General features: G+C 45.2%; 1 protein-coding gene across 3 annotated transcripts; it reads right to left on the reverse strand.

Annotated features, from left to right (window-relative positions):
• Window positions 1-17,839: 17,839 nt before the first annotated feature.
• On the reverse strand, window positions 17,840-60,392 carry nrip1b (nuclear receptor interacting protein 1b). Of its 3 annotated transcripts, none has more exons than XM_042092045.1 (3): window positions 60,150-60,392; window positions 23,476-24,151; window positions 17,840-23,349 (listed from the first exon to the last, which is right to left on the reverse strand). In XM_042092045.1, the coding sequence occupies exons 2-3, from the start codon at window positions 23,698-23,700 to the stop codon at window positions 20,182-20,184; spliced, it is 3,393 nt and encodes a 1,130-aa protein (XP_041947979.1). In that variant the 5' UTR covers window positions 23,701-24,151; window positions 60,150-60,392; the 3' UTR covers window positions 17,840-20,181. The 3 variants fall into 3 exon arrangements, with proteins under 3 accessions (XP_041947979.1, XP_041947978.1, XP_041947977.1); XM_042092044.1 differs by having other exon boundaries at window positions 17,840-23,307; window positions 23,350-24,151; XM_042092043.1 differs by having other exon boundaries at window positions 17,840-24,151.
• Window positions 60,393-64,621: the final 4,229 nt, after the last annotated feature.

A 64,621-nucleotide genomic window follows, 5' to 3' on the forward strand; every position in this document is an offset into this window, starting at 1 on the left:
CCCTAGTGTGTTATGGCCCCCTAGTGTGTTACAGCCCTAGTGTGTTATGGCCCCCTAGTGTGTTATGGCCCCCTAGTGTGTTATGGCCCTAGTGTGTTATGGCCCCCTAGTGTGTTATGGCCCTAGTGTGTTATGGCCCCCTAGTGTGTTATGGCCCCCTAGTGTGTTATGGCCCTAGTGTGTTATGGCCCTAGTGTGTTATGGCCCTAGTGTGTTATGGCCTAGAGTGTTATGGCCCCCTAGTGTGTTACGGTCCTAGTGTGTTATGGCCCTAGTGTGTAATGGCCCCCTAGTGTGTGTGTTCTGGCTCTAGTGTGTTATGGCCCCCTAGTGTGTTATGGCCCCCTAGTGTGTGTGTTCTGGCCCTAGTGTGTTATGGCCCTAGTGTGTTATGGCACTAGTGTGTTATGGCCCCCTAGTGTGTTACGGCCCCCTAGTGTGTTACAGCCCCCTAGTGTGTTACGGCCCTAGTGTGTTATGGCACTAGTGTGTTATGGCCCCCTAGTGTGTTATGGCCCCCTAGTGTGTTATGGCCCTAGTGTGTTATGGCACTATTGTGTTATGGCCCCCTAGTGTGTTATGGCTCCCTAGTGTGTTATGGCCCTAGTGTGTTATGGCCCCCTAGTGTGTTATGGCCCCCTAGTGTGTTATGGCCCTAGTGTGTTATGGCCCCCTAGTGTGTTATGGCCCCCTAGTGTGTTATGGCCCTAGTGTGTTATGCCCCCCAAGTGTGTTATGGCCCCCTAGTGTGTTATGGCCCCCTAGTGTGTTATGGCCCCCTAGTGTGTTATGGCCCTAGTGTGTTATGGCCCTAGTGTGTTACAGCCCTAGTGTGCTATGGCCCCCTAGTGTGTTATGGCCCTAGTGTGTTATGGCCCCCTAGTGTGTTATGGCCCTAGTGTGTTATGGCCCCCTAGTGTGTTATGGCCCCCTAGTGTGTTACGGCCCCCTAGTGTGTTATGGCCCTAGTGTGTTATGGCCCCCTAGTGTGTTATGGCCCCCTAGTGTGTGTGTTCTGGCCCTAGTGTGTTATGGCCCCCTAGTGTGTTATGGCCCCCTAGTGTGTTATGGCCCCCTAGTGTGTGTGTTCTGGCCCTAGTGTGTTATGGCCCCCTAGTGTGTTATGGCCCCCTAGTGTGTGTGTTCTGGCCCTAGCGTGTTATGGCTCCCTAGTGTGTTATGGCCCCCTAGTGTGTTCTGGCCCTAGTGTGTGTGTTCTGGCCCTAGCGTGTTATGGCCCAATAGTGTGTTATGGCCCCCTAGTGTGTTATGGCCCTAGTGTGTTATGGCCCCCTAGTGTGTTATGGCCCCCTAGTGTGTTATGGCCCTAGTGTGTTATGGCCCCCTAGTGTGTTATGGCCCTAGTGTGTTATGGCCCCCTAGTGTGTTATGGCCCTAGTGTGTTATGGCCCTAGTGTGTTATGGCACTAGTGTGTTATGGCGCCCTAGTGTGTTACGGCCCCCTAGTGTGTTATGGCCCTAGTGTGTTATGGCCTCCTAGTGTATTACGCCCCCTAGTGTGTTATGGCCCTAGTGTGTTATGGCCCCCTAGTGTGTTATGGCCCTAGTGTGTTATGGCCCCCTAGTGTGTTATGGCCCTAGTGTGTTATGGCCCTTGTGTGTTATGGCCCTAGTGTGTTATGGCCCCCTAGTGTGTTATGGCACTAGTGTGTTATGGCCCCCTACTGTGTTATGGCCCTAGTGTGTTATGGCCCTAGTGTGTTCTGGCCCTAGTGTATTACGCCCCCTAGTGTGTTATGGCCCCCTAGTGTGTTATGGCCCCCTAGTGTGTTATGGCCCTAGTGTGTTATGGCCCCCTAGTGTGTTATGGCCCCCTAGTGTGTTATGGCCCTAGTGTGTTATGGCCCCCTAGTGTGTTATGGCCCCCTAGTGTGTTATGGCCCTAGTGTGTTATGGCCCCCTAGTGTGTTATGGCCCTAGTGTGTTATGCCCCCCTAGTGTGTTATGGCCCCCTAGTGTGTTATGGCCCTAGTGTGTTATGGCCCCCTAGTGTGTTATGGCCCCCTAGTGTGTTCTGGCCCTAGTGTGTTATGGCCCTAGTGTGTTATGGCCCTAGTGTGTTATGGCCCTCTAGTCTGTTACGGCCCCCTAGTGTGTTATGGCCCCCTAGTGTGTTATTGCCCTAGTGTTTTATGGCCCTAGTGTCTTATGGCCTCCTAGTGTGTTATGGCCCCTTAGTGTGTTATGGCCCCCTAGTGTGTTATGGCCCTAGTGTCTTATGGCCCTAGTGTGTTATGGCCTCCTAGTGTGTTACAGCCCTAGTGTGTTACGGCCCCCTAGTGTGTTATGGCCCTAGTGTGTTATGGCCCCCTAGTGTGTTATGGCCTCCTAGTGTGTTACAGCCCTAGTGTGTTACGGCCCCCTAGTGTGTTACGGCCCTAGTGTGTTATGGCCCCCTAGTGTGTTATGGCCCTAGTGTGTTATGGCCCCCTAGTGTGTTACAGCCCTAGTGTGTTATGGCACTAGTGTGTTATGGCCCCCCAGTGTGTCACGGCCCTTGTGTGTTATGGCCCTAGTGTGTTATGGCCCTAGTGTGTTATAGCCCCCTAGTGTGTTATGGCCCCCTAGTGTGTTATGGCCCTAGTGTGTTATGGCCCCCTAGTGTGTTACGGCCCTAGTGTGTTATGGCACTAGTGTGTTATGGCCCCCCAGTGTGTCACGGCCCTAGTGTGTTATGGCCCTAGTGTGTTATGGCCCTAGTGTGTTATTGCCCTAGTGTGTTATGGCCCTAGTGTGTTACGGCCCTAGTGTGTTATGGCCCCCTAGTGTGTTATGGCCCTAGTGTGTTATGGCCCCCTAGTGTGACAGCCCTTAAAAGACCCAAGATGGCGTTAGTTCAGGGCCTTTGTGCCCGCCAGCCTCCACAGGTGTGTGAGAGCCGTGGATGGCTGTGTGTATTGTGTTTATGTTTTATGTTGTATCTTGTCCTGAGCTGTTGTCTTGCTATGTGATCTTGACCTGCTCATAGAAGGCAAATCCCACTGAAAACATCAGTTGTGATGAAATGCTTTGAGAAGTACATAGTTAGCAGGCTGAAAATAGACGTATATGGTAAATTAGACCCACTTCAATTCGCTTACAAACGCGGGCGATGTACTGATGATGCTACTTCCTCCATCATGCATCTTGTTTTAAAACACCTTGAAGACAAGTCATCCTATGCCCGATTACTTTTTATTGATTTCAGTTCCGCTTTCAATACTCTCCAGCCCTACTGTACCTATTAATCCAGAAATTGAAAGTGTTGGACGTTAATCCATCACTTATACGGTGCTTTCATTCTTTCCTGACTAGCAGGACACAGCAGGTCAGGGTCAACTCCAGTCTATCCCAAATTAAAGTTATTAGTACTGGGGCACCACAAGGATGTGTGAGTTCACCAGTCCTTTTTACTCTGTACACTAATGAGTGTTCATCTAAGCACCCTGGGAATTATATCTTTAAATACTCAGACAACTCAACAATTCTATGCTTACTACAACAGAATGATGACCTGGACATTTATCATTCAGAAGTAAGGCAGTTTGTTGATTGGTGTGATTCCAACCACCTTATTCTAAATGTTAAAAAGACTGAGGAAATCATTTTTGACCCAAAGTCAGTCGGCAATCACAACCCAGTAACTATACACCAGCAACCAATCAAACAGGTACAATCATACAAATATCTTGGTGTTTAAATAGATAGCTTCCTAACATGGAACACTCACGTTGACTTGTTATGTTCCCGCCTGCATCAAAGAGTCCACTTCCTGCGGCGGTTGCGCTTGTATGGAGTTGACCAAAAAATTATGATATTGTTCTATCAGACAGTTTTGGAAAGTATTATTAGATATGGCATAACCACTTGGTTTGGGAACCTTTCTGTTGCATTAAAATCAAAGCTGAACTATCTAGTCCACACAGCCATGAAAGTCATTGGTCTGAAACTGTATAACAACCCTCAGTTTATTTTCGATCAATGTGTGTTAAAGCAAGCAGACAGAATTCTTTCTGATCCCTCTCATGTCCTGCATGCACAATATGAGTTGCTGCCATCAGGCAGGCGTTTCAGAGTCCCCCACTGCAGACTGAATAGATTCAGAAACTCCTTTATCCTCATATCAATAACACTCCTTAACAAACACCGCAAATAAGCGCCCTCAGTCATCAGGTTCAGCAAGAGGTTTCTGTTTTTATTTGTTTTTATTACTTTATTTATTTAATTATACTGTCTGTTATTAGCCTTTTATGTCTATGTCTGTGTGTCTGTATTGGGTCAGAATTTCTGAGAAGTCCAAGACAAATTTCCCCAAGGGGATAATAAAGTATATATCTATCTATCTATCTATTGTAAGTTACTACAGTGGTAGTGTGTGCCGAGTGTGGCAATTACTCCCAGTGGGAAGAGTGGCTACGATGTAGCAAAATACTGGCCTAGTGTGGTTCGGCAAAACTACTCCCAGTGGGGAGGTTGTGTGTTTGTATATTTATGTGTTTGTTTGTTGCTATTAATTTGGCGTAGGCCTAGCCTTCTTCATACTTTAGTTTTGTTATTACTTTTCTCCTTTCTGCTTTAAGTTAACTAGTTACGCATCCATATGCCCTATAGGCATTTTAACATCCAGGCGTAACATCATCATTGATAGAATTGGTCTTGGTTATGGAGCAAGGTCATAATAACAAGGCCTTGGGCTCAATAACCAGTGATATATACTGCTCAAAAAAATTAATGGAACACTTCAATCATACACTGGATCGGTACTCTGACACTGTTTGGTTCTGAGCACAAGTAAAACTTTTGAGGCGAGTGTTTTATTTTGCAAGAACTGTCAGACATTCTGTTAACTCATTGAGTGCCAATGCGTTGAGTGCCAAAAACGTAATATTAAGTTTTTAGCTTTTTTTTTTTTAATTACGAAACTAGACACTCTAACACACCTTATATGTGATTTTGGGAACTCTGTGATGAATAGAAATGAAATATATGACGATCGTGAAACTCATGAAAACGCACAATCTGGACATTTTATCTGGACATTTTATGATAACTCGGTTGCCGCTTTGGGTCGAATCAGTGACGCATGCACGTCAGGTCAAAACCAGGCCATTTTCGTGGGTCTATCACTAGGTGGCAGTCTCGCCAGGTCTCGCTGATAACTTCCCGGAAAGTTCACACAAGTAAGTAACAGGCAACACTTCATATTTCATGAAAGACGTTATATCTCCATTTCTAGAAAAAAAACAGCGATTTTGATGAAAACTAGCCACTGTTTAGTTTGGCATTTCTCAGGAACAGAGGCGTGTAGAAATACACGGTTTGCACCCACCGAGAGCTTAAAGTCTCATCGAGCTATTGTATGTGTGCATTGTATGTGTGCATAGCTATAACACAGAATATGCTGTGGCTGTACAAAAATCATCAACAATGGTCTAGATTGCTGGCACTTTAGGACAAAGCTCCCGAAAACAGCTTGGCATTCAATGAGTTAATGTAGTTTGAGAATGGAGAAAAGGGTGAAAGGTTTCAAAAAATGTGTTTTAACAATTGTGGAAAAATCTCTGTGTTCCCTTAATTTTTTTGAGCAGTATATAAGCTTGAATTTCCCCTGGGGATCAATAAAGTATCTAGCTATCTATCTATAATAATAAATAATAAAAGCACACATTGATCCACATGAATGATTAATACAACATAGAAGTTATCAGAGAAGATACATGGATCAATAATTTAATTATTTAGTTTACGGTTTTGTCCAAAGCGACCTACAGTATATGAACCTTACAATAGTTAAAATGAACAGTTAACAGTTTTTAAAAGTTGGTAAGCAAGAATCAAGAAAAATAGTAATAAAAACAATATCAAATATCAATAATACAATAAACAAATACCATAAATATACAAGCCATAACTCTACGGATGAATTAATTAATTACGTGTAAACTGAACAGATGAGTCTTTAGATCCCTCCTGAAAGATCCAAAACTATCACAGGAACACAATGCTAGGCAACCCATTTTTTTTTTTTTTTTCAGTTACATGTGGTGACTGAATTATATGTATGTATTTATTTTATAAATGTAATTATCAGATAATTATTTTGTCATTTAACTTTGTGGAGACATCAGTGGATCCCACAGACAATAAAACCCAAACTGACCAGGAGAGAGACTGAGTACTGACCAGGAGAGAGGCTGAGTACTGACCAGGAGAGAGGCTGAGTACTGACCAGGAGAGAGACTGCGTTTACTTGCGTTTAGCCTCCACTACAGCCCTGACCAGGAGAGGGACTGCGTACTCTATTCATTAGCGTCCGATCTGGCACACATTTCACAGCTAGCTTTGTTAAACGTTTACTCGAATTTCACTGCTAGCTTTGTTAAACGTTTACTCAAACCGTAAAATGGAACAGGTGCCAAGAAATCCTCATTTATGTTATAAAATGCAAACATCATGTGTGACCCCAACAGATGGACTGATTGAACTTAACAAGCAGCAGAAAGCCTCTGTTGTTATCCCAATATGAGTGGGATAACGTTGTCTGTTGTCATATTTATGGGGGATCTGCAGGGTCGGTGAGGAGGCTGCCCACAGCTGCAGGTCAACAGTTGATCAACTGAGGAGGCCCAGGAGCTGAATCTGGGAGGGGGAGGAAAGGTCACGACCCCTAAGGGAGAGACAGAGTTCAGCAGAAATGCCCTCCAGAGCAGTGCTCCGTTAAATATTAAAATGAAGTAAATTTGAATCCAAATCAATCAACTCTGTTAAATGAATAGTATTCATATATGAATCCAAATGAACCTGCATAATCAGCAACTCCAGCATGATCTGGTGTGTGTCTAGCCTTTCACTACGCACCTAAGTGGGCTAGGAAGAGGTCACAGCGAGAGCTGTCACCCTCTAATCTTACTTAATTCCTTTTTTGTTGGGATAAATGACTATGCAGTTGGCCCTGCTTAAATCATAAGCACTCCTCTGTATGGCATCCAGCTTGCTGGCTACAATAGGAGGTCAAGATATCAAAGACTGAATCAGAGACAATTGCCTTATTGTCCAGTTATGAGTCATGACCTCGGTTTAAACTTGTGACTTGTTCGTTTATTTTGCAGCTAGAGGAAGAGGAGGTTACTGGCAGTTCATGCGTGATAAGAATCTCTGGATCTCAGTGAAGTTCACAGAGAGGAAAGGTTGTGCGAAGTTAAAGAGGAGAGGGGTCACTCATTACAGGATTAAAGCAAAGAGAAGTCAGCAACCGAGGAACAGTCAGAGTTCAAATACTGCAGGGTATTCTCTCACACACATGCACACACACACACACACACACACACACTCTCTCTCTTTCTCTCTCTCACACACATGCACACACACACACACACACTCTCTCTCTTTCTCTCTCTCACACACATGCACACACACACACACACAAACACATACTGTCTTTCTCTTTCTCTCTCTCTCACACACATGCACACACACACACACACACACATACACACACTGTCTTTCTATTTCTCTCTCTCTCGCACACACACACACACACATACTCACTCTCTCTCTCTCTCTCTCTCTCTCTCTCTCTCTCTCTCACACACACATGCACACACACATATACACACTCTTTCTCTCTCTTTCTCTCTTTCTCTCTCTCTCACTGTTTTTTTGACAAGTGTCTCTGAGGGGAGTTCTGATGTATATATTCTGTATATATATGTATATGTATATATATGTTCTGATGTGTCTCTGAGGGGAGTTCTGATATATATATATACAAACAACATAATATATGTACCTTAAAATATCATACAAATAAGTACACATAACATATGTAATAGAATACAGTTTTTCTCGATCGTTTTGATACCTCTGTCAACTCTGACATCACATTCTCAAAACAGTTAACACCCGTGTCTGAACAAAAGCACTCTGGACAAAATTACACATTTTGCTTGCAAAAGGCTGTTACTCTCTCAAAACACTTAAAACATGCAGCAAAAGCAAATCTTGCCTTCAAACACTACAACTTGTTGCCAATTCAAAAACACTCTTTAATCAATCATTACACACTGGGCAACAAAATGCAAAATCTAGTTCTCAAAATGAGCATTTTTGCTATGTCTGTTTCATTACTTTCTCATTTTTCTGGTATCAGAAAAAAACTCTGAAAAAACAAATTATTCATTCCTCCCAAGATGTAACTGTCATTCACATGTAAGACATACAGCAAACACCTAGCAAGATACTGTAAATTTCATTGAACTACAACTTTCATCGAAATAGACATACAGTAAAGACCTTTTGTACTGTTTTCTCCACCAAATAGGCAATACAGTACTTTGTCTAAATGTGCATTAGATCCATACTTGCAAATAGCAACACAGAACAGACATCTCTTATGTAGAATGAATGATTGCTGATTGAAGAATTGTGCAAAGGAGTTTCACACAGGTGTATCAGAAATTCAGACTTATGCAAGGAATCTATACCACCTGTGAAAAGATGTTTTCCTTTTGTTTAGCATGGGAAAACCAATAGAGTTTGGGGCTTTTGAATGACACTTGTGTTAACTGTTTTGCAAAAGGGTGTGAGAAATGTGTGAACCCAATGAAAATGTGTGAACACATTCGCAAGAGATGACCTCTGCTGTGCAAAGAAAGTAGTCATGAAGACCAAGTGGGTTCTAGTTTACTTAAGCAGGGAAAAGCAATCGAGAAAACTGTAATAAGTATAAAATATATGTAATAGAATAATAATTACTAGCATATGTAAAAATGGATCTATAGGCTATTGTATTGACTTCCTGTGTCCTCAGGATGTTCATCAGAACACTCAGAGTACACAGCATTATCAATCCATATGATCTTCCACGATCAAACCAACACAGCATTATCAATCCATATGATCTTCCACGATCAAACATCCATGTTTGTGATGTAGTGTAGTGATTGTAGGACATACAGCAGCATGTATGTAGTGATTGTAGGACATACAGCATGTATGTAGTGATTGTAGGACATACAGTAGCATGTATGTAGTGATTGTAGGACATACAGTAGCATGTATAGTGATTGTAGGGACATACAGCATGTATGTAGTGATTGTAGGACATACAGCATGTATGTAGTGATTGTAGGACATATAGCATGTATGTAGTGATTGTAGGACATACAGCATGTATGTAGTGATTGTAGGACATACAGTAGCATGTATGTAGTGATTGTAGGACATACAGTAGCATGTATAGTGATTGTAGGGACATACAGCATGTATGTAGTGATTGTAGGGACATATAGCATGTGTGTAGTGATTTTACAAGAGTATACAATGTCAGATACTCTCATTCAAACAACAAACTGCTTCTGTGAAGCTTGGCTACTCGTATCAGTTATATGATGACTTTGATTTTCTGTCGCCCAATCAACAACTGCATACCCATACCGTACCACCTGCATACCGCCGTACCAACTGCATACCATACCAACTGCATACCCATACCGTACCAGGACCAAATAATCTTGGTACCCCAACTGAGGGAAGGAGCTTGGCAGTGCTCGGTTGTTTTGGCACGGTGCATGTTTTTGACAATGGGGACAAAATAATTGTGTCCCGTGCAGTTGGTGGAAATGCCCCAATTGAGTGCTGGACTGTTGAATGAGCCTGTTCCTAATCTGTTAGTTAGCTGCCTGTTCCTAATCTGTTAGTTAGCTGCCTGTTCCTGATCTGTTAGTTAGCTGCCTCTGATCTGTTAGTTAGCTGCCTGTTCCTGATCTGTTAGTTAGCTGCTATTTACAGAATGATGGGTATGTCCACCGTCCTCTCCAGCAGCCCAGTGCAGGTTAAATGGCAGGGCATGTTTGCCTTAATGCTAACGCATTGATTTGTGGGCCCTCTGGCATGTTTGCCTCATGCTAACGCATTGATTTGTGGTCACATAATTGAGGCTTCTTCCTCCTGGCAGCGGCTGCTGCCAGTGAGCTATTTGATCTCTGGCTAGCTGAGTATGTATGTATGTGTGCATTAAGCAAAGATCTCTTTGGCTAGCTGAGTATGTATGTGTGCATTAAGCCTGCCTTCCAACAGGACACCTGCTGTGCACCCTCTTGAGTATGTATGTATGTGTGCATTAACAGGACACCTGCTGTGCACCCTCTTGAGTATGTATGTATGTGTGCATTAACAGGACACCTGCTGTGCACCCTCTTGAGTATGTATGTATGTGTGCATTAACAGGACACCTGCTGTGCACCCTCTTGGCTGCCCATGATAGTGCCATGAGAATGCCATGAGAATGCCATGATAATGCCATGAGAATGCCATGATAGTGCCATGATAGTGCCATGATAGTGCCATGAGAATGCCATGATAATGCCATGATAATGCCATGATAGTGCCATGATAGTGCCATGAGAATGCCATGATAGTGCCATGATAGTGCCATGATAGTGCCATGATAGTGCCATGAGAATGCCATGATAGTGCCATGATAATGCCATGATAGTGCCATGATAGTGCCATGAGAATGCCATGATAGTGCCATGATAATGCCATGATAGTGCCATGATAGTGCCATGATAGTGCCATGATAGTGCCATGAGAATGCCATGATAGTGCCATGATAATGCCATGATAGTGCCATGATAGTGCCATGATAGTGCCATGATAGTGCCATGATAGTGCCATGATAGTGCCATGATAGTGCCATGATAGTGCCATGCCATGGGCCCCCAGCTGATCACTGCAGGCATCAGCGGAGCTCAAAGGTTGTGTAAGCAGCTCAGAACCTTCACTCGAGCCAGAATTCCTCTACATCACTCGAGCCAGAATTCCTCTACATCACTCGAGCCAGAATTCCCCTACATCACTCGAGCCAGAATTCCTCTACATCACTCGAGCCAGAATTCCTCTACATACTGATTTAATGCCCTTGGACAGAAACAGGTGAAGACTGACTGATCCAATCCCACTGCACAGCTGGCTGCTGATCCAATCCCACTGCACAGCTGCTGCTGCTGATCCAATCCCACTGCACAGCTGCTGCTGCTGATCCAATCCCACTGCACAGCTGGCTGCTGATCCAATCCCACTGCACAGCTGGCTGCTGATCCAATCCCACTGCACAGCTGCTGCTGCTGCTGATCCAATCCCACTGCACAGCTGCTGCTGCTGATCCAATCCCACTGCACAGCTGCTGCTGATCCAATCCCACTGCACAGCTGCTGCTGCTGATCCAATCCCACTGCACAGCTGCTGCTGATCCAATCCCACTGCACAGCTGCTGCTGCTGATCCAATCCCACTGCACAGCTGCTGCTGCTGATCCAATCCCACTGCACAGCTGCTGCTGCTGCTGATCCAATCCCACTGCACAGCTGCTGCTGATCCAATCCCACTGCACAGCTGCTGCTGATCCAATCCCACTGCACAGCTGCTGCTGATCCAATCCCACTGCACAGCTGCTGCTGCTGATCCAATCCCACTGCACAGCTGCTGCTGATCCAATCCCACTGCACAGCTGCTGCTGCTGATCCAATCCCACTGCACAGCTGCTGCTGCTGCTGATCCAATCCCACTGCACAGCTGGCTGCTGCTGCTGCTGATCCAATCCCACTGCACAGCTGCTGCTGCTGATCCAATCCCACTGCACAGCTGCTGCTGCTGATCCAATCCCACTGCACAGCTGCTGCTGCTGCTGATCCAATCCCACTGCACAGCTGCTGCTGATCCAATCCCACTGCACAGCTGCTGCTGCTGATCCAATCCCACTGCACAGCTGCTGCTGCTGCTGATCCAATCCCACTGCACAGCTGGCTGCTGCTGCTGCTGATCCAATCCCACTGCACAGCTGCTGCTGCTGATCCAATCCCACTGCACAGCTGCTGCTGATCCAATCCCACTGCACAGCTGCTGCTGATCCAATCCCACTGCACAGCTGCTGCTGCTGCTGATCCAATCCCACTGCACAGCTGCTGCTGCTGCTGATCCAATCCCACTGCTGCACAGCTGCTGCTGCTTAGAGAGTCTAGACGCTTGACGGTTCCCAGATGTGCATGAGGCAGTAAAGCGCCTCGGGGCATATTCTCATATTCTCATCGGGGCATATTCTCATCGGGGCATATCCTCATCGGGGCATATTCTCATCGGGGCATATTCTCATATTCTCATCGGGGCATATCCTCATCGGGGCATATTCTCATCGGGGCATATTCTCATCAGGGCATATTCTCGGGGCATATTCTCGGGGCATATTCTCGGGGCATATTCTATTCTCGGGGCATATTCTCGGGGCATATTCTCATCAGGGCATATTCTCGGGGCATATTCTCGGGGCATATTCTATTCTCGGGGCATATTCTCGGGGCATATTCTATTCTCAGGGCATATTCTCGGGGCATATTCTCATCAGGGCATATTCTCGGGGCATATTCTCGGGGCATATTCTCATCAGGGCATATTCTCGGGGCATATTCTCGGGGCATATTCTCGGGGCATATTCTCAGGGCATATTCTGCTGTCTTGACGGATTTGCCACCCTTCTCAAGCAGACTGAGAGAGAGTGTCGCTTTCAGCACCCCATGCACAGACTCACCCCATGTACAGACTCAGCACCCTGCGCACAGACTCAGCAGGCTTTCAGCTTTCAGCACCCCGCGCACAGACTGCAGGCTTCAGCTTTCAGCACCCCATGCACAGACTGCAGGCTTCAGCTTTCAATACCCATAGTTACACAGGAACAGATCGTATAGCCCTCTCTAGCCCATATAGTCACCTCCAGAACAGATCGTATAGCCCTCTCTAGCCCATATAGTCACCTCCAGAACAGATCGTATAGCCCTCTCTAGCCCATATAGTCACCTTATTCAGCCCCGCCCATTTTTTAAAATTCCACGTTGTCTTTAAACTTCCGGTCGGCTAGCTCCGTCTAGTTAGCTTCATTGGGATAACACGGCAGAAGAGGATAGAGAGGCTAGTTAGCTTCATTGGGATAACACGGCAGAAGAGGATAGAGAGGCTAGTTAGCTTCATTGGGATAACACAGCAGAAGAGGATAGAGAGGCTAGTTAGCTTCATTGGGATGACATGGCAGAAGAGGATAGAGAGGCTAACTTGGGAGGAAAATGACAAATGCCATCAGGAGGTCAGACTGCAATATTGTACTTCGCTACCCAAGGCTATTCAGCCCTACGGAGTGGGTAGACGATGTGGCAGTGGCCGCTGTATCGTATGGAGAAACTCGCAAATCCTTATATGTTTGGTAACTATGGTAACTAGTTTAGAAAGCCATTACAGAACAGCCTCTCCAAAGTAAGTGTTTTCCTAACTTCAGATAGGAAAGAAATGTCAGAAATGTCTTAAGTCACCAAAATCCTAAATAAACGTTCCTAACTTTATGATGACCCATAACACAGTCATCTCGATAGAGCTCTGCTATCTCAATGTATCGCAATGGATGTACTGCTCAATCGGAAGTTCGGAGACAAGGTGGGCAAAGCTAGAGCCCCCCCCATGTTTGCGCACGGAATAAGGTGAATAGCAGCTACCTCCAGAACACATCATATAGCCCTGACCCTCCAGAACACATCATATGGCTCCAGAACACATTATATGGCCCTAGAACACACCATATGGCTCTAGAACACATCATATGGCTCTAACCCTCCAGAACACATCATATGGCTCCAGAACACATCATATGGCTCCAGAACACATCATATGGCTCTAGAACACATCATATGGACCTAACCCTCCAGAACACATCATATGGCTCCAGAACACATCATATGGCTCCAGAACACATTATATGGCTCCAGAACACATCATATGGCTCTAGAACACATCATATGGCTCTAACCCTCCAGAACACATCATATGGCTCTAGAACACATCATATGGCTCTAACCCTCCAGAACACATCATATGGCTCTAGAACACATCATATGGCCCTAACCCTCCAGAACACATCATATGGCTCCAGTGAGAAAAGAGTTTGATAAAATAATAATATCTCATATTATTCTTCTATATGATAAAATAATTTAATAAAATAATACTATCTCATATTACTCTTCTATATGAGAAAAGAGTTTAATAAAATAATATCTAATATTACTCTTCTAAATGAGAAAAGAGTTTAATAAAATAATAACATTTTATATTACTCTTGTATATGATAAAATAATTTAATAAAATAATATCTCACTCTTCTATATGGGAAAAGAGTTGGTAACACTTTATTTGAAGGGGTCTACATAAGGGTGACATGTAACCGTCATAAGAATGACTTGACACATGTCATGTACATTAATGACACATTATTGATGTTTATGACTGTTGTCATAATGTGTCATTTGGTTTTTGGAATGTCAAGTTGACATTGTTTGGGTGTCATCATCATGACAACTTGACATTAGCCAAGATGACATTATTTGATGGGTCTTTGTCATGACAACTTTAGCCAAGAAAATATAACCTGTTTACAATATTGTCATGATGACTTGACATAGCCAAGAAAGAAATGCAAGGTGTTTGGCATGATATTGTCATGACAACTTGACATATAACTGTGTTTGGCCTGACTTATCTTCTAGGTTTGTAAAGTGAAGGGCCTGAACAATTGACTGTCATGACACCATTATAATTGTGTCATGAATACTTTCCTTGACCTCAACTACAGTGGTACAGTTTTGACTTGTCATTAAGCTGTCACAAAGAACTATTACACACCAAAATAGTTTCCTGACAGTGTCATGAATTGTCATGACAACTTGACATAATTGTTTAATTATTACATGAACAAGTTCATATAACGGTGTTTGGCCTGACTTATCTTCTAGGTTTGTGAAGTGATGGGCCTGAACAATTGGCTGTCATGACGCCATTATAAATTGGTCATGAATACTTTTCTTGACCTCAACTACAGTGGTACAGTTTTGACTTGTCATTAAGCTGTCACAAAGAACTATTACACACCAAAATAGTTTCCTGACAGTGTCATGAATACTTACCTTTGACCTAAAGTACAGTTAACCATCTGAGATGTTTCCTGAACATGTCATTAAGTGCCATTACACTATCATGTAGGTCATATTTCTGTACATTTTACATTTCTGGAACATTGAGTCTAATTTCAACTATAATGACAACAAATACCATACTCAGTCATGACTTAAGAGTTTATTTCAGCAATGCATTTTGCAAAACCATAGTACATGGACATGTTACCATGCCAGCTAACCTAACTGTGCATGTGGAACATGCATTAAACTATTCACATACTAGTCTTTAAGCACCATTTCATTGCCATCATTTCTGCAGCTTTTTCAAATCATGCATGAGTCTACCCAACACACCATTGCGATGACGGATTCCTAACCAGTAGTACCATTCAATCATTTTAAGGTGTGTTTTGAGGGACTGAGGGGTTAGATTCCCCCTGAGACGTCATATTTGTCTGTGTAAGGGGCACTTATTTTAATGTAGAGTGAAGCGCTGCCTTGCTAAGGAACTTTTCACAAGAGGAGTAGACAAATGAAAGTACCAAAATAGTTTACCCAGAACATATAGCCGGCATTTATTAAACATCAAATATGAAACAGTATGACCTTGTTTCTCTTTTCTGTCCTTTTAGTTGTGAAAATCAGTATTTCTTTTAGTTTTCAACCTTTTCACACAAGTTGAGAAAAATATAAAGTAAAATGACCTCAGAGCTTTGATAAAATAATCCCAAAATAATAAACCAAAGTCCATCTACCCGGGTAGTATGCTTTTTTTTAAGTGGTGCGATCTCGCGCTTATCTGTAGGCTACGATGAAATGAAGACATATTGAGTAGAAGCAGTTCGTGTTGCAGGCAAGATGATCATTCGCGCCCTCTGCTCTTCTGCCTCACGTGTCCAATGGAACACTCTGCATAGCAACAACCTGCATAGCAGGGCAACAATTCAATTCAATTACTCTCTCGATACATTTTAGCAGATCTGGAAATATAAGTCATATTCATGAACTATAGTAGCTTATTCTTATTTTTAATCTATACATTCACTACAAAGCCTACATGAAACTTCAGCACTAGCATATCACGTTGTAACATGGCTTCAACATAGCATGAATTAGCACTTCAAATCATTAAACTCATGTTCAACTCCGATTGGTTTTTAGCTTATGCAGTACCATCAATACCCACTTCCCATTTCCACACAATGCATTAAACAACTGAGTTATATGGAAGCATATGGGTAGCTTTATTCAAATGAGAATGCAATCTGCAATATGCAATTCAAAAAGACATTACATTATGCAATTGCAAATTCATTATGCAATTTAATATTGCAATTTGCAATAATTTCCAACAAATTGTATTTTAATCTGCAGAGTGACAACGAAATCCTAAAATCAATTCCAATAATTTTGGTTAAAAAATAGAATAAACATGGATTGAATTGCATTCCATTTTGCCATGGTACTTCAGTCTCAAAATTCAAATGGCAATTCATTTTGCATTTCAATTTTCAATATTCAGTTTCATCATTTAACTGTCAATTCGTTTTGCAATTTAATATTTAAAGTGCAATGTAGGATTGCATTTTAAAAACATATTTGGCAAAACTGTCAATGCCAGCCTGAAAACATTTTGGATTATTTTGGGCAAAACATTTTGCCATCGTTTTGAGGCATTGGCAATTGCATAATGTAATGTCTTTTTGAATTGCATATTGCAGATTGCATTCTCATTTGAATAAAGCTACCCATATGCTTCCATAGAGTTACAGCAAAATAAAAGTTTTACGTGCTTAACTCATTAAACACATCTATCACGCCATGTCTGCTACTAACATAGATGACGAACACGTGTAAAACACTCACCGGAGAAAACTCATACAAGTAAGTAAACTCCTTGTCGGAATTTCGACCCTTTGCTGTTATTCCTTCCTTAGAAGTAGGTTTGGTGGGAAAACCCCTTTTAACTAGCTCTTCAAGGGAAAACATAACTAAAAGTAAGAAATTAGATATTAAACTAGAATAATGTAATCCTATTAGTAGGCTATTTTCGAGTGGGTTACATCTGCAATGCACCTTCAATATGTTGAGTAGCCTATATCAAATCTATAATGGTGTCATGACAGCCAATTGTTCAGGTTCATCACTTCACAAACCTAGAAGATAAATCAGGCCAAACACAGTTATATGTCAATTTTGCATTTCTTTCTTGGCTAATGTCACGTTGTCATGACAACGGTTTACATTTTCTTGGCTAATGTCAAGTTGTCATGACAGATACACCCTCAAATAATGTCATCTTGCCTAATGTCAAGTTGTTATAATGATGACACCCAAACAATGTCAACTTGACATTCCAAAAACCGAATGACACTTAATGACAACAGTCATAAACATCAATACTATGTCATTAATGTGCATGACATGTGTCATGACATTCTTATGACGGTTACATGTCACCCTTGTGTAGACCCCTTCAAATAAAGTGTTACCAAAGAGTTTAATAAAATAATAACATTTCATATTACTCTTCTATATGATAAAATAATTTAATAAAATAATATCTCATATTACTCTTCTTTGGACCCGCCTCTCTACCTGTGTGTGTCTTTCTGTTTATGTAACTCTACCTGTGTGTGTTTTGCTGTTTATGTAACTCTACCTGTGTGTTTGTTTTTTATATTTGTTTGTATCTATGAGAAAATGGTAAATCATCTTTGAGTGTCTTGAAAAGCGCTATATAAATTAAAGGTATTATTATTATTATTATTTGTAATGATAAGTGAGCAGTTGGAATTGTAGTTAAAACAGTAAACAGTCCAATAAGACACAGAACAAACAAATGGTTTGTATCCATTTTATTTCTTTATTTAGGTTGTCAGTGCAAATAAACACCCAAAATGACATTAAAAAAAAAGAAACAGTATTTCTGGTTGTCTCATTGAAATTGAAATGTTATTTGCAAACTAAAAAAAGTCTTTAATGCACAGTGCAGGCCACCATAATTCAGACTGAATAGTGGCTCGTTTGAAACAAATGTTAAAGTAACAGAGCTCCACTTTGAAACACACACACACATGTACGTGCACACACGTGCACACACACGCACTCTCTCTTTCTCTCTCTCACACACAAACACATATAATGATAAAGTCACATAGTCATTTGAAAGTCAATGATTGTATCAAACAGACCGTAGCTGTTTGAAATAACAACCTGCCCAGGATAAAACATTTATTTGATTTCAAGACCCAGCAGTACCCCATCCCAGTGTTGATACACAGATCCCTTCCATGCAGAAACATGCAGTAGGCAGCAGTGTATAGCAATTGGACTTATCACCACAGGTTGCAGAATAAAGATTTTCATCAGCTAACAATATAGAGACACATGCAAAAAACAGCCATCCTCCACCATGATATGTACATATTGAACAAAAAACAGCCATTCTCCACCAAGATATGTACATATTGAACAAAAAACAGCCATTCTCCACCATGATATGTACATATTGAACAAAAAACAGCCATTCTCCACCATGATATGTACATATTGAACAGAATACGTTTCCTGTACATCATAGGGCATTTAAAAACTAGGGCAATATATTTTTTTTTTTTTACTTTTGAACCATACAAAATAATTGTCTTTCATAATGAAACTATTTACAGAATATTTGTTAAAACATGTTCAATGGTTTAAAGACATATGGAGTTGTATGTACCTTTTTTTCTGTACATTTCAAAAGATCACCTTAAGACTGCATGAACATACCTGGATGGGTTTAATGTGCACAAACTCGTATACAGTATACATACATGCACACAGGGACTCACACGCCAACAAACACCACATGCACACAACCACACACACACACACACACACACACACACACACACGCATGCACACACGCACAGAGACACACAACGAACCAACCAATGAACCAACAAATTGACCAAAAATGATTGACTTAATACCTTAAGAAAGCTTACAGCAGGTATGCCATAACAGTAGCAGAGCCCAAGGTCACCATCATTCAAGGACAAATGACATTTAACTTGAGGCGTTTGATGGGCCGAGGGAACTCAGCTGATGCGTAATGCCAAACCTGGCCCTCTGAAGTTACGCTATCTGAGTGAGTGTGTACAGTATACAAAAGCTCAACGCATTCAAGCTGCTTCATATTTTAAACAAAGTACAAAACAACTACTGTTTCTTTTTCCTTCTTTTAAAAAAAAACTGCTCAAGAACTCCATACGTCTTTGATGTATTCATGATACAGAAATGGTTGAAACTGACCTCCTCCACACAGTTACTCTGCAATTGCAGGTCAAACTGTCATCACATGCAAACATGGAGTCCTCTACTGAATAATTTGTTGGAAAATAGGAGTCATGTGGGGATCTTCAAAGGTGTTGGAAATAAATAAATACTTGAATTGATAAAACTGAGATCACGGGCCTGATTCTGTATAAAACAATGTAAATATATTGTTATTGTTAAATATAATGTAAATATATTGTTATCTTTTCTGCCCTGGGGATGAATGACACTAATGCCTCACATGTTTGTTTGTTTGTTTGTTTGTTGTGTTGTGCTTCACATTGCAATATTGTTTAGATTTCCCTTACTTGTAAAAAGGTGGAATGCCCTGATTGGGATCTAAACCAATAAGAAAGTGGATGTTATAGAAATAGTTTAGTTCAGAAAAAGTTTCGTTTTTCATGTCAAATATTTTTGCCCTTTTCCATAGTTCACAGAATATGAGGAAGAGAAATGAAATGCAACAAGAAAATATTTCAGGATACACAATTGAGGTCACCGGCTCAACTAATAATAATAACAATAACAAATATAATTTGGTACCTACTCATTTAGACGATCATGAAATTAACTAATAATAATAACAGTAACAAATATAATTTGGTACCTCCCCATTTAGACGATCATAAAATTGCAAAATCTATAACAATGAGATACAAAATATTCGTTTTGAATTGAAAAGGTTTGGATTTGGCTGTATTGGTCATATAATGAAACTTTGGATCCAGTAAATCAAAAGAAGAACAGAGAGGGAGAGAAACAAAGAGAAAAAGAAACTAGGAGTGAACTAATAGAGCAGTGACCCTCTCATGTGCCCCGTGTCCGGGGTCCAGCTCTTCAGCGGGTTTGCAAGCGCGTGGATCTGACTGCTACTGCAGAGAGCTCAGTCTGTGGTCGTACTGGCTGGGGTCCTCATCTGTTGCTGGCTCCTCTTTGATGTTAATCTCACAGTGCGCCATCACCTGCCCCTGATCCCCGCTCGCCCTCCTCACCTGCCCTTTGCCCCGCTGGAGCATGTAGTAGAGGATGGGGTTAGCTCTGGTCAGTCGAGGAGAGTCGGGGCCGGAGCCACAACCCTCCTCCCGCCCCTCCGCCTGCCTTTCCCCAGCTGGGCTCTGGCACTCCTGCTTCACAGACCCAGGGCTTCTTGTTGTTGTTGTTGTTCTTGTTAATGTTGTTGTTGTCTGGGCGGCAGCATTGTTCCTCGGCGACTCGTGAAAGCCGTTGCTGCCGTTCGTCGGCCAGTGGGCAGCGCTGCCGGCGGACCTGGGGCTCGGAGATGCACGCTGCCATGGCAACTGAGAGAGTTTGTGGTTGAAGTGTAGCTGGTGTGGAGGGAGGCTCCCGTTGACCTTGGTGTGCGTTTCACTGGGGCTGGACAGCCCACTGCCCTGAGACAAGCCCTTCAGACAGTTGTCTGACAGCAAGAGCTGTTTGAGCACGTTGAAGCCCTGGTGGTCTCGTGGAAGCACCTTGCTGACGGGACTCCTCGCTGGGGATTCCTCCTGCTCTGGACTCAGCAGCAGCTTGCCACCGAGTCCCACGTAGGAGTCCACCGGGCCCGAGCTGAGCTCGCTGGTCAGCTGCTCCGCCAATTCCATACAGAGTCTCCTTCTCTTAGGGCTGGGGCCCCCACGATGATCCTGCTGTTCCTGCTTCAGTGCTCTGGGGTCGTAGTCCGCGGGCGTACCAGGGTTGTAGGTGCTGGTCAGCGCTCTGGGGTCATAGTCCGAGGGCGCGCCAGGGTTGTAGGTGCTGGTCTGCTGTTTCAAGAGCTGACTGAGGAGGCCGTATTTAGAGACAATATCGTCGGGACACGGCTCAGATTTAAAGTCGCCCTGATGCTCAAAGAGGGGCCTGTGTCTCTCGTGGCGTCCATGGGCCCAGTGTTGGAGCCCAGTGTCACTATGGAAGGGGTTTGGAAACGGGCTATCTTCTTTGGGCTCTGTTTTGATCTTGATATCCATCGAGGGCCCGTGCAAGCCGTCACGGACATCGGGGGAGCGAAAGCTCGGCTGGTCCTCTGTGCTTCTCCTGCCGCTGGGTTGCTCCGCGTGAGACGCCGAGCCCAACAACAGCTGCAGCACCGTCCGCCTCTCGAGCAGACTCTCGATCTGTGACGCTGCTGGCGATGCAGGCGACTCTCGTCTGTGCGGCGTGAAACTGCAGCGCGGAGGCGGCTCTACTACCGGACTGCCGTTCCTCTGTGCCGGAGGAGGGCTCAGACACTCCAGTAAAGCAGAGGGCTTACTGGGCACCAGGCTAGGACTTGGACGCTTGGTGGGCACCAGGCTAGGACTCGGAAGCTTGGTGGGCCTCCGGATCAGTGGTGGTGGAGAGGGGGAGCTGTTTGTTAGACCACACTGTGCCAAGTTCTGCAGCAGTTTACTGGCGCTGAAACCGGTGGCCTTTTCACTGGAGCTGTTATTGGCTTTACACAGATCCAGAGGACTGGACTGGACTTGGGGGGAGGAGAAAGCGTACGGAGACTGACTGCCACTTGCGTCTTCGTTCAGGGAGGATCTGGTCATGGCGCGACCAACACCAATGCGGCAGTCAGCAGGGCTTTGTCTGAGGCTCTCCTCATACGTGCTGCCAATCAGTTTAAGTGGGTCTGTGGGCAGGATGTTGAGGGTTTTGTTTACCTTCTCGTTGTTTTGGCGGCCCAACAGTAACTGCATGAGAGTGACCTTATGATGGGATTGGGTGTCTGGGCTGACATCCCGTTCCCCGGCCGCAGAGACCTTTGGTCCCGGAGTGTCTGGCTTCCACCTGTTTAACAGAGTCTCTGTGAGCTTATCCAGCGGGCAAGAGGGCGAGGAGGAGGAGGAGGAGGTGCAGGGGGGGGCTGGTTCGTGGCTGGGCGCTCTGGTGTGCATGGACAGGTCGATGGGAGAGCAGCTGGAGTAGTAGCTCTCCACATCGCTGCTGGATTTGGTCGGGCTGCGGTACTGGTCCGATTGAATCCGGTGGTCCAGCAGGAGAGAGGGCGTCCGGCTGGGCGGGATGCGCTCCTCCTCACGCTCCTCCTGCTGCTCCTCCAGGTGCCCGCTCCTGGTGAGCTGCTTGTGGGAGTTGTGGTTGTTGAGAAGGAGCAGCAGGAGGCTGCTGCAGTTCTGTGGGGGTCTGGAGCTGCTCCTGTCCCTCTGGGGCTGTGAGCTGGCGTGAGGTGAGACCACACTGCTGTTGCTGCTGCTGCTGCTGAGTGCCAAGCTTGGAGCAGGGCTGCCCTTAGTTGAGCTTGCCGACGCAAGGGGAGAGGTTCTGCTCTGGCTGTTCATAGAGCTCTCAGCCTCCGAGACCATCCGGGTCTCTCCAATGCTCGCCGGCTTCCTGTCCTGTGAGGATTTCTGCGAGGCGATGGCTGCCAGTCTCTCGCTGGCCGACTGTCCTGCCAGTTGTGCTTTGAGGACCTGCTCCCTGGAGTACTGCTTCAGGTGGGCCTCGCTGGAAAGGAGCAGAGCCAGCTGGCTGCAGGCCATGCTGGGTCGCGGCGAGGGGGCGGGGCTCGATCGCGTTTTCACCAGGTTCGCCACGGCCTTCAGTCGCTCGGCGCAGGACACGGCAGAGTTGGAAGGGCTGAGCTGTGCCGCGGCACTCACGTTGGAGCGGGGCGACTCTGAGAGGCGCTCCTGGCTGGCTCGCCGGCTGTCATAACTCTCGTGGCTTTGGCTCTTACTCTTCCTCACCAGGCCCTTGAGGCGGTTGGAGGCCGTGCCGTAGGCTTCAAAGGCATCGTGCCGCGATGCGTCCGGGGACTTGCCACCACCGTTCTGTGCTTCCGGCTGCTGGGCCATGGCCACGCCCTGCAGCCTAGAGCTGAAGGTGGTCAGGAGGGAGGCGAGCAGCGTGCTCTCCCCCAGTGGAGGCCCATCCTGCCCAGACCTTTGCTGCTGCTGTCCCCCTCCCAGATGCCCGTTCAGGCTTGCCGATGATGGGGCCTTCCTCCAGTTGTCCTCTGCCTCCTGCCAGGCCCCTGACCGTAGGAGCCTGGCCTTCTTGAGATGCTGACTGGCTCCTCCTCCTGGGGGGCTGGCCTTCTTGAGATGCTGACTGGCTCCTCCTCCTGGGGGGCTGGCCTTCTTGAGATGCTGACTGGCTCCTCCTCCTGGGGGGCTGGCCTTCTTGAGATGCTGACTGGCTCCTCCTCCTGGGGGGCTGGCCTTCTCTCTCACCGCAGGGCCGTGATTGGCCAGCGTCGGGCCTTGAGCTGCCGCCGCCGCTACGTGGTTCCGTCGTTCCTCATCGCCGTTGCGGTCAGCGTCCGATCTCCTGGTTGCCGTGGCGCCGGGCCCAGTGGCCACAGGATGCATTAGTAATCCTTCCAGATAGGTCAGAACGGCTGAATCCTGGTGTGTCTCAGGGCCAGCGTCCTCCCCATGAGTCATGTTCAACAGCAGCAGCGCCCCCCTGTGGTGTGATGATGATTCGTGACTACCAGGAAAGGAGTGGCCTCGGGAGTGACCCGAGTGGCCCTGGGAGTGGCGATGACATTAACCTCTGCACATGAAGCCAGCTGAGCTCACTGGGTCGGCCGTCGACAGCTGCTCAGCTTCTTTTTTTTTTCTTCTCTCCTGCTCAGATGCTTTTCAGATCACTAGCGCCCAGCGTGGCAAAGGCCGTGGTGTAGGTCAGCCAGGCAGGAGGGGGGCAGGCCGTGGTGTAGGTCAGCAGGCCGCCCCTGTGTGGGGAGCAGACGCTGGCAGGGGCTTTAGAACAGATTTAGAACTGGACCCTGCCATGCCAAGGATGCCGCTGTGCCCTCGGGGGCGGGGGGGGGGGGGGGGTCTGGGGTCGCCCTGCGTCGTCTTTTTGCCCCGCTGATCTCACACACAGCCGCTGTTGGGTAGAGAGGGAAACATGGCATGAGTGTGTTGGCACGGAGGCTCAGACATAACATCCATTTCAACACATTGGCTGTGCCCTGACGAGTGAGAAGTTCATTTGGACTAAGACACACACACACACACACACACACACACACACACACACACACACACACACACATACAGGCCTGTCATGGAACTATGTTGTCTTTCAGTAGCATAGTCAGCATCAGTCATATTTATACTAATATTGATGCGTTCCCCTAAGGTGCACCTGTCTAGTGTTTCATCAACAGACCAATGAATAATGGGGGAACATAAATTGACTGATATTTTTCACATAACCCCCCAACTTAATCCATTGACAGTCGTACAGCAGAATGCAAATGAACGTCTACCCCAAGCCCCTCGGGTGTGAGAAGCGTTTGAGTACCGAAAAGCTAATTCCACACGCAGACTATCATTTCTGAGGATTATATCTGCTTGTAGACCAACTGGGACTGGCAGATCATTCAGGTCTGAGTTGGGTTCAAATGATCTCTAGAGATACACACACATTCGGTGTTGCCTTAATCCCACACATGTCGTTTGATCATCCTTTTCAACTCGCATCACTATAAAATCTCATAAAACCAGACAACAATCAGCTGCTCCCGATGCATTTCTATGGAGCCGTAAGTTGAAGCTGTCAGAGTGTGTCTGCCTGCGCAGAGCTACTCAACTGCCATTGGCTCATCTTCGCTTGATGGGTGGGGCTTGCGATAGGTCAATTAGAGTATAAGTCAGAATTGGAATTAGAATCACAAGAAAGTCCTGCAGAGACCAGTCTTGGTCAGAGTTACTGGTTAAGTGTTGCAGGGAGACACACACACACACACACACACACACACACACACACACACACACACACACACACACACACACACAGAGACCAGTTTTGGTCAGAGTTCCTGGTGAAGTGTTGCAGGGAGACACACACACACACACACAGACCAGTCTTGGTCAGAGTTCCTGGTGAAGTGTTGCAGGGAGACACACACACACACACACACACACACACACACACACAGACCAGTCTTGGTCAGAGTTCCTGGTGAAGTGTTGCAGGGACACACACACACACACACACACACACACACACACAGAGACCAGTCTTGGTTAGTGTTCCTGGTGAAGTGTTGCAGGGAGACGGGGGCCGGCCGAGGGCCTGTGTGTGTGTGTGTGTGTGTGTGTGTGTGTGTGGGCAATCTGCACCTGTCACACTGAGGCAGGGGTTGTGCAGGGCACGGGCAGCAGTGCTAGCCTTGTCAGATAACGTGACACCACCATGGGCTACAGACACACACACACACACGTACACACACACACACACACACACACAGACACACACTCACACACACACACACACACACACGTACAGTACACACACACACACACACACAGAGCTGCTGGCAGCCAGAGCCAGATGCAGCTCCTGGTGTGTGAAGACCCTTAGTACACACATAGAGTAATACACAAACACACACATCATCTCACATCTAGGTTCTCACACACACACAAACATACTAACATCGAGACGCACATACACACATGAACACAAGGACACACAAACACAGATGCGCTTTCACACCCGCCCACACACACACAAACATACTAACATCGAGACGCACATACACACATGAACACAAGGACACACAAACACACATGCGCTTTCACACCCGCCCACACACACACACTCAACTCTGTCAGCACTGGCCAAACAGCAGAGCATAGCCACAGTCTCAGGCTGCGTGTATCTCAGTGTTTTCCACATTGACTTATTTGTGGCGGCCCACCACAATATAAACATTGACCACCACACAATGATTTTCCTGGTTGTACTAAATTGTGCTTAATTCTGGTTAGCATCATAGCCATGCTGCACTAATTTGTTAAAAACTGTTGCATTCAAGTTAATTCTGCCAACATGCCACCACAAATAGAATTCAATTATGTGGGAAACACTGTATCTCCACACAAAGGTTCATTAATACATGCAGTACACTGCACTAGACCCCCCCCCCCCCCCCCCCCCCCCCCCCCCCCATACACTGCACTGCACTAGAGGTGTTTCATGTGTGTGTGTGTGAGTGTGTGTGTTTCATTACGGGGAGAGGAAGTGTTTCATGTGTGTGTGTGTGAGTGTGTGTGTTTCATTACGGGGAGAGAAGTGTTTCATGTGTGTGTGTGTGAGTGTGTGTGTTTCATTACAGGGAGAGGAGGTGTTTCATGTGTGTGTGTGTGTGTGTGAGTGTGTGTGTTTCATTACGGGGAGAGGAGGTGTTTCATGTGTGTGTGTGTGAGTGTGTGTGTTTCATTACGGGGAGAGGAGGTGTTTCATGTGTGTGTGTGTTGTGTGTGAGTGTGTGTGAGTGTGTGTGTTTCATTACGGGGAGAGGAGGTGTTTCATGTGTGTGTGTGTGTGTGAGTGTGTGTGTTTCATTAAGGGGAGAGGAGGTGTTTTGTGTGTGTGTGTGTGTGTGTGTGTGTGTGTGAGTGTGTGTTTCATTAAGGGGAGAGGAGGTGTTTTGTGTGTGTGTGTGTGTGTGTGTTTGCGTGTGTTTCATTACTGGGAAAGGAGGAGGTGTTTCATTGATCATCTGTCTGTGTATCATCAGGGTTGTTTATCAGGCGAGATGTGATTAGTGGGCTGTTTTGCCACCTCCTGTCACACAGCCACACTTCCCAAAATACAAACGACCTGAGTCTAAAGCCCCTCCCTGTTCTAAAGCCCCTCCCTGGCGTCGTGTCACTAGGGCTTATTTGACGTCACACCACCAGCGTGCCTGACATGAGCAAAGGCTCCTTAATGACCCAACGCAGGCTGGGCATGACGGGCTCCTTAATGACCCAAAGCAGGTTGGGCATGACGGGCTCAACAACAAAATCCAATTGGTTGGAACATTGACTGACAATCAGTTTGTTCAGTTAGAATCCCAGAAAATGGTAAAACAAATAAAAATATAATGACACAACATACCACCCCAACCAAACCTTATAGATTATGTAAGTTATATATAAGTTGTCAAGCTTAATCAGACAGATTAATTGTCCCATTACAGCTTATGCAAAATGACGTACACCCATTTGAATGAGGACAAAAGTGACGACAAGCCCATAACTGGGCAACTCTGTTTGCAAACTTCCCCCAGTTTCACTCCAGTTATTCCTACATGAGATGACATTTTCACTGGGAATTTATTTTCCCCATGCACATGAACACATCATAGGTTTCCTTTACGTCTAGTAGCCTATGCTGATTGCTGTGTGCATGGGATTGACGTATGTGCAGAGTAGAAATTTGACTGAAATTGCATTAAATCAGGTTGTTTTAACTAATATTATGCTAAACACACTGACGAAGGCCATCAGGCCGAAACGTTTGTCAATTAACCCCTGTGCTAAAATGGATTAAAAGCAAGAAAAGATTTTTGGAGTGCGACCATTTGTTATTTTCTATGAGTTCCCTGGATTACGCACCCACAAAGAAACAAGAGAATAATCGGGAGAGCGCGGTGTTGGCCAAGAAAAGAACTAATATTATGCTGCAAGATGGGGTTTTGTCCACTACATTTAAGTTTCCCTGTTATAGACTAACTTGCCATATAAAAAATTCCCAGTTTACTCCCATTAATTCCCGTTTATTTCCGTATATTCCCGTTAATTCCCATGGAAAGTTTCCAACTTTGAAAATTACCGAAATTTTGCAACCCTACCAGTATCACAAACATCTTGGCATATAATTACCACTATGAACATATTGGTATATCATTACCACCATGAACATATGGGCATATTATTACCACTACTATAATTGCATATCATTACCACTACTATGAACATCTTGGCATATCATTACCACCACTATGAACATCTTGGCATATCATTACCACTATGAACATCTTGGCATATCATTACCACCACTATGAACATCTTGGCATATCATTACCACTATGAACATCTTGGCATATCATTACCACCACTATGAACATCTTGGCATATCATTACCACTATGAACATCTTGGCATATCATTACCACCACTATGAACATCTTGGCATATCATTACCACTATGAACATCTTGGCATATCATTACCACCACTATGAACATCTTGGCATATCATTACCACTACTATAAACATCTTGGCATATCATTACCACCACTATGAACATCTTGGCATATCATTACCACTACTATAAACATCTTGGCATATCATTACCACCACTATGAACATCTTGGCATATCATTACCACTACTATAAACATCTTGGCATATCATTACAGCTACTATGAACTGTAAAGAAGGGCCCTTATTCAGCCTGGTGACCCTTTGTGTTGAAACACCACCAGCACCTCCACACCACCACCAGCACCTCCACCACCAGCACCTCCACCACCACCACCAGCACCTCCACCACCACCACCAGCAGCACCTCCACCACCACCACCAGCAACTCCACCACCACCACCACCAGACCACCACCAGCACCGGCACCAGCACCACCAGGCAAGCGGTCAGGCACCAGGGCCAGTGGGGAGAACTGACTCAGCTGTGCAGGGCAGCATGCTGTTCAACAGACCCCTTGAGTATGCAGGCCACAGTGCCGAAGTGAGCTTCAATGAGACCTGTCATGTAAGGACAGGGGAACATGCTTGTAAGACACATACACACACACACACACACACACACACCCTCGGAGTCATATACACTCGTACACACCCTCCGTGTGCATATTGAAAATGACCTCACACATCTGTAAATCTGTCCTCGTGCAATAGTCCCCAAGCAACGACCCCTGCTGGACATGAAAGAGGGAGAGAGAGAGAGAGAGAGAGAGAGAGAGAGGAGAGAGAGAGAGAGAGAGAGAGAGAGAGAGAGAGAGAGCACCCCTCCTGAGCTACTGGGCCTGAGTAATTATCCATTATCTTTGACAATGTCAAGCAATAACAGCCAACAGCATTTTAAGTGATTTTGGGGCCAGTGGCGAAAAGCACGGCGAGGACACAGAAAGCTTCATCATCCGCGGGAGTCTGTTCTCTCTGTCTCTCACACACACACTCACACACACATATACACACACACACACAAAGCAACAACAAGAAGGTCACAACATTATCAGAGCCTCAGAGGCAATTTCCAGGCACAAGTCACAAGAAAATGGACTGTGCAGACCGCGACACACACACACACACACCACACACACACACACACACACACACACACACCAGACCCCATGCTAATGTCAGAGATTTCATATCCAAAGCCAATCTACCATCGTTCACATGCCGAGTACAAGATTAATTGCAACCCCCCCCCCCCCCACGCCAAGAAGGACTAATAAATGGCTTCTATTGTCAGGGATTGTAATCCATTTAAGGCTTTTAAAATGCACTAGAGGAAGAAGCAGAGCCGGGGGAGGGGTGTTTAAAGTCAAGGTCACTCGCTTTCGTCTGGGCAGGCGGGCGGGCAAGCAGGCGGGCGGGCAAGCGCCTTCGTGCAACAGCTGGTGTTCGTGTGAAGCCCTTCGTGTTAATATAAAGTGACAATCTAGCCCTTGCTGTGTATATCACTAATATCTGACACCAGCCTGGCATGTGCCTCGTCTGAGCGTTAAAGGTAAGTCAAGGTTAAAGGAAATTTACGGTGGGGGTGAGGGGAGGTGGGGGGGGGGGTGGAGGCAACGACACACCATTATTCTACACTATCTGGAGCTGTGGCGTGGCGTGTGTGCACAACGCCATGGTAACATTGTGTTGATATGCAGCACGCCATGTTCAAAACTCAATATGTTCTGATGAAATGAGAAATTGGCGAATACCTTGAGCTTAGTGACCAGAGCCTTCCCACGTTTAGAGATTTCAAACATGTCACACTATGAACAGAAAGGACAAACTGGACACGGAGGGACCATACGGAGACTGGAGCTCGGCCGACTGAACAGAGAAATATGGAGAGATTCAATTCCTCAACCAAACCAAGCCAGCGTGCTAAATTATGCACATATAGCCTACCTGGCACACACACACACACACACACACAGAGCCAGTAGCGTGCTCATTATTTCTAATTACAGTATCAAGCACAACCAGAACACACAGTGACCTACATTGCCACAGTCAATTCCCATGAAGCCTCATTTCTTACGTAAAGCGCAGCAGTGTTCAAATAACACATTTGATTACACTACAGCAGTGTTCAAATAACACTACACTTGATTACACTACAGCAGTGTTCAAATAACACTAGACTTGATTACACTACAGCGTCATGCCATGTTTCTACACCGATGACAGTTACCAAACTCCTGGGTAGAAATATCCCCACTAGTGATGATGTTCTACTAGTCTTAATGATGTTCTACTAGTCTTACAGTACCACTAGTGATGATGTTCTACTAGTCTTACAGTACCACTAGTGATGATGTTCTACTAGTCTTAATGATACAAGTATCATTAAGTACAAGTATAACTACAAGTATCTGGGTCTCCACCTGGACAATAAACTGGACTGGTCAGCCAACACTGACGCACTCTACAAGAAAGGGCAGAGCAGGCTGTACTTCCTGAGGAGGCTGCGGTCCTTCAATGTGTGCAGTAAGCTCCTCAGGATGTTCTACCAGTCTGTTGTTGCCAGCGTCCTCTTCTATGCAGTAGTATGTTGGGGAGGGAAGCACAAGGAAGAAGGATGTGGGGCGAATTGACAGGCTAGTAAGGAAAGCTGGCTCTGTAGTGGGAGCTGAACTGGAGCGCATCACTTCACTATCTGACAAAAGGACCCTGAACAAACTGATCAACATCTTGGACAATGAGTGTCACCCACTCCACAAGCACTATTGTTAAGCAGAAGAGCCTGATCAGCTGGAGACTTCGCTCACTGCCTTGCACAACTGACAGACTGAGAAAGTCATTTGTCCCCAGGGCCATTGAACTGTTCAATGCCTCACTTAAGGGAAGAGGAGAGATAGACTTCTCTGCATAGTCTGTCTGCCTCTTCACCCCCTCCATGTTTGGTACTGTCTGTCCACTAGCCACTTGTACCACTGTCTTTATGCCTCACTGTTTGTGTGCTATATTAGCACATCAGCACATATGCATAACCCCCCCCCCCCCCCCCTCCATGCCACAGCTGAACTGTGGCCACACTTTTCTTAAATAGTTAAATATATAGATATATAGACTTTACTTTACTTTATTTCTGCATTGTTGCACTGTTGACTTTGCGCTATCACCATGACCACTATCACCATTGCACTACCACCATGACACTCATTCACACAGAGCACCTTAGAGCACCTTACCATACCTTACTATGCACAGAGAATCACAGGCTCAGTCCCTGCCTCAGTCATTGCAAGCGCCTCTGATTTATTAATCACCACTATGTGGATACTGTTTTTAGAATTGATTTAGATTAAGTGTTAGTATAATTTGTATTTTTGTAATTTGTATTTTAGTATATTTTTATATATTGTATTAAGTGTTAGTATAATTTGTATTTTAGTATATTTAGCATATTCTTTATCTTCTACTGTCCTTACTGCTTAGTTGTGTTTTTATATTATATACTTTAATTACTCTTTCTGCTGTTAAAGAATGTGTTTGTGTTGTATGTATGCTGCTGCGGAGACCTTGAATTTCCCCTGGGGATCAATAAAGTATCTATCTATCTATCTATCTATCTATCTATCTATCTATCTGATGTTCTACTAGTCTTACAGTACCACTAGTGATGATGTTCTACTAGTCTTAATGATGTTCTACTAGTCTTACAGTACCACCAGTGATGATGTTCTAGTGATGATGTTCTACTAGTCTTAATGATGTTCTACTGGTCTTACAGTACCACTAGTGATGATATTCTACTAGTCTTTGTCAGCAGTAACCGGACAGTAATAAAGACGAGCCAAATGGCCTTTACCCTCCCACTCCCAAGGTAATGCTCATTAGTCATATTATATCTCATTAGTCATATTATATCTCATTAGTCATATTATATGTCAACTGCCAGAGCTTGTGTAGAACAATGAGACACTTAATAGTTGCACACAGGCTACTATAGAGATTGGCGACTGTTCCAGAGCAGTTCAAAGACTGCTGCATTATGATAGCCGTACTGTGGTGTACTGTAATGCATTATGATAGCCATACTATGGTGTACAGTAAATATAATTTGAGGTGAACAACAAGTATTTAGTCAAATCAGCATGTTGCAGTTGAGCACAATTCAACTGCAGAAAAGATGTAGCCTAATGCATCTATACAAGCCTCCTTCAGAAAATATGTAATGCATTTATTCAGCCTCTGAATCTGCTTCAGTTGTCTCGTCACTGTTTACTTTCTGCATCATTATTCCCTGTGTTCCATGAGAACAGTGGCGCACCTGTGCACCTGATGGGAACAGTGGCGCACCTGTGCACCTGATGGCTGCTGTTCCCTGTGTTCCATGAGAACAGTGGCGCACCTGTGCACCTGATGGCTGCTGTTCCCTGTGTTCCATGAGAACAGTGGCGCACCTGTGCACCTGATGGCTGCTGTTCCCTGTGTTCCCGGACGCCCATGTGAGAGCTACTGTTCAACAAATAACACATTCTAACACGGCTGCCTCTCCCATGGCATCCCATAATAATGGGGGTGGGGAGCGGCAATTACCCACAATTCCACGGTTAGCTCAACAGCGCCGCCATGGTAATGGCTATGGATGGCAGAAGGAAAACGGCTGTTAAAAATACCACTCAGAAAATACAGTGACATAATTAAATGAGAATCGAATCAATTAAGTGCACTTAACCTCTAAAGAGATCTCCCCATATAGTTCCATTAACGGGCAACAAACAAAGCAACGGACAATAAGCAGAGTCTGTCACACACTTGTTTGTACACACTACCACTTTAGTTAAAACCACTACTACTAATAAAACAACTAGCCTACTTTACTGCTAATACAACTACTACTTTACTACTACTAATAAAACTACTACTTCACTACTAATACAACTACTACTTTACTGCTAATACAACTACTACTTGGTGCTTATCTACCCTCCCTATAGTAAATAACCAACCTACTTCATAACTACCACTACTAACTACTACTACACCTACTAATAAATACTAGCCTACTAAACAACTGATATGGTATGTATTTAGCATGGCTCTCCTTACATACTTACTTATCCTACTATTTACAGACCTGACGCCTGCTACGCTGCTAATGTATTAACTGCTAACAGCTCACGCCTGCTACGCTGCTAATGTATTAACTGCTAACACCTCACGCCTGCTACGCTGCTAATGTATTAACTGCTAACAGCTCACGCCTGCTACGCTGCTAATGTATTAACTGCTAACACCTCACGCCTGCTACGCTGCTAATGTATTAACTGCTAATACTTGACGCCTGCTACGCTGCTAATGTATGAACTGCTAACACTTTCTCTCTGGTGCTTATTGGTGTCCCTGGCCTCTCCTGTGTCTAGTTTCTGGTGCTGGGGCCTCCATGGCCTTGGTCTGACCTGACCTGACCACACAGTTGCCCGCAAAGCGGCCTGCATGAAAAGAGGACAGGCTGCCTTCAGCACGGATAACTGCTGTGGCTAATCAAGAGGGTGTGTACTGGGGCAGCGGATTAGCCCTCACTGGCCTGCTCTGCTCTGTGCACTACAACGTCAATGCTAAACCTGCCCTCACCTAGCCCACGCACGCACGCACGCAAGCACACACACACGCACGCACACACACACGCACGCACGCACGCACACACGCACACCACACACACACATTCAGACCTCAGTTCCTCAAGTAGTCAGAAGCCAGAATGGAAGTTTGTACCAGAGCCCATTGAAGTGCTGTTGAGGTATCAACAAGTTACCATGACCTTGTCATAAGGTCAGTTTCATCATTATCATCATTAAGCTGACCCAGCGGAGCAGACCCAACAGAGCAGACCCAGCAAAGCAGACCCAACAGAGCTGACCCAGCAGAACAGATCCAGCAGAACAGACCCAGCAGAGCTGACCCAGCAGAACAGACCCAGCTCGCTTATGGACCCAGCAGACCCAGCAGAACAGACCCAGCAGAGCAGACCCAACAGAGCTGACCCAACAGAACAGACCCAGCAGAGCAGACCCAGCAGAACAGACCCAACAGAACAGACCCAGCAGAGTAGACACAGCTCACTTATCTTATGGACCCAGCAGAGCAGAGCCAGTGTCCATATCATGCACTGGGTCTTTACCAAAGCTGACGTGGATCTGGGCCTGCTATGTAAGAGCTTCATTCTGATGTGTCACCACAGGCTACTAAGTGACTCTTACACTCTCACTCTAAGAATAAACAGAGTGGGCCAGCGTGCTCCGGACTGGTGCCTGCACTAGCTCCTATAGGAGTAAACAGGACTGGAGACCAGCTCCTATAGGAGTAAACAGACAACAGCATCCAAACACAAACATCAGCAATATTTCATTATGGGTGTAACGAGTGCCATTAATCGCTATTAAATAGAGGACACAACCTCACCTTGGCAGTCTAACACACAGCTGGGGGGGGGGGGCAGGTAGAAATTAAAAATCACAACACCCAGAAGTCTCCCATCTTCTGCTATTTTTGACCTTAAAGTGTGAACACATCCAGTGGCAATGATCTGCACCACAGCCCAGAGGAGGAGGGAGGATGACAAGGAGAGAGGAAGCGCAAGGTTGCCGTGGATACGAGTGGAAGGTTGCCGTGGATACGAGCGTGATGTCCTTGACACACTGACATGGGCCCCTCGTCATGTGACATTTTATCATCAGCCACCTGGCAGACTCCCCACCTTCTCACGACCTCATCCTCCTGTGACCCAGCACCACGGCAACACACATACACACTCAGACACACACACACACACACACACACACACACACACAGGCACCCACACACACACACACACACACACTCACACCCACAGACACCCACACACACTCACACACACACAGACACACACACACCCACATACAGGCACACACACACACACACAGACACACACACACAAGGGCCCCTCCCTAGTGGCAGTGCGGGAAGGTGGAGTGGGTCACTGTGTCCTCATCTGTAATCCTCTGCTATTCGTCAGCAGAGAGAGAGAGAGAGAGAGAGAGGGAGAGAGAGAGAGTGAAGAGAGGCCTGGGGGGAGGAGAGGGAGAGAGAGAGAGAGGGAGGGAGGGAGGGAGGGAGGCGGCCTCACTACAAGGGGAGAATGCCCAATTAGGCAGCCGTCACACAAAGCAGAGGCAGCAAAATCAGCCCCCTATTGGAGAGGCCAGCGTGAGAGAGTGAGAGTGCCCTGATGTATTGTATGTCTGTAAGTTTGTTGCCTATGTTGAGTCACTCAGAACTTGAACTTGAACTCAATATGTTGTACTCAGACACAGACAAAAAAAAAAAAAAAAAAAAATGTTCTTTACACTTTGTCCATGTACCCCTATCCCTTGTAATTGCTTAGATCCTGATACTGTACTTTTATGTAACAATTGCTTTGGCAATACAAGTGTCATATTTGTCATGCCAATAAAACACCATTTGAATTTTAATTGAGTGAGAGAGAGAGAGAGAACAAGAGAAAGAGTGAGAGAGAGTGAGAGAGTGAGACAGAGGGAGGGAGGGAAGGAGAGAGAAAGAGCAAGAGAGTGAGAGAGTGAGAGAGCAAGAGAAAGAGTGAGAGAGAAAGAGAGCAAGAGAGTGAGAGAGCAAGAGAGTGAGAGAGAGAGCAAGAGAGAGAGAGAAAGAGAGCAAGAGAGACAGAGCAAAAGAGTGAGAGAGAGAGCAAGAGAGTGAGAGAGAGAGCAAGAGAGTGAAAGTGAGAGAACGAGAGTGAGAGAGGGAGAGCAAGAGAGTGAGAGAGAGAGCAAGAGAGTGAGAGAGAGAGTGAGAGAGCAAGAGAGCGAGAGAGAGCGAGAGAGTGAGAGAGAGAATGAGAGAGAGAGAATGAGAGAGCAGCTGCAAGTGCCAATTACACCGATGCGTTAACCCCTTCAGCTCCGAGCGGGGGGGGGGCTGCTGTGCCAGGCTTGTCACTCAGGCATGGCCCTCCAGCACTGCAATCTGCCCCCACACCCTCCCCTAATACCCCCACACCCTCCCCTCACCCAACTAATACCCCCACACTCTCCCCTCACCCAACTAATAAACTGGCTGAACCAAGGACAAACCTAACCTAAGTGCCAATGTGTGTGTGTGTGTGTGTGTGTGTGTGTGTGTGTGTGTGTGTGTGTGTGTTTGTGAGTCATTTAGGCGAAACAAAAGAAAAAAGGATTGCCAGAGCGTTGCATTGTGGAAGATATCAATTGGTGATTTCAGTGTAATTGCGTGATTCATCTTCCGTATGCGCATCTGTTTTGAGTAATAGCAAAACTGATCTTCTCAAATGAAACCGAACGAGCTGGACGCCAGCTTTAGCAAGATTTATGCTCCACTAGATGACCACAGTTATTGATTGTTTTAGTTGCCATGTTTTTTTTATTTAATCAAAAAACTGGAAGGGAAAAAAGCAATAAAATGTATTTGATGAATAAATGAGGGTTTCTCTCTTTTTTTCTCTCACTCTATTTATCTCTTTATCTCTCTCTCTCACACACTCTAAAATTCCAATTCCTGTGGCTTGAATGACAGTTGGAGTCCAGTGATGCCATGGCAACGTAACATAACAACAGCATCTCTCAGAGTGCCCTATGAGGTGACCAAACGTGCCTATGGTGCCCTATGAGGTGATCTAACGTGCTAAAGGGGCCCTTTGAGGTGACCTAACGTGCTAAAGGGGCCCTATGAGGTGACCAAACGTGCTAAAGGGGCCCTATGAGGTGACCAAACGTGCTAAAGGGGCCCTATGAGGTGACCAAACGTGCTAAAGGGGCCCTATGAGGTGACCAAACGTGCTAAAGGTTAAAGACGTTCAACTTTAAATCCAGCGTGAGCGGCAGCCAGGTCTCCAACCCATTACGTCACTCAGTGATCTTCACAGACACCAACACACACACAGTGATCTTCAAAAAACACCAACACACACACACACAGTGATCTTCAAACGATAGCAGGGACGATAGCAGTCATCACCAGGCCAGCAGAAGCTCCGTGTCCTGCCAACTCGTCTCAGAGTAGCACCAGACATGAAGCTTCATGAGGTCGTCTGAGGGTCAAGGACACGACGGTAAACCGACTGCTGTCACTATGGAAATGTGAGGACACTCTAAGCACAGAAGTACACAGTGATCTTCACAAACACCAACACACACACACACAGTGATCTTCACAAAACACCAACACACACACACACACACACACACACAATGATCTTCACAAACACCAACACACACACACAGTCATCTTCACAAACACCAACACACACACACACAGTGATCTTCACAAAACACCAACACACACACACACACACACACACACACAGTGATCTTCACAAACACACATACACACACACACAGTGATCTTCATACAGTAAACACCAACACACACACACACACACAGTGATCTTCACAAACACGAACACACACACACACACACACACACACACACACACACACAGACACAGTGATCTTCACAAACAGCAACACACACACACACAGTGATCTTCACAAACACCAACACACACACACACACACACACACAGTGATCTTCACAAAACACCAACACACACACACACACACACACACACACACACACACACACACACACACACACAGTGATCTTCACAAAACACCAACACACACACACACACACACACACAGTGATCTTCACAAACACCAACACACACACACACACAGTGATCTTCACAAACACCAACACACACACACAGTGATCTTCACAAACACCAACACACACACACACACACACACACAGTGATCTTCACAAAACACCAACACACACACACACACACAGTGATCTTCACAAACACCAACACACACACACACACAGTGATCTTCACAAACACCAACACACACACACACACACACACACACACACAGTGATCTTCACAAACACCAACACACACACACAGTGATCTTCACAAACACCAATACACACACACACAGTGATCTTCACAAACACCAACACACACACACACACAGATCTTCACAAACACCAACACACACACACACACACACTCACACAGAGATCTTCACAAACACCAACACACACACACAGTGATCTTCACAAACACCAACACACACACACAGTCATATTCACAAACACCAGCACACACACAGACACAGTGAGCTGCAGCAAGGCGAGTGCTGATCAATACCAGACTGAGCTGTTTGGATGTTTGGATTAATTTGCGGCTAGAGATTCTGCAGGAAAATGTCACATTTCACAGGCAGTCACATCCACACATGACTGTTGCAGCTCTGTATAGCTCTGTATAGCAACATCAATTCTCCCTCTCTCTCACTCAATTCAATTCAATTCAATTCAAGGTAGCTTTATTGGCATGACAAATTCAAGAACAATACAATACAGAGCATACGATAGATAAGACATTTATACATATAAACGTGTGTGTGTGTGTGTTTGTGCTGAAAATGGTAGGTATTTCATGTGTACAGTGTGTATAGTGTCTAATCACTGTCCCTAGCTCTTTGGCATTCAGTGACATATTTAGCAGCAAGAGCTGCTGTCTGTCCTTGCTGTCCAAGTAAGACGGGCAGTACCTCCTGTTCTCCCAGGTTTCGGAACTCCGGGATTAGGTTGGTAAATTTGTCGAAGTAGGTATCTCTAATAAGTTCATATTTCTTACATTGAAGAAGAAAGTGCACCTCCGTCTCAACCTCACCTGTCGTACAGTGACCACAGACTCTTTGCTCTCTTGGCAACCATGACTTTCTTAGTCTGCCTTTTTCTATGGCTAGGCTGTGGTCACTGAGTCTGTATTTGGTCAGGATCTGTCTCTGCTTTATATCTCTGACAGTAGAGAGATATTCTTCTAATTCATATTTAGATTTTATGGACCAATAACAGTTTTGTTTTTTGTTTCATTATGCCAATATTCCAAATATTTTTCTTTAGATTTCTGGATAATCTGGTTGAGATTTAGTCTAAAAGCAGAGCTTGGCTGAGAGAGTGTATTAGCATTTGTTAGAGGGGGATTACTTAGTCTCAGCACAAGCTGACTCAGAGGACTCTTGTCGGGGTTCAGATCTTTCCCTGGGGATCAATAAAGTATCTAACTATCTCTATCTATCTATCTTGAGTTTTTGCTGCGATGAAATGCAGTGTGTCTCTGGGACTTGTTTGGAGATGCATCCAGAATTTAAGTGCTCTCTTTTGTATGTTGATGGCCAATGGGAATCTGCCTAATTCTGCCCTACATGCATTGGTTGGTGTTTTCTTTTGATTTTTAAAATGAATCGACAGAATTCTGCATGTAGGGATTCTACAGGATGCTTGTCCCATCTAGTGTAGCTGTGCACACTGAGTGGACCCCATACCTCACTTCCATATAGTGCAATAGGCTGTATAACAGTCTAATATTTTGCACCAAACTTTAATTGGTATGTTTATGTTCCAGAAGTTTCTTTTTATTGCATATAGCGCTCTGCGAGCTTTTTCTTTTAGAGCATTCACTGCCATGCTAAAGCTCCCCGATGCAGTTATGATCAAGCCGAGGTAAGTGTACTGCATCGTGTGATCTAGGGCGGTGCTGCCTAGATTGAAAGGGTGTCTGTGTTCCTGACATCTGGGCTTCTTTTGGAAAATCATAATGCTTGTCTTTTTTAGATTAACTGTCAGGGCCCAGTGCTGTCAGTATTTCTCTAGCAGGTCCAGGTGCTGCTGTTGTCCCTGTGCAGTGGGAGATATCAGCACCAGGTCGTCAGCATAGAGGAGGAATTTCATTTCTTTTTCTTTTAGGGTGAGGCCAGGAGCTGTAGACTGTTCCAACTGCACCGCTAACTCATTGATGTAAATATTGAACAGTGTTGGACTGAGGCTACAGCCCTGCCTCTCACACACTCTCTCTCTCTCTCTCTATCACTCTTGCTGTCCCCCCTCACACACACACACACACACACACACACACCACTACACATCATTTTAGTGTTCTGTTGTGTGACACTGCAGAGCAGAGTAGGTTGTTAAACAAAATAAAGGTTATTCTAGCGCAGGCAGGAAGACAGACAGAATGACTTGCAGGAGTTAAACATGGGGTGGGGGGGTGGGGGGGGGATTTAACGGTGCCCACCCCCCTCTTCCTGTTGTTGCTGAATGTCAGTGGGTTTAGCGTGCATGACCTTGAGCCTGTTTGGCCTGCAGCTGCCCTTGAACTGGATCTGCAAGACAAAACCTTCACACTGCCTGATAGACATCTCAAATCTCCTCAAATGCCACCCCCCTCTCTATCTCTCTCCCTCTTTCTCTCTATCCCTTGTTCTTTTTCACTCTTTCCTAATGCTCCTCTGTCCTTATCACTCTGCCTGGCGGGAGGAGATTTATCAGAATGCTGGATCTTTAACCTTACCACTGAGCTGCGGCACACACACACACAATATGTATATGTATGTTTACTTACACATTCTCAATCTCTGCTACTTCTGAAGCGTAATGAGTTTTGATCGGTAAGAGGTTGGTCAAATATGAGCGAATTCCAGTTCCACAGCACAGACCTTTGAGATCCATGTAATATGTAAGGGATAATGGACGACACGGTGGTCTGTTTACAGATGTTAATGCACGGTGTCACTCCCCGATGTGAGTCGCTACCCGATGTGAGTCGCTACCCGATGTGAGTCGCTACCCGATGTGAGTCACTCCCCGATGTGAGTCGCTACCCGATGTGAGTCACGCATGCTCAGATTGATAGGTTTTACGGCATAACGCCAAGGGATCCGACTGAAATCCATAAAGTAATTAACTTTTCTGTTTCAAAAATGTTTTAGCTATCTAAGATTGTTTGATTGCTAACGTTAGCAAATGCCATTCAAGTGACAGCCTTTGTTGTGCTTGATTGCTTACTTAGCCTAGCAGCTACTTGCTTACTTGCCAGCAGTGAACAAACTTCATTATGTAGGTCCATTTTTATTGATATTACAGAAGTCTCTCGCTAGCAGGCTACTTCAGCCTCTAATCTAGAACTGACATTAGTGATCATGCTGTGAAAATGTGATGCCTTACGCTAAATAATACATTACTGCTGTGTAGGCTAATATCATTATCCTGTGGCTAACAGTACTGGTAGTCGCAAAGTAGCAAAGTGACGCATGCGCTACTCACATCCGGTAGCGACTCACATCGGGGAGTGACACACGGTCAAGGTTGTAAAACGGCCCCGACGCGAAACGGAGTAAACCCCGTAAGTGCATTAACTTCTGTGAACAGACCACCGTGGAGTCCATTATCCCGCTTATTCCACTGTTGCCACCTGCATTGTGTTCATTTCCTGTTACAATTCAAACGTTTTAATCGCTAAAACTTGTCTTGTTGTAGAACTACATTCTTCCAACACATATCAACTAATTTCTCAACTCACAGGACAAACTGCCGTTACTAGTTCTAAATGGATGGTTGCTACGGCCAAAGGCCAGTCGTTAGTTCTATCTCTCCCGTTGTCAAGCGGGCGTATCCCAAGATTCTGATGAACTTTAGCTTTGAAACATCGCTACTTTACTTAGCCTGCTGTCATCCATCTAGCTAAAAGCCACCTCCGTCATATGCTACAGTGTTGCCATGTTCTGAACGTCTGTATTTTACAGCTCAGATGCAACGTGACAGTTCATTTAAACTTCACAACGAGTTCGGCGAATTAATATACAAGTGTGATACGGCCAAAAAAATCTTCTTCATAGGTGTGCAAATAACATACGGACAATGGGAAAGTCAACCAAGCAGTGGAATAATCACTGACGTTACCCAAAGACAAATACAGTATATTTTGAATGAGAATGAACAGGAAATCATATCTTTATATCATCAATCCATTTCTCTGGCAGAAACGAGCAGAGAGACTCTTTAGTCTGGGCACAGTGTCCTTCACGGCTTCTACTTCTAATAAAACTTAAAATAACTCTGAGAAACACAGGGCGAAGGGCATGCTGGTAGCAGAGCAGAGCACGACAGCCTAGAATAGAGAAGAGCAGAGCTGGAGGAGACGATGAACGCCTAGAATAGAGAAGCTAAGGAGGAGACGATGTCTAACCGCATGATGTTGAGATGAGCGCCTTCTCTTCTCCTCTCAGGTCTAACCGCATGATGTTGAGGAGAGGGGGGGGGGGGGGGCGGTTGAGGCCTGCATCAGAAGCAGCATCTCGCTGTTCTGACCTGGTCAACCCAGCACAGTCTAGTGTAACCCAACCCAGCGTAACCCAGCCTAGCATAACCCAGCCCAACCCAGCCCAGCCTAGCACATCCCAGCCCAGCTCAGCCTAGCATAAACCAGCCCAGCCTAGCACAACCCAGCGTAGTGCAGTGGTGTTCGCTTCCCACGGACTTCATTGGATTACTCCATCACGCTGACAACTCTGAAATGCCCACGGTCACAATCCACTCCACACCAACACTCCGTCACCCCCGACACACACACGTACACACACAGACACCCCGGGGGACATTCTCACACGGCAAGAAGACTTCTGAGCTGACAGTGATGATGGTACACACAGGCCAAGTAAAGATGACTGGAAGAGGAGGACTTGAGCGTTTAAAACACAATACTGTTTATCCTGCGGTGTTTAAAATACAACTGTTTATCCTGCGGTGTTTAAAACACAATACTGTTTATCCTGCGGTGTTTAAAATACAATACTGTTTATCCTGCGGTGTTTAAAATACAACTGTTTATCCTGCGGTGTTTAAAACACAATACTGTTTATCCTGCGGTGTTTAAAATACAACTGTTTATCCTGCGGTGTTTAAAATACAACTGTTTATCCTGCGGTGTTTAAAACACAATACTGTTTATCCTGCAGTGTTTAAAACACAATACTGTTTATCCTGCGGTGTTTAAAACACAATACTGTTTATCCTGCGGTGTTTAAAATACAACCGTTTATCCTGCGGTGTTTAAAACACAATACTGTTTATCCTGCGGTGTTTAAAACACAATACTGTTTATCCTGCGGTGTTTAAAATACAACTGTTTATCCTGCAGTGTTTAAAACACAATACTGTTTATCCTGCAGTGTTTAAAATACAACTGTTTATCCTGCAGTGTTTAAAATACAACTGTTTATCCTGCGGTGTTTAAAATACAACTGTTTATCCTGCGGTGTTTAAAACACAATACTGTTTATCCTGCGGTGTTTAAAATACAACTGTTTATCCTGCAGTGTTTAAAACACAATACTGTTTATCCTGCGGTGTTTAAAATACAACTGTTTATCCTGCGGTGTTTAAAACACAATACTGTTTATCCTGCGGTGTTTAAAATACAACTGTTTATCCTGCGGTGTTTAAAACACAATACTGTTTATCCTGCAGTGTTTAAAATACAACTGTTTATCCTGCGGTGTTTAAAATACAACTGTTTATCCTGCAGTGTTTAAAACACAATACTGTTTATCCTGCAGTGTTTAAAATACAACTGTTTATCCTGCGGTGTTTAAAACACAACTGTTTATCCTGCGGTGTTTAAAATACAATACTGTTTATCCTGCAGTGTTTAAAACACAATACTGTTTATCCTGCAGTGTTTCATAAACAATACTGTTTATCCTGCGGTGTTTAAAATACAACTGTTTATCCTGCGGTGTTTAAAACACAATACTGTTTATCCTGAAACGTTTAAAATACCACTGTTTATCCTGCAGTGTTTAAAACACAACTGTTTATCCTGCAGTGTTTCATAAACAATACTGTTTGTTCTGCGATGTTTAAAACACAATACTGTTTATCCTGCAGTGTTTAAAACACAATACTGTTTATCCTGCAGTGTTTTATAAACAATACTGTTTACCCTGTGGTGTTTAAAACACAATAATGTTTATCCTGCAGTGTTTAAAACACAATACTGTTTATCCTGCAGTGTTTCATAAACAATACTGTTTACCCTGTGGTGTTTAAAATATAATACTGTTTATGCTGCGGTGTTTAAAACACAATACTGTTTATGCTGTAGTGTTATGGGGAAAATATATTTTCACTCAAAATACCAAACCAAGACATCCACCCAACAGAAAAATCATTGGTTGATACAGTTCATCCTTTGAGTTCAGTGAATAATGGCAATCAGAAAATATCCAAATTGCTCTTTTAACAAAACAATCGGCATAATATTCAAAACAACCTCATGATCCTTTGCGAGATCCAGAGTCTAGATATGTCCCATGAGCTCTGGTGAACTCATTCTGGTGGTTTGTTTACCAGTGCCAAATCTTTTTTTTCTTTTTGTTTGTTTGCATATTAAGTTGCTTTCTTTCTGCTACAGGCTACTGGCAGCGGTCAAGTCTCTTGCGGAACACAAAGAACGTTTGGAGAATGACATTCTGCTCCAGGTTATGGGGACACGTTGACACAGTAGAAGTCAACAATCCCAAGAGAGATAAGTAGATTGGGTTGGGCTGGGCTAGCAGGGCAGAATTGGGTTGGACAGGGGGATGGGTCATTTGGGCATGGGTCATTCCTCCTTTCACAGCGGCACATCTGATACCCATACCTCCACAATGCACTCTGATACCCAGACCTCCACACTGCACTCTGATACCCAGACCTCCATGGGCACCCATACCTCCACACTGCACTCTGATACCCAGACCTCCATGGGTACCCAGACCTCCACACTGCACTCTGATACCCAGACCTCCATGGGCACCCATACCTCCACACTGCACTCTGATACCCAGACCTCCATGGGTACCCATACCTCCACACTGCACTCTGATACCCAGACCTCCATGGGTACCCATACCTCCACACTGCACTCTGATACCCAGACCTCCATGGGCACCCATACCTCCACACTGCACTCTGATACCCAGACCTCCATGGGCACCCATACCTCCACACTGCACTTGACCGCAATCCAACTGGAATGACGGAAAAACCAAGAAAGCCAGTCCTGTTACTGGGAACGGCATTCCCATGGGCCTGACTGCTGTTACTGGGAACGGCATTCCCATGGGCCTGACTGCTGTGGGTCAGGTTCTGAAGAAGAAAGGATGAAGGGAGGAAGACCTCTCCACCAGACATGGGGGACTCGAGTCACATGAGTCACATTTTTTAGGACTTGAGACTTGCTTGATCAACATGTATAAAAGACTCGACTTGACTTTGACTTGCTATTCATGACTTGAGACTTGACTTAGACTTGAGACAAATGACTTGAAATTACTTGACTTTTTATTTTTTTCATAGATATTAAGGAGTTAACGATTTTAGAAAATCTGCTTAGGTGCTGTTGCATGCGTCACGGAGCGAACCTGAAATTGTTACCAAGTGACACGACAGACCAACAGTAAGTGCCAGATCAAATGAGACAGACTGAGGTAGGCTAACTTGCAAATATGGAAGGCTCTACGTTTATACCAAAACATAATAATGTTTGGCTTCACAGATGATGTATCTGACAACTCAAAGGATAAATAAACAGCAGTCTGCAAGTGTGCAAAATAGCGACATAACCACCACCACGTTAATGTTCATCCGTCAGAAATTAGTCGTGTTAGAAACCTAACGTCAAATTTGAGGCATGTTAAGAGTTGGCTTTGAATCTATTATGTTTTTTAGTTAACGCCATATTAGGTTAAAATGTGTGAAATGGCAAAGTGAAACATTTTCTTGTCTAAGTTTAATCTTGATATATAGCGAAAATGTTGCCAATGTAACCTAAAATAAGCGCCTCTCTTTCTCCCTCCCTCTTAGACACGTCCCTGTTCCATACGTTACAGCCTAGCTAACTGCCAGCAATCAGCATAGAAAAGTAGCATACTTCACATGTTAGGCTTATGTCTAATATGATATACTATAGCATTGACGGTCCTAAACCCTCCTAAAACCAATGGCGCTGTCGCGCTTGTCAAAGTTTGGCAGTGACGTCGGCGGCAGCGTTTGATTGATTGATTAGTTCACTTTTTCGACATTATTGGGTCCCTGGAGATGTGACAGGTCAGGACAGGTGTAACTTGAACTGTTTGAATATATTTTCATGATTTGATGTAGCTTACCTAATATTTGAGGCATATTGAAACAATAATAGGCTATTTTATAATAGGTCTACTTGAAATACATTTATTTTTTTCATATACATTTCATCTTATTCTATAAACCTAGCTTTATGGAGGCGACCCAGTTCCAGAGTGTGTGTGCGTGCATGCGAGTGTGTGTGTGTGTATGTATGTGTGTGTGTGTGCGTGTGTTTGTGTGTGTGTGTGTGTGTGTGTGCGTGTGTGTGTGTGTGTATGCGTATGCGTGTATGTGTGTGTCTGTGTGTATGCGTGTGTGTGTGTGCGTGTGTGTGCGTGCGTGTGTGTGTGTGTGTGTGTCTGTGTGTATGCGTGTGTGTGTGTGTGTGTAAATGCGTGTATGTGTGTGCGTGTGTGTGCGTGTGCGTATGCGTGTGTGTGTGTGCGCGTGTGTGTGTGTGTGTGTGAAGTGGGGCTGGCAGATTTGGTCTGAGAGCAGTATTTAATTACGTAGCATGAGGAGTCACTCCTGCCCACTCGCTCTGGGAAGGGTCTCATGCATGCATGTGTGTGTGTGTGTGTGTGTGTCTGTGCGTGCATGTGTGCGTGCATGAGGGGGAAGTGCCTCATGCATGTGTGATGAGTGCCGAGTGTGCTCTTTGAGCGCCGGTGTTAATGAAAGAGCTTATTTTCCCCTCATCTCTCTCTCTCTCAGCCTCTCATCCTGTCTCTCTCTCTCTCTATCTCTCTCGCTCTCTCAGCCTCTCATCCTGTCTCTCTCTCTCTATCTCTCTCTCTCTCTCAGCCTCTCATCCTGTCTCTCTCTCTCTCTCTCTCTCTCTCTCTCTCTCTCTCTCTATCTCTATCTCTCTCTCTCTCTCTCTCTGCAGAACTCCTCACTCTGTCTCTCAAAGAGCGGGAGAAAAAAATTGGGTCATGGCGACCTATTTTCCTCACAGTTCAGGGAGGGCTGTGTGTGTGTGTGTGTGTGTGTGTGTGTGTGTGTGTGTGTGTGTGTGTGTGTGTGTGTGTGTGTATCAGAGGGTGGCAGAGCTGTCGTCACGGAGATGAGGAGCAGGGGCTGATAGGGAGGCAGGGCCTTGTCACGAGACCTCGTTACACACACACACACACACATTACACACACTACACACACACACTACACACACTACACACACACCACACACTACACACACACACACACACACACACACACCACACACACACTACACACACTACATACACACACTACATACACACACTACATACACACACTCACACCACACACACTACACACACACTACACACACCACACACACACACACACACACACACACACACACACACACACACACTACACACACCACACCACACACACACACTACACACACTACATACACACACTCACACCACACACACACTACACACACTACACACACACCACACACACACTACACACACACCACACACTACACACACACACACACACACACACACTACACACACCACACCACACACACACACTACACACACTACATACACACACTACATACACACACTCACACCACACACACTACACACACACACCACACACACACACTACACACACACACACCCTACACTACACACACACTCACACTACACACCACTCACACACTACACACACACACCACACACACACACTATACACTACACACACACACACACACACTACACACACCACACACACACCACTCACACACACACACACACTGGAGGGCACCTCATGGGCACTATATGGAGGGTACTATATGGAGGGCACCCTGCACCACAGTAGTTGGCTCTGGGTTGTTCAGTCTCTCTGTCCGACTGCAGTGACACCGATGTTCAGAAACAATGTGCATCTACACACACACACACACACACACACACACACACACACACGCACACACACACATATTTCACAATGAGCCCATCCTCAAGGTAATACTTTCGCAATGTGATCTTTTGTCTCCATACACAAAGAGAAACGGTCAGTTATATTGATCCCGTTGAGTTATGTGGCTGTTCTAAATGTTCTAAAGGACACTTTGCTACATTCACTCTGTGTGCAGTCAACACACAAGCACACTGTCCAGCAACCAAACAGCTGGGTCGTCTCGAAGGAGCGTTACATGGCTTTGGTTGCTGGGTAGTCTGTAAGGAGCATTGTATGGGTTGCTGGGTAGTCTTTTAGGAGCATTGTATGGGTTGCTGGGTAGTCTTTAAGGAGCATTGTATGGGTTGCTGGGTAGTCTTTAATGAGCATTATGTGGCTTTGGTTGAATCTGTTTTGATTGAATCTGTTTTAATTTAATCAAATTTAACTTCACCAGGGATGCCTGTCAGGACCCAGAGCCCATAAGATGACCACATGCTGCGATGGCTTCTTCTGTAGCCTACTTCCTGTTGTTGGCCACACAGGAAGTCCGTGGGCTGGAGAGGAAGCGGCGCTCTGCAGGTGAGAGGGAAGTAAACACACAGGTGCCAGAGCCACTACGCCAACCTGATGCCCCTACGCCAACCTGATGCCACTACACCAACCTGATGCCACTACGCCAACCTGATGCCACTATGCCAACCTGATGTCACTACACCAACCTGTGTGCTGTGCAGTGGAGTTTTTTTATATTTATATTAGGGCTGTCAATCGATTAAAAAAGATAATCTAATTAATTACATACTCTGTGATTAATTAATCTAAATTAATCACATATATATTTTTGGCTGAGAATGTATTTTAAATATTTAAATTTAAATGAATCATTGAATAATCAGCATTAGTGACATTAAAGTTCAAAAACTATTTCATTATTATTTTCACTGTTCAAATAATGGCCATAATAATCTATATGACCTAATATGCTGAGGAAATAAATTCAAAAGTGCTTCGGGAAGAAGTTTTTTTCACATACAAGTCATTTCATGCCACAGATATAACCTAGGGGACACAATGAACAATGAACATCCCATCAATGTCAACACTATTTCGGTCCATTGATGTGCGACTTTAGAGTTGACAAACTCCAGTGATATGCAAATTCCTTGCTGCAGACATTGCAGAAGACTTTATTTTTGTCAACACCATCAGGCCGTTTTTTAAAAGTAAATGTTCCAATCAATGATCTAGATTGGAACAATGATTTTCCCCTTGGGGATCAATAAAGTATCTACCTATCTATCTATCTATCTACCTATATTATTATTATTATTATTATTATTATTATTAGAGTTTATTTGATAGGGACAGATACAGTATACATAGACAAACTGAAAACAGCTGTCTGATGCATGTTTCATGGTGTTGTGAGCTAATGCTTAATACTTAATGCTAATTTACGACACTTATATTACATAAACATCTATTTATTATTATTATTATTATTATTATTATTATTATTATTATATACTTATATTACATAAACATCTATTTGTTATTATTATACACTTATATTACATAAACATCTATTTGCCCAAAATTACACCGCTGATTGTCCTGGCCCTCCTCTGCCTAACCCTCTTTGGGTGTATTAAGGCCAGGGCCCCACACACACACACACTCTTTGGGTGACACACACACACACACACACACACACACACACACACACAGTCTCACACTGGCACACTGGGCCAACCCGCACTGACACAGCAAGGTCAGAGGCCTGTAAACACAGGTGGCTGTGGCACAACAAGCCATCTGAGTCACTCAACCTAACACACACACTCACACACACAGACAGCAGCTCACACACACACACACACACTCACACGCACAGACAGCAGCTCTCACACACACACAGACACACACACACACACACACAGACAGACAGACACACACACACATACACAGACAGAAGCTCTCTCTCTCACACACACACACACAAACACACTCACACTCACACACACACACACACACACACACACACACACAGACGTTACAGGGCAGCACCCATATGACCTCTCTGTCTGGAGTTATTAATCCTTTTGGTCACAATGAGAAAACAAACAGTGAGATTATAAATGAATGATATTAGATATTAGAAATGGTTTACACACAGTAATGGCTATGAACAAATGATCAGAGCAGAGAATGGCATAAGAAGACACTCTGTTTGTATGGAATTAAATCTTAACAGATGAGGCTTTCTGAGGCCTCTGTTTGCTGTTTATTATTATTATTATTAATTAATAATAATAATAATAATAATAATAATAATAATAATAATAAATCTTAACGGATAAGGCTTCTGCTTGCTGCTCTAGTGGGCTTTTCAATGATTTCTGGACATTTCTCAACTGCTAATGCTAAACGGAGGTCAAGCCCAAGCCAACAAGTGTCTCATTCAAAAAGACACACACACACACACACACACACATATACACATATACACATATAAACACACACAAACACACACAGATACACACATGCTCTTAGTCCTTCAGCCAGGGAGCCTGAGGGAGGGGGCGGGGTCATGGGACTGTCTCATTTTAGAGTGTTGCTTAAAAGCTTCTTCAGCAATCGGGTCAAGGTCGGGTTATGGCCTTAATGCCGCTCTATTGAGGGTCAAGGTCGGGTTATGGCCTTAATGCCGCTCTATTGAGGGTTGGATCCGGTTCTGCCTGGTCTGAAGCAGCTCACTGAGTCAGGAGGGCAGGAGAGGGCAGGAGAGGAGAGGGCAGAAGTGGGCAGGAGAGGAGAGGGCAGGAGAGGGCAGGAGAGGAGAGGGACAGGAGAGGGCAGGAGAGGAGAGGGCAGGAGTGGGCAAGAGAGGGCAGGAGTGGGCAGGAGAGGAGAGGGCAGGGCAGGAGAGGGCAGGAGAGGAGAGGGCAGGAGTGGGCAGGAGAGGAGAGGGCAGGAGAGGGCAAGAAAGGAGAAGGCAGGAGAGGGCAGGAGAGGAGAGGGCAGGAGTGGGCAGGAGAGGAGAGGGCAGGAGAGGAGAGGGCAGGAGAGGGCAAGAAAGGAGAAGGCAGGAGAGGGCAGGAGAGGAGAGGGCAGGAGTGGGCAAGAGAGGGCAGGAGTGGGCAGGAGAGGAGAGGGCAGGGCAGGAGAGGGCAGGAAAGGAGAGGGCAGGAGTAGGCAGGTGGACCAAGGGCCCATTGAGCCACAGCACTCTGACCAAGCCCTGCCAGGATAGAGCGAGAGGGAGTGATACTATCATTAACATTATTACTGCTGTTTATTTTATTGTTAATGCTTTATTTTAAATGGTAATGCTTTGGCAATATTGTACAATGCAGGTTTTCCTTGTCTGTAGGTTTGACTGGATCTTGATCTTGAACATCTTTGTGTCAGAGAGTGACGCTACACAGGACATCTTTGTGTCAGAGAGTGACGCTACACAGGACATTTTTGTGCAAGAGAGTGACACTACACAGGACATCTTTGTGACCCTACACAGGACATATTTGTGCCAGAGAGTGACGCTACACAGGACATCTTTGCTACCCTACACAGGACATCTTTGTGACCCTACACAGGACATCTTTGTGCAAGAGAGTGACGCTACACAAGACATATTTGTGACCCTACACAGGACATCTTTGTGACCCTACACAGGACATCTTTGTGTACTATAAAAGTGCTGCCTGTTGCCTGGTAACTGCACAGCTTTGTTTAACCCCTGACTTATTAGTGAGTCAGCAGTGTGGAACCTGTGTTGACTGATAAAAAAGAGCAACAATCACTCATTGGCTTTAAATATCAGGATGAGTTTGTTGTGAGGCGTAATGCCAGCAAACTACTAGCCTACCTGTCCAAAGTCTAATAATGCTTCCCAAACATTAGCCTATTTATGAACTTCCCTTATAGTCTTAGGCATCAAGATCAAATCACCCATCAACATCATATGCAGATGATATAGATAGGACTAGGGGGCATTACTAATGTATTTCGAAACTATAGGATATAAGCAAACATTTCTTCATTTGAATTTGATAAAATTCTTCCTGATTTAATACAATGAGCAAACAACATCCCATTGCAAACAGGATTAAATACTCTTCACTGTGCCATACACTTCACTGTGTCATAACACACATACACACTTTACTGTGTCATAACACACATTTACACTTCACTGTGTCACAGCACTTCACTGTGTCACAATACACATTTACACTTCACTGTGTCATAGCACACATTTACACTTTACTGTGTCACAGCACTTCACTGTGTCATAACACACATTTACACTTCACTGTGTCATAACACACATTTACACTTCACTGTGTCATAGCATATACACTTCACTGTGTCATAACACACATTTACACTTCACTGTGTCATAGCACTTCACTGTATCATAGCACATACACTTCACTGTGTCATAACACACATTTACACTTCACTGTGTCATAACACACATTTACACTTCACTGTGTCACAGCACTTTACTGTGTCATAACACACATTTACACTACACTGTGTCATAACACACATTTACACTACACTGTGTCATAACACACATATACACTTTACTGTGTCACAGCACCTTACTGTGTCATAACACACATTTACACTACACTGTGTCATAACACACATTTACACTTCACTGTGTCATAGCACATACACTTCACTGTGTCATAACACACATTTACACTTCACTGTGTCATAGCACTTCACTGTATCATAGCACATACACTTCACTGTGTCATAACACACATTTACACTTCACTGTGTCATAACACGCATTTACACTTCACTGTGTCATAACACACATTTACACTTCACTGTGTCATAATACAAATTTACACTTCACTGTGTCATAGCACATACACTTCACTGTGTCATAGCACATACACTTCACTGTGTCACAGCATATACACTTCACTGTGTCATAACACACATTTACACTTCACTGTGTCATAGCACATACACTTCACTGTGTCACTGTGTCATAGCACATACACTTCACTGTGTCATAGCACATACACTTCACTATGTCATAACACACATTTACACTACACTGTGTCATAATTTCTTGAATTTCCCCTGGGGATCAATAAAGTATCTATCTATCTATCTATCTATCTATCTATTTAACACACATTTACACTACACTGTGTCATAACACACAATTTACACTTCACTGTGTCATAGCACATACACTTCACTGTGTCATAGCACATACTCACTATAAAAACCCCTCAGTATCCAGCAGGCACACTAGCTGTATGAGACATTCATAGTTAAAAATGGAGAGCTTTTAAAAGAGTTAAAAAAAGAAAATGTGTAAATTCAGAGTGTCTGTAAGATGGGAGGGCTGGAGTGTGCCGTAGTGTATGCAGTGTCAGATCATTGCTTAAATCTCTCTCCCTGTGCACAGCGTATAGCTCCAGTCTCGCTAGCGCTTTGAAGGTTCCCAAAAGGACGGCGTGCTAAAGAAGCTTTGCAAAGGACGAAAGCCACCACCACCACCACCACCACCTTCCCCACCACCACCACCTTCCCCACCACCACCTTCCCCACCACCACCACCACCACCACCACCACCTTCCCCACCACCACCACCACCACCACCACCTTCCCCACCACCACCACCTTCCCCACCACCAACACCACCTTCCCCACCACCACCTTCCCCACCACCACCTTCCCCACCACCACCACCACCACCTTCCCCACCACCAACACCACCTTCCCCACCACCACCACCACCACCACCACCACCACCTTCCCCACCACCACCTTCCCCACCACCACCTTCCCCACCACCACCACCTTCCCCACCACCAACACCACCTTCCCCACCACCACCTTCCCCACCACCACCTTCCCCACCACCACCACCACCACCTTCCCCACCACCACCACCACCACCACCTTCCCCACCACCACCTTCCCCACCACCACCACCTTCCCCACCACCTTCCCCACCACCACCACCTTCCCCACCACCACCTTCCCCACCACCACCACCACCACCTTCCCCACCACCACCACCACCACCTTCCCCACCACCACCTTCCCCACCACCACCTTCCCCACCACCACCACCTTCCCCACCACCAACACCACCTTCCCCACCACCACCTTCCCCACCACCACCACCACCACCACCTTCCCCACCACCACCTTCCCCACCACCACCACCTTCCCCACCACCTTCCCCACCACCACCACCACCTTCCCCACCACCACCTTCCCCACCACCAACACCACCTTCCCCACCACCACCTTCCCCACCACCTTCCCCACCACCACCTTCCCCACCACCACCACCACCTTCCCCACCACCACCACCTTCCCCACCACCAACACCACCTTCCCCACCACCACCTTCCCCACCACCTTCCCCACCACCACCACCACCTTCCCCACCACCACCTTCCCCACCACCACCACCACCTTCCCCACCACCACCACCACCACCACCTTCCCCAACACCACTGCAACACCACCACCACTGCACTACCACCTTCCCCACCACCACCACCTTCAACACCACCACCATCACCACCTGCACCACCACCACCACTGTGGTGGCAGCCGTGACCCACTGGTTAGCACTCTGGACTTGTAACCGGAGGGTTGCCGGTTCGAGCCCCGACCAGTGGGCCGCGGCTGAAGTGCCCTTGAGTGGGATTAGTGTGTGTTTCACCTCACTGTGTGCTGTGTTTCACTAATTCACCGATTGGGTTAAATGCAGAGACCAAATTTCCCTTATGGGATCAAAAGAGTATATATACTTATACTTATACTATACTGCACCACCACCTTCCCCACCATCACCACCACTGCACCACCACCTTCCCCACCATCACCACCACTGCACCACCACCTTCTCCACCATCACCACCACTGCACCAGTCACTGCTCTAAAAGGCTTTGCTGTAGCCTTGCACCAGTCACTGGTCTAAAAGGCTAGCCTTGCACTTTGAATTCTTCCTGGCCAGACGGGCTCACACATCAATCCCTCAGCTTAACCAGACAAGCCACTAACCTTCCCAAAGCACAGAACCCAGCAGGAATGAGTGCCCCCCCCCCCCAGACTAGCTGTGTGTCTAACCTGGGAGGAATCAGAGCCAGCTGAGCGGAGTTAACGCTAGCCTGACTCTCTGAGCGGAGCTAACGCTAGCCTGACTCTCTGAGCGGAGTTAACGCTAGCCTGACTCCCTCGGTGGCAGATGGTGCATTTGAATTAGACCATGATGACCTCTTGTTCTCTGACTGCACTCCCGTAACCTTCCAGATGATAGGAGTCATGAATATGAACATTTCTCAAGGTTATCTGCATTTCTAATTATAACTCTCATTAAATGCCACATAGAAATGGAAGCCAAATACTGATAACACCATGCATATGGATCAGCTTATATCCAGCACTCAGGCCAAAAGATAATTGCTTTATAAAAATTTCATATTAAGCCCATAAATGTTTTAGGTCTACTTTAGCATATTTTTCCTATTAAAAATATGGCAACAGGAGAAATTGTCCTTGTTTATTAAATACTTCATATACAGCTAAACACACAAACACTATAAAGTAAAGTATAAAACAGACACTGTTTTTCCACTGAGTACAATACAGGGTGGCTCTCCTAATGCAGGTGATTTGAACTGCAGAGTAGTGTAGTCTACCCAAGATGCAATCAGGGACCATCAGCTCACTGGAGTAATTGAGAGGCTTGTCACCAGTCCAAGGCCTGACTGCCACGTCACCCAGCCAATCAGGGACGCAGGCCCATGAGGGACCCAGCCGACGAGGGACGCAGGCCCATGAGGGACCCAGCCGACGAGGGACGCAGGCCCATGAGGGACCCAGCCGATGAGGGACGCAGGCCCATGAGGGACCCAGCTCATGAGGGACGCAGGCCCATAACTCACAACTGACAATATACCTCCCATCCATCCCCTCCCCTGATTCATGGCTTCCTGCTGGATTCCAGGGCTGAGGCAATAAACATGAGCCAGCAGCTCTGTGTGAGCCACACTTCAGCCCTGGGGCATTTGGTAAGCTACTACACCATCACTTCAGCCCTGGGGCATTAGGTAGGATCACTTCAGCCCTGGGGCATTATCACTTCAGCCCTGGGGCATTAGGTAGGCTACTACCCCATCACTTCAGCCCTGGGCATTAGGTAGCATCACTTCAGCCCTGGGCATTAGGTAGCATCACTTCAGCCCTGGGGCATTAGATAGGCTACTACCCCATCACTTCAGCCCTGGGGCATTAGGTAGGCTTGCTACAGGAACCTAGTTATAGGAACAGTCCACTATTGAACAGTTCTACTAACTACTCTCCCCAGGTTTGCCATTTGCACTCGCACTGGCCAAGTGGCCATAGGAACTGGGTGCCCATTCAATTTGGGTTGACAGCGGGCGTGACCAATCAAGTTGGACCAATCAACGTGGACCTAGGTCACTAAGGGTTCCTATGCGGAAAAGGGAAAAGACACTGCCCTGAAGTAAGAGCTGAAAGAGTTACAGGAACTGCGGTCAGAGGAACTTAATAATCCCCAAATCGGTCTGGTTCGAACACGAGAAAAAAGGGGTTCTAGGAAGGTTATGTTCTAGGAACAGCAAAAATCCCTCCGGTGGGAAAGGGGCTATAGACTTGCTAAATGCAGCAGGCTGGTGTACCTTTACAATTCAGTAAAGGTAAACAAAAGTTTCAAATCTCACCCTGTAGCAGTTTTTGTTGTCCTGAGAACTGTGTTTACAAAACAAATAGCACTGACTCTCCTGAGAATGTTACAGAACTAAGTACTCCTAGTCTCTGAGAATGTTACAGAACTAAGTACTCCTAGTCTCTGTTTTGTTAATCACTTCATGTGTTCCTACTGTGGAGGGCCTTCTCAAATGGTGCCCCATACACACTGGTGTGGGAGGCTCAGATGCCCCATACACACTGGTGCCCCATACACACTGGTGTGGGAGGCTCAGATGCCCCATACACACTGGTGCCCCATACACACTGGTGTGGGAGGCTCAGATGCCCCATACACACTGGTGCGGGAGGCTCAGATGCCCCATACACACTGGTGTGGGAGGCTCAGATGCCCCATACACACTGGTGTGGGAGGTTCAGATGCCCCATACACACTGGTGTGGGAGGCTAACCCCGTCCCCGTCGTGTGACATGGGTGCTGAACGTGTTACTTCCAGGTGAGGATCACAATGCAAGATTGAGTTTGAAGTTGTTTCTCCTCTTTCACAGTCGACACCTCCCACTGTCCACCTCCCCCGAGCAAACATGTCTCCCACAGCAGTGAATAAACATGAACAAGTTACAGGCCTTTACATACAGGCCTTTACATACAGGCCTTTAGGAACAGGCCTTTACATACAGGCCTTTACATACAGGCCTTTAGGAACAGGCCTTTACGTGCTGGACGAACCCAATCAACATCGCACACTCTCCCACACAAAGCGCTTCACTCTGTTTAAAGTTTGGCCTTGACAGCTCTTCCCTTTCCAACACAGTGGAAACCTGTAGCCTACATGGCAATAGATTGATATTTTGCTCCAAGTGATTTACTTTGGCCACTTGCTGTAAAATGTACCACATGTAACCACCAAAGTATTACACACATTAATAAACTCATCAACACAATAACCTACACATTAATAAACACATCAACACAATAACCTACACATTAATAAACACATTACTGATTAGTATGATGAATATTATTACATAACCTTACAAATGTAACATTACCTGTTAACTCAGTTCAGCGATATAAAGGAAGAAGAAACTATAACGCACTTGTGAGTTCATCTGCTGTGGAGAGAGACAAGTGCAGGCTAGGTCCTGATATTGATCAGGCCAGAGGATGGACTGCACGAGGAAATCAAACTAAACAAGAAAAGAACAATCGCTGTTGAAAAGCGATGCCCAACACCCAAAGCCTTCAATCTTCACCTGAACGTCCATTGGCAGTTTTGCAACTCATGGATTTAGAACAAGTGTGACGGTGTAGAAAGACTGAAAATACCAAAACGGCAGGAAAAAACGTAGTCCCCTGAACCAGGTATGTTCAGATGGAATATTTGTTTTTAGATGCTAGCGGTGGTAGTGTAGTGGTTAAGGAGCTGGGCTAGCGTGCAGTGCAGTAGCCTGAAAGTTGTCGGTTCAATTCCCGGCTTCCACCGTTGTGCCCTTGAGCAAGGCACTTAACCCCAAGTTGCTCCGGGGACAATGTGATCCCTTGTAATATAGCTGACATTTGTAAGTCACTTTGGTCAAAAAGTGTCTGCTAAATGTAATGTAATGTAATGTAATGTCCAACAGCACACTTACGCATTTATTTTCCACCACTAACAGGCATAATATAACCAACGAGTGGTCAGGTAGCCCCAACATCTGAAAATGAACCAGTGCTTTTCCAAGAGTGAGTGAAACAGCACAGAACTTAGTACCTTTAAAATAGGACAGCCACACTGCTTCAGTTACACGTGTGTCTAACATGCAAGTGTGACAGAGTTCACTACAACTACAAGCACAACAGCACTGTTTGTGTTTAGGCTTAACCACTCTCCAGGCAAACATCTGGCAACACAAAACACAAAAGGCACTACCGTAACTGCTCCCATTTACACATCAACAGCCCTCTCTCTCCACAGTGGCAGCCAGCCCACGGTCCACTCACACTCTGGCTTCAAAACGTACAGATCTTATCGGGTAGCTGAGAAACTAACTTAATTAAACCTCCACAAACACATTAACATGGCTGTCTGGTCATTTTAACTGTCAAACATATTGAATTAGGTAGCCTAGGCTACAGTAGAGATAAATGGACTTAGGCTATGGACTGAGCTAATGCTTTGTGTAGCCTATTTCTTTTATTGATCACTGAAATCCAATGTGACAGTTCATTCGCACACATGATTTACATGTTAGTGGGGCTAATTGGCACTTCAGCAGGGGCTAGCGGAGAGGACCTGAGGGGAGACCTTACAGTGCCCCCTCATTACAGCCTCCCGTGACCTCTTGACTTGACCCTTTGACCCCACCCCCTCTCCTATTGACTGAAGACACAGGAAACTTCACGATAACCCTAAACACAAGTTAGTCCTCCTTGATCCATCACGCACAGTTGCTGCGGTTAAACCAGTAAAACAGCTTTGAAGCTGAAACAATATAATTCAAAGACAGCTCACTTTGTCAAACAAACATACATACATAAACAAAGTCGCGAAACCACAAAATAAACACGTTGGTTACTTACAAAATAAGGAAACAAACACGAGCTCTAAATATTATATGCGCTTCACTACATATTCACTATCCTCATCAACACAAGTGGTATGCTGATACCAGTCATGTACAGTGGGAGTTGTACAAGTCATTTCTCCACTCATTTGATGCCACCGGCCCGGGGTCAGATCTTTGTTAGTATAATTTCAATAGGTTACCTTACAAAAAAGCTAAGTAGGCTAGAACAGTGCAATTGTGCCCCAACATACACGACCCAGCATTTATGAAAAACATTATTGCTTTTCTGTATAGTGAAAGAAAAAAAGGCAATCTCTACTGATATCAACATCATCACCCACTCCTTGTGTAAGGAGATGCACTACACGGAACTGGATGCAAAGGTCGGAATGATTCTGTCCTTGGGAATCATTATCGCTTCAGGGGCAAAACTAACATTGCTTAGTTCAACTAAACACGGTGCCACAAAGGTTTCTTTAGCACTATTTAGACGTAATCCTCAATGTATTTCTACGCATTATTTATCTGTAACGTTCGCACAGAAAAAATGACTGCCCAATACATTCATTCAACAATTCCTACTACATGTTGTACTTTATGAATAGACATCAGTCGACATTCAGGTTTTACCTGGTTAAAACGTGTTGGAATCTATTTCTCACAAAGAATCAACAGCCAGAAACATTTATATTCTGCTCCACACGTACCTGGTTCCGCTAAATGAACATGGACCGTAACAGTAACGTTACAGTGGAAAAGGCGCGAGGTCTGTGGACACAGGGGAATCCTTCCTTCGGCAAGTCTTCGGAAAACAATGTGAGTCCACATACGTACGTTCACTAAACATACAACTACAAAAAATATGTTAACGTTACAACTCTAATGAGTGGGTTCATTCGGGAGCACCGCACTCAATGAATGCGTAGTCGGGGCTGACGGAATTGTTTATTCTCGGAATCCCCTCACTGTCGAGAACTCTGCAACGAACACGCCCCCTCCCCGTCCAGACAGCACCCTTAAAGGTACAGTCCGAAATTTGAATGGAGCATGCGCATGCATCATCTTTGTGCCTCAGCAAACTATTCTAAATAAAAGCAGTGAACTACTTCCTTTACAATGGCAACATATAATATGACAAAAGAAAATGATAAATTATGACAAAATGATAAATTTGTGAAATCAAAAACTACAAGATATCACAACACTTCTACATACAAAAAATAATATAGGCATATGTACATTCAAAATCAACAAGATTTCACAGCACTTCTACACATTCTGGCTGTTTTTTTTCTTTGATAGGATAATCAGATTCCTCTATCTTTAATAAAGGGACAGATCCCCTACACCCCCCCACCCCCAACCCTTGCGGAAATGGAGGGGACGTGGTATAATTGGGCCTGGTGTTGCGTGTGTTGAGTATCAATGTAATACAAGAGTGCCAATGTAAGACAAGTGCTTATGTCACACTGGCCCACACACGTCCCTACAAAGCACATCTATCTTCACACATGTCCCTACAAAGCACATCTATCTTCACACACGTCCCTACAAAGCACATCTATCTTCAATTGTGAGTAAATGTTGTTTGGTAAATGTTCCTGCTCCTGTAAACCTGATCTTAGCTCCCTTAGGAAGTTGCAAAAGAAGTGCTGAAAAACAGGAGAAGCGATACATCAGGTAACCTTACCACTCCAGTCGCTTTCATCATAAATGTGTGCACAGCACATAAAGCAACTTCCTCCTCTTTTTGTATCCAAATAGCTTCACTTGTCTCCAAAATGTTCATATCGGGGATCTGGCTTTGAGGTCCCAGAAAGACGTCGATTTAGCAGTTTAAGCAGGATTTTGCCAAGATGACCTCTGGTCTGACATGACCTTTCATCTTTAAACTTTGACCCCAAATGCCACATGAATGGAGATACAATATCCTGCCTTTCATTCCTCCCCCACCACAACTCTGTGACCCTTGCCCTCCCTGACCCTGAGCTTTTCGCAGAGATGTGGACCTGTGACCTTTGACCTGAGAGAAGGCAGGCATGCCCTAGTAAAGATGTTTGACTGATTTTCAGTAATTAAGCAGAGAGGGCCCAAAGTCTACGCAATAGTTATTCTTACCACAGGTAATAGTTATGCAATAGTTATGGTTACCAAAGGTAATAGTTATGCAATAGTTATGCCCACGGGTATACTGCGCCACTTTTATCGACACAGGTGGGGTGAGTGAGGTTGATTATGGACAATTGATTATAAAGATTCCATTTGGTTTGGGAAATGAAGACATAGATGAGCATGACACATCCATAAGTAGAAATGATCTCACTGTGACACATCCATAAGTAGAAATGATCTCACTGTGATTATTTGCATGAGTTGCTCTTTGTTTCCATGTAAAGATCTGAGAGCACAGCATCTGAGCTGTGTAAAGTTTTAGAGATTTGCGTGCTGTAAGACAACTGTTCAACCACACAGATGATTCGTGATTGGACGCGGTTGTGATCTGTGCAGGATCGGGTGGACACTGTGGTGATCTGTGCAGGATCGAGTGGACACGGTGGTGATCTGTGCAGGATCGGGTGGACACGGTGGTGATCTGTGCAGGATCGGGTGGACACTGTGGTGATCTGTGCAGGATCGGGTGGACACACCCTCCACAGACGAGGGTTCATGCAGCGGTTACCGGGACAGATTATTGTCTGAATGAAAAAATGACTTCTCTTTCATCCAGAAATAAACTAATCCACTGCCACCAGACCAAAACACTATGTTTTAGCCATATAATCCTCCCAAAACATATCCAACACACACAGCAGTAGTGGTATTAATATAGGAGGGGACCCACAGCAACACACAGCAGTAGTGGCAAAGAAGCTAGACGTTGTGAAACGGAAGCCTTTCTTTCTCTCGGGCCAATTTGAACCTTTTTCATTTTGGGGGCGGATATAACTTGAGCACCTTGAAAAACACAACATAATGGCTTTGAGATGATTAAGGACACAGAGCTGATATACTCCTTGTTTGGCGAGGGGAGAGTGAAGTGTGAAATGAGACGTAATGGCGTTTCAAACAGACACATTTCATCTCCAGTCTAAGAGTGGATTGAGGTTTTCCTAATAACCTGAGCATAACAATGCAATAATTATCACAGAAATTAGGCCTGTTGACAGTACAAACAAGTCTGTAAACAACCAGAAATAGAGAGAACAAAACTACTGTGCAGCTCGTATGTACATCACTGTCACGGCTTTCATGATCAATATGCCCAAACTGCTGTGATCAGTGAGGCAGGGACAGAATCATGGCCCATTTATTAATAGCTCTACGTCGACGACTTTGATGTTCAAACATCAGTGCTCTGGGCGACTGTGAAAGCATACTAATGATGTCATGCATCTGTGCTCTCAATACACTCTAAGCACGCTAATTAGGAGTGCTACTCGCGTGGCCTGCACATCTGGAAGTTCTGGATCTTTTTCTACAAAGTGTCCTGATTTTCTGTTACTGTAACTTCATCATTTCCACAAATATTATTCATGGTGTGCTCAATATGTGCCCAATATGTGCACTGAGGCCTATTAGCACCACATTAGGTTCCATATGAAGTGATCCAAGACAAGACGTGTCATTCCCCATTATCCTGCTCATCCGCTGCTGACATGGAGTCACATGGGTGAAGTCTGAAGTCCCCGGCAGAAGAGGTCCACAGCTGCTTCAGTCAGGGCTCTGTTTCTTCAGCGAGACCAGTGGAGAGGGGAGGAGATGTGAGCTCGTCTTTGTGTCTCCCTGGTGCATTTGTGTGTCACAGGGTGCTTTTTTAAAAACGGATGTCGGGTTGGTTAATCAAAGATGATGGTGGTTTGAGTTGTCCCGTCCATAGGGTCCCGTCCATAGGGTCCATAGGGTCCATAGGGTCCCGTCCATAGGGTCCCATCCATAGGGTCCATAGGGTCCCGTCCATAGGGTCCATAAGGTCCATAGGGTCCCGTCCATAGGGTCCATAAGGTCCATAGGGTCCCGTCCATAGGGTCCCATCCATAAGGTCCATAGGGTCCCATCCATAGGGTCCATAGGGTCCCGTCCATAGGGTCCATATGGTCCATAGGGTCCCGTCCATAGGGTCCCGTCCATAGGGTCCATAAGGTCCATAGGGTCCCATCCATAAGGTCCATAGGGTCCCATCCATAGGGTCCATAGGGTCCCGCCCATAGGGTCCACAGGGTCCATAGGGTCCACAGGGTCCACAGGGTCCATAGGGTCCACAGGGTCCACAGGGTCCACAGGGTCCATAGGGTCCATAGGGTCCACAGGGTCCACAGGGTCCATAGGGTCCATAGGGTCCACAGGGTCCATAGGGTCCATAGGGTCCATAGGGTCCACAGGGTCCCGTCATGAATAAATGAGGCGTGAAGACGGCTCCCTGGTGAGCGCATGCACAGGAAATATTTACACTCCTCAGCTTCTCTCACTTATTCAACATTTAACCATTTACACTCCTCAGCCTCTCTCACTTATTCAACATTTAACCATTTACACTCCTCAGCCTCTCTCACTTATTCAACATTTAACCATTTACACTCCTCAGCCTCTCTCACTTATTCAACATTTAACCATTTACACTCCTCAGCCTCTCTCACTTATTCAACATTTAACCAGAGCCGGACAGTAACGGAGTACATTTACTTGAGTACAGTACTTGAGTACAATTTTGAGGGATCTGTACTTTACTCGAGTATCATTTTTGGGGAGTACTCATGACTTTACTCAAGTACATTTGAGAGGCAAATATTGTACTCTTTACTCCACTACATTTCTATCCATAACCGTGAGTACCCGTTACTACTTCTAAAAAAAGGAAAAAAGAAAAAATTCAGAAACCCTCAATTTGTTCTTTCCCTCTCAAACGTGATTGGATTGTGCAGGCGCCACTGATTGGGACAGCCTATCAGCAATCACCTTCAGCTTTCCGCTAAAGTCAACTCCATGGTTCAGATTTAGATAAGAGACGAAAACCATGGACGAGACAATGGATGAAGACGCAACAGGTTACTGGATGCCGGGAATGTGCCAACCTGTGGCCCCATCTCGCCAGACTATTTCAATTTTCTGAACAAGTTAATGATAGTTTTCACTTCAAGTGTTTCAATTACAAAATAGTATTTTGTATTTGAAATACGTATTT

This window comes from Alosa sapidissima, chromosome 5 (assembly GCF_018492685.1).
Source record: "Alosa sapidissima isolate fAloSap1 chromosome 5, fAloSap1.pri, whole genome shotgun sequence".
In the NCBI taxonomy this organism is placed as follows: domain Eukaryota; kingdom Metazoa; phylum Chordata; class Actinopteri; order Clupeiformes; family Clupeidae; genus Alosa; species Alosa sapidissima.

Coding starts and splice junctions, on each gene's coding strand:
- nrip1b (XM_042092043.1), bottom strand. CDS start 23,700: ATGACTCATGGGGAGGACGCTGGCCCTGAGACACACCAGGATTCAGCC.